Source organism: Silene latifolia, unplaced genomic scaffold (genome assembly GCF_048544455.1).
Source record: "Silene latifolia isolate original U9 population unplaced genomic scaffold, ASM4854445v1 scaffold_75, whole genome shotgun sequence".
Lineage (NCBI taxonomy): Eukaryota > Viridiplantae > Streptophyta > Magnoliopsida > Caryophyllales > Caryophyllaceae > Silene > Silene latifolia.
This window is the reverse complement of record NW_027413661.1, coordinates 3,279,572-3,351,660: the sequence shown is the minus strand read 5'-3', so window position 1 is coordinate 3,351,660 and position 72,089 is coordinate 3,279,572. Positions and strand designations below refer to the sequence as shown.

At 38.7% G+C, this 72,089-nt stretch overlaps 2 protein-coding genes and 1 non-coding gene across 3 annotated transcripts; 1 reads left to right on the top strand and 2 right to left on the bottom strand.

Moving 5' to 3' along the window:
• Positions 1-29,065: 29,065 nt before the first annotated feature.
• On the bottom strand, positions 29,066-29,172 carry LOC141640313 (small nucleolar RNA R71). The gene has a single exon (XR_012542945.1). It is a non-coding gene; the product is annotated as a small nucleolar RNA R71 (small nucleolar RNA).
• Positions 29,173-42,983: 13,811 nt separating this feature from the next.
• On the bottom strand, positions 42,984-48,509 carry LOC141640283 (uncharacterized). The gene is made up of 9 exons (XM_074449133.1): positions 48,392-48,509; positions 48,047-48,135; positions 47,699-47,821; positions 46,952-47,587; positions 46,607-46,852; positions 46,229-46,520; positions 43,847-44,059; positions 43,488-43,738; positions 42,984-43,361 (listed from the first exon to the last, which is right to left on the bottom strand). The coding sequence occupies exons 1-9, from the start codon at positions 48,507-48,509 to the stop codon at positions 42,984-42,986; spliced, it is 2,346 nt and encodes a 781-aa protein (XP_074305234.1).
• Positions 48,510-61,449: 12,940 nt separating this feature from the next.
• LOC141640282 (uncharacterized) lies at positions 61,450-66,158 on the top strand. Its single transcript, XM_074449132.1, has 6 exons — positions 61,450-62,469; positions 63,026-63,125; positions 63,213-63,724; positions 63,830-64,055; positions 64,144-65,960; positions 66,003-66,158. The coding sequence occupies exons 1-6, from the start codon at positions 61,450-61,452 to the stop codon at positions 66,156-66,158; spliced, it is 3,831 nt and encodes a 1,276-aa protein (XP_074305233.1).
• The last annotated feature ends 5,931 nt before the right edge of the window (positions 66,159-72,089 follow it).

Sequence of the window (72,089 nt, the reverse complement as noted above, 5' to 3'; positions counted from 1 at the left end):
AATTTAAATTTTCACTATTTGATTGGAGTGACGGTTTATGTGCCGTCGTTTAAAGCCTTCGAAAATAGCGAATTTGAATTTTCACTATTTGTTTTTGTTCTTGAGAAAATGACGACCTTTGATATCATCAAATGAAGATTCGAAGTTTGTTATGTGGGAATTGGGCTAAAGCCCAAAATTTGGTGGAAAAGCAAGGGACGCCTGATTGAGGCGCGAGCCCCCTTGCAAACCAAAGGAGCTTCCCTATTTTTCTGTAAAAGACGCGAGGTTGGTCCGCATATCAACCTCACTTCATCCTCTTCCTTTCGACACAAAAACCCGCAAAAATCGCCATTTGAAGGACTTTTGCTAGCTTTCACTCGTGCCATCATCAACAATGTCATCTCAAGGTATGTATTTCCTCTTGAATCCATTTAAAATTGTTGATCCTTAGCTTGATTGAATTAGGGCGAATTTTACCCTAGAAAATCGAATTGGGCGTTTTTGATTGAGCCCATTTCGAGTGAAATTGATGTTTGCATTAGGTTAGAAACCTGTTCAGGAGTATAGGGGTGCTTTTAGTTTGCATTTTGGTCCCCGTTCCCGCTCCCTATGCTCGAAAAACGTGAGTGAGGCGAGAAACCGTCTCATTTTGCAATGCCAAGTTTATTTGCTTGGGTAGTGGGTCCCACTAGGTTGCATTGTAGTTGGGAAGACTCGTATTCGCCATTTATGGACCTTCGTCGGATGTTGTGGGCAAAATTGGATTTTTGCCTTTTGTGACGGTCTTACGTCTGACAAAATAAGCGCCTGTTTGGGCTTGAATTGGGTCAGTTTGCCTTGAAATGGACCTGATTGGTAGTTTAGGTCACTTTGAGGCGTGATGGAATCACGTTTGCCTTTTTGCGGTCGTTTTTGAATTTTGACCGGTTTGGGCTCAAATTAGCGTATGAATTGCCTTTTTGAGCCGTAGAGAAATACCCCATTGTGTCGGGAATGTATTTTGGTTGATAGGCAGACCTTGTAGGGGTCTTGAAATGCCGTTTATGTGGTTTTGACTCGTCTTTTGCTTGAAAAGATGGGCGAGTCGTTTTTGTGTCTGTTTTTTTGTGAACTTTGTTTGGTTGGATTTTGGGCGAGATTGCCCTTGTTTTGCATTGCATGTTGTTTTTGTTTTGGTTTGGATTTATCCATTTCATGCCGTCGTAATGCCGAAATTTCGGTTGACGTTTTTTGTTTGTAGGAGAGTGTTCGGGGCAGGCCGAGTCCATGGCTGCGACTTTTGAGGAGTTGTTCGGGACGGGCCCGGTTAACACTCCGGTTAGCACGCCCGCCGTGGTTGTGGAGGACGTCACCGAGGAGGAGAGACCTCCTGAGCAGACTGTTGGGGCCTCAGGGGCCGTCGAGGAGCGTGAGGTGCCCGTTGTTGGGGCCACTGTCACTGGGAGAGCTCAGAGTGGGTCTGAGGCTGGTACCTCTGGGAGGAGGGTTTCTTCGAGACCGCGCCGTCCTCGGGCGACCAGACGGTCGTTGCAGGACGTCAACAGGGTCGTTGAGTTGGGCCCTACCCACCACGTCGAGTCCCGTGGCCATAAGAGACGGAGAGTGGAGTCGGTAGGACGATCTTGCGACGTCGCGAGTTGGAGAGCCAGCGAGTTACGGCCCGCGGATTGCTTTTACAGCGGCTCCCGATCAAGGCCGAGGGTTTTGATCGATTGTTGTTATTGTTGCTTCGACTGGACCGACACCTTTCCTACCGTGCTCACGAGGGCTTGGTGAGTCGTGTTCTCCGATTGAATTTTGTCAATTTGAAGTGTCAGGCCTGAATAGGCATTCTGACGTTGTTTGTTTTTTATTTCAGGAGATTGGCACCATGAGGAGTTTCTCGGGCTTTTCTACCTGCTTGGGTTTCTACGACGTTCTCCGAGTCGGGACGAGGGCGTTGATAGAGAGGTCGGCTTTTGGGCCGTTGGTGGCCGCTTGGCGGGACATTCATAGGTCTTCGATTAGGGCGAACCTGTGTTTGATCCGCGCTATGTTGGATCGGTACTGGGACACGACGTCGTCGTTCCACATGGAGTTTGGGGAGGTCGGCGTTACTTTAGAGGACTTTGCCATGGTGTCCGGCCTTCCCTGTGGTGAGTTGCCCATTGAGTTTACCGAGGCGCCGGAGAGTGTGTCCTCTCCTGCGGTCACTGCTTTGATCGGTACTGCTTTGCCGGAGCCTTCCGACGTCACTCCGTACTTGATCGCGAGTTCGTACGTGAAGGACCACTTCACTAGGAGAGTGGCAGGTGTTACTCTGGCGCCGTTGGCGAGTCCGGAGGCGGAGGTTGAGGCCGACACGAAGGAGGCGCGGCTGTGGTTGTGGTACTTCTTGGGTGCCACGTACTTTGGTGACAAGGGTGAGCGCTTTTCGACCAAGATGCTTCCTCTCCTCACCGACCTTGACACTTTGGGTCGGTTTGACTGGGTTACGCCGGCTTTAGCGAGTTTCACCCGGTACTTGCATGCGGCGGTGCGTCCGGAGACAGTAGGAGCGGGTAGTGCTCCTGCCTTAGTTGGTCCCGGCCTCATTTTGAGGTACGAGTATTTTTGTGGTAGTTTTTTTTTAGTTTGATTTTGATTTTGATTCTGGCAATTTTTGAGAAATTGGCTGATTTGTGTTTGATGTGTTTGATTACAGGCTTGGTTGTATGCTTACTTCACTCCTTTGCGTCCGGGGACCTTAGACGGTGTCCCCTCGACCTACCCTGCTGTGAAGGGTTGGACGGTTGCGCGGAAGAAGACGATTAAGTCGACTTACGAGGACTGCAGGCGTCGCGTGAACAAGCTTCGGATTGCTGATGTAAGTTCCTGTTCTCTTCCCCTTCTCCTTTATAGAAATAGATAGAGATAGGATGGTTAGGTAACTCGTGAAGCCCCAGTTAGCTGAATAGCTTTGTTTTGAATGCGGTTGTTGGGCGGCCTTGGGAGCACTACACGGGTGTACCGGCCGCCATCGGGGAGCGTTGCGGCCTCGCAGCTCCCTGCGTCTGTACTTGGAGACGGCGATTGAGCCGGTTTGGTACTTGGCGAGCGTTTAGTTCGCCAGTGCTTTACCGAGACTTTCGTCGTGTCGGTTGACCCGCCTAGGGTGTTGTTCCGGGAGTCGACCCCTGACGAGGTTGAGGAGCAACTTCACGGTCGGGGAGGTGAGGAGCTGTTGCTGGGGGGCGTTGACTACGACACCTTCCGGTTGTGGAGGCTTGCTTGGTACCCGATTGAGGTATGTTTTCCCATTTTTTGTTTCCATTGCCTCTCTTAATAGGAAGGTTTGTCATCTTTGATGTGGATCCAAATGGTAGGGAGTCGACATGCTGATGAGGACTCAGCCCCCACTTTCCGACGGAGACCACTTTTCGGGGGCCGGGTGGCGAGGAGCTTCGATTCGTTCACGGAGCCCGCGGCGGCCGAGGTGACCGATGCTGGCATGGAGTGGAGGTTGATTGTTCTGAGGGTGAGTCCGTGACTTGAACACTTTCTCCAATTATACTTTGCCTTACATTGTATTGAAGGACATTTTAGTTTTGTAGGTGACGACTGTTAGTCACCAGGACTTGTGGCGGATGGCTAACACGGGAGGGCGCTTCTTTGGTGACCTGCTACGAGGGAGGCTCGGCTTTCTCAAGTACGTTTTGTGTGCTGTTTTGTGTGTTTGGTGTTGTATTTCACGTTTTTAGATCTTGAGGATCTGTTATTGTGTTTTGTAGGGCACTGCGGATCCGGCGGAGCTTGCTCGGGTCCGTGCTGAGTTGGAGGCAGCCAGGTCGATGATTGCGGGCCAGGAGCTGGGGATTATCCATCGGGACCAGGACTTGAGGCGTCGTGAGGACGAGCTGCGGAGTCGAGACGCGGAGATTGCGTCCCTCAGGGCTCAGTTGGCTGCGGCGGAGGAGGGTCGCGTCGTGATGGAGGAGGAGACGCTGGAGAGTTCTCCGGAGAGGGAGCCTGAGCAGGTGGTGGTGTCTGCGTTGGCGGCGACTCCTAGTGAGACTAGGACTAGTCCGACGAGAGATGTCGAGTAGTTTGTAGTTTGTCCGTGTCTTGGACTCTTGTCTGTACATATTTACATTTTGCGTCAGGCGGTTTGTATATATGTGTTTTTGTATTGTGGTTTATTTTGTGATTTTTGGCTTTTTTGTGTTGTTTTTCGGAGGAGCGTTGTCGGCTATCGATTCTCCTTTTGCTCCGCGCTAGTTTCTGCATCGTTAGTGTAGAAAACAGGCAACAGATAGCACATGTACACAAACGCAAACATGTAGAAGCACTTGATAGAAAACACGTAAAGCATTTGATTGAGCATCAAAGTTAACCAAGATGACTTGAAGTTAAAATTGAAATTTTGAAATGAATTTTGAAAATTCCGTGACAAATCGTCACGTTCGGAATTCAAGAGGAATTGATTTGAAAATTTGAGCAATTAAATCGTGTCGTGAATTAAATTGCATCGAAATTATTGACATTGACTCGAAAAATTCAAACTCAATCCGTGAGGAAAGAATTTTTAGAAAAGGATTTTTGCGAGTATATTTGATTTTTTTATTTTTGAGGTCAAGACTCGAATTTGTGAGTGCTTGAATTTTTGAGGAAAATTGACGTCGTATTATCAATTCTCGATTTTGATTTTTGATGGAAAATGGTGAAAAAGCGAAAAATTTTCGGAATTTCGACTAACATGGAAACGATCCATCGCGGATCGGGGCGACTAGCCCTTCCCCCCTTTAAAAAAGAAAGAAAGATCCGTATGTTTAAAGCTGCGCCATGGAAACCGTGTCAAATTTTGTAAAACGCGAAAACTAGGAAATGTGAGTGTGAGGAAACACAAAGTATCCTGGATCATCCCGAAGAGGCGCGAGCTTCCTGGCGGGAGGTTTGAGGTGTCAGGAGAAAACACATGTTGAAAGAGACAAGTCAACAGCGGGAATCCTGGGGAAGCCTCAAAGAGGCGCGAGCAGCCTGGCGATGGAAGCCGGCTCTCCCCTTTTTCTGAAAAATGCGCTGATCATTTTGTATAAATAGGGACGTTTGTGCTTCATTGTTTCATCATCCGAAACACAAAATCATCTCTACAAAATCCCTTCTTCTTCCACAAAAATATTTCATGGATGCTTTTGAGAACGCATTGCGACAATGGTGCCGGGATTTGTCGCCTCCCGAAAAGTATCAACTCGTTTGCATGGGAGTTGGTCAATTGTTGGTGCTTCGTCAAGTCAAGGTGCAACCTTCTTTTCTTGAAGCATGTTCTCGGTTTTGGGATTCGAAACATCATGTTTTCGTTTTCCCGAAAGGTGAGCTTTGTCCTCTTGCCGAAGAAGTTGGAGCCATTGGTGGGTGGCCGGGTTGTGTTCCGGTGCTTCCTCCGACTCGGTTGTGCTATAAGGAGAAATTTCGTTCCATGTTGGGCTTGTCAACGAGCCAAATCAACTTTCTCCTTGCTCCACATGGGGTGGACATGTTGGCTCTTATCAACATCTTTTCAAACCGATTAGATGCTAATGTCTTGGAGGTGGCTAGGAGAAGGGCTCTGGCATTTTGCCTTGTCCATATGTACCTCTTTGTTGATGTCTTGAAGAAGGAGGGGCCAAGATGCCATGGTAGCATGAACCTTATCCATGTGATTGAGTAAATGGAGCATGGTAGAGATACATCGTGGTTGGTGCTTGGGGAGATTAGCCAAGCTTTGGACAAGGAAGGCTCTTGTGGAGAAGCTCCCTCTTTCGGATCCCCAAGGATCCTTCAAATGTGGCTATTGGAGAGGCTAAGGTATGTAGAGCTTCCGGTTGATTCTTCTTCTTATTCATTCCGTCATCTTACCATGAGGAAGAAGTTGTACCCGGATAGTTTTGCTTCCACCGAGGCCTATTGGGCCGCGAGATTGGCGGAGGAGGGCGGTCCTCAAATCCGTTGGGTGGTGCCGTGGTGGCATTTGAGGTCCTTCACGGGGTTGCCCGCTTTGGGTGCTAGTCCTCGTTCTTTGATGTTGATGGGCTTGAAGGTTGTTTCCTTCATTTATCCCGAAAGGCTCATGAGGCAAATGGGGCGTCAACAAAAGGTTCCCGCTCAAGAGACTCTTGTCCAAGAGAATGTTTTCCGGAACTCCGAGCTTGTGGAGATTTTCGAAAGGTGGTGGGCCACTCGGCCGCTTTGGGAGGTGCCAAACCCCGTTTCCACGACATGGGTGACTCCCGCTTATGTCAAGTGGTCGCGAGCTCCGTCCTCGGAAGAGAGATCCAAATTTCGTAGGGACGAGGTTGTCGATTTGAAGTACCGAGAGATTGGCAACGCCAACCGTGCCTTCTTTGAGGAGTATGTTGAGGGAGATACTCCCGATGTGATGAGACCACCGAAGAGGAGGAGTTCCGGTCCCAAGAATATGGTGGGCCGTGCATTGGCTCGTCTTGGGTCGAATATGGGGTCTTGCGCTAGACCGGAGGCCGGCGCCGTCTTAGATCCGTTGAGGATCCGTTCCGAGGAGGAAGTTCATGCTAGGCGGGCCAACAAGAAGAACAAGGGGAAGATGGACCCTGAGGGAAAAGGCAAGGGTAGAATGGATAAGTGAAGACCTCCATTACCCACTTTTTTATTATGTTGTATTATTGTTGTGAGTTTTTATTATGTTGTACTAGCTAGTTATTGTGTGTTTTGTGCTAGTTTTATTATGTGAGGTGTTCTAGTTGACACCTTAGCTTTGACAAGTTGTAGACTCGTCGAGCTTTATTTGCTGTCGAAATTGTAATTCCTCCCATTATTAATTAAATAAGAGGATTGCTCGTGTCGAAAATTGTGAACGCTTGTTTCATCCATCCATTTTGTAAAGGCAATTTGATTTGAATCGTCCTAAACATTTGCACTTGGGAAAGTGGTATTTTGTGGAAAGGGAGAAAGGCTCATTTTGTATTTTGTGGAAAAAGGAAATGGTTTTCCCTTTCTCTTTTTGGGATGGTTATTTTTGATTGTGGGAATGGTTGTATCCTTCTTGTGTAAGGAAGGACTGCCTACGTATTCACCCGAAGAGGTGAAATCAAACCATGATCGTAGTTCGAAATGTTATTGTGAATTTGATTGGGTTTTGTGGTTGTATCCCTCAGGCATAAGAGGGACTGCCTACGTATCCACCTGAAGAGGTGAAATCAAACCATGGTCGTAGTTCAGGGGTTTTTGTTTTAGTGCACATGGACGTTGCCTTTGACAGATCAAAGGACATTCGAAACGGGCAAGGTGCCGCAGCTTAGACTCGATAAAACATGCAATTTCAAATCAGAACACGTTGAGGAACTTGACTTGAAAAGGGTTGAGGTCGATGCTAGTTGTAAAACTAGGCTAGGTCGTTGGTTGCTATGGTTCAAGGGTAGTATTTCTTGAGTTGGTCCAGGTTGGTCGGGTTTGTAAAGTCCTCCCCATCTAGGTCGCTCAGTCTCACTGCGCCCCCCGAAAGTATTTTCTTGACCAGGTATGGCCCGGCCCAGTTGGGTTCGAATTTTCCCCTCGGATCGACGAGTAATGGTGCTCGAACTGACTTGTGGACCAAGTCGCCCTCCTGGATGTTTCTAGGTTTAACCTTCTTGTTGAATGCCCGTTGTATACGTCGTTGGTATAGCTGGACATTGTGCAAGGCGTTGAGTCGTCGTTCGTCTAGAAGAGTGAGTTGTTCGTACCTTCGACGGGTCCATTCCGCCTCAGGGACTTGACTCACCAGTAGGATGCATAGAGAAGGGACCTCTAACTCTACCGGTTGAACCGCCTCCATACCGTATGCTAGGTAGAAGCGTGTGGCGCCTATCGGTGTTTGAATGGAGGTTCGGTATCCCCAGAGTGCGAATGGGAGTTTGCTCGGCCAATCGTGGTAGTTGTCTTGCATTTTCTTGATAATGGTGACAAGGGTTTTGTTTGCTGCCTCCACCGCTCCGTTAGTTTGGGGACGGTAGGGGGACGATCGATGTCGCTTGATCTTGTATTTGTCCAGCAAAGCCCGAGTTTCCGCCCGGAAGTGAGAGCCTTGATCGCTGATAATTTCATGGGGTACCCCATATCGGCAGATGATGTTGTTTTGAATGAACTCGGCCACTTGTTTGGCAGTCAAGACTGCATATGACTGTGCTTCCACCCATTTGGTGAATTAGTCGATGGCGACGAGGACGAAGCAATGCCCTTTGGTGCCTATCGGGTTGACTTTCCCGATGATGTCGATGCCCCAGCTTGAGAAAGGCCAGGGTGATGTCATGGTGTATAAAAGGGATGGTGGTACGTGTTGTATGTTGGCGAAGATTTGGCAATTGTGGCAATGTTTGACGTAGTTACGGCAATCGGCTTCCATGGTGGTCCAGTAGTAACCTAGCCGCATGATTTTCCGTGTAAGCATCATTGCACTCATATGGGGGCCACATTCTCCGTCGTGAACCTCTCCCATGACTTTCTTGGCTTTGTGATGGTCAATGCAAAGGAGGAGAATTCCTTGGGGTGTTCTTTTGTAGAGTTGATTTTGGTTTCTCACGAATTGTGATGCAAGTAAACGGATGGCTCTTTGTCCTCTTTGATCAGAGTTGGGAGGGAATTCGTTTTTGGTTTTCTAATTGAGAATGGCTTGGTACCAAGGTTCATCATGGCTTTCCTCGTCGTCGATAATGGCACAAATGTGAGCTGGCTCGCTCCTTCTTTCGACACATAGGGGCATTGATGTCATGTCGTCAGGTATGTTGACGAGTGCGGCAAGTTTTGCGAGGGCGTCAGCAAATTGATTTTCCTCTTGTGGCAAGTGGAAGTAGTCGACTTGATCGAAGAACTCGGCCTCTTGATTGATCTTTGCTCGGTAGGGAGCTAAGCTGTCAGATTGAATTTTCCATGATCCGGACACCTGATTGATGATGAGCGAGGAATCGCCGTGGACCCTCAGTCTCTTGATGCCAAGTGTGATGGCTGCTTGCAGGCCGATGAGACATGCTTCATATTCAGCGGCATTGTTGGTGACGGCGAAGTCTAGCTTGACCGAGATCGGAACGTGTTCTCCCTCTGGTGAGATTAGAAGGATTCCTACCCCGAAGCCTCTCAGATTAGATGCACCATCGAACTATAGGTCCCATGCGTCGGAGTCGACACAAAGGATGTCTTCGTCAGGAAGTGACCATGTGTCGGTCGTTGGATCCTCGTTGACGGGATTTTCTGCTAGGAAATCAGTGACTGCTCTTCCCTTGATAATCTTGAGGTGTACGAACTTGAGATCAAACTCGGACAGCATCAGTGTCCACCTAGACAGCCTTCCGTTTAGTACGGGTTTTTCGAAGATGTATTTAACCGGGTCCATCTTAGAGTAGATGTGGACCATGTAGCTGAGCATGTAATGTCGCAGCTTCTTTGTTGACCATACTAGGGCAAGGCATGTCTTTTCCAGTTGGGTATACCTCGTTTCGTACTCAATGAACTTTTTGCTGATGTAGTAAATGGCTCGCTATTTGTTGCCAACTGTTTGTGCTAGCATTGCTCCCATGGCTGTGTTGGTAACAGTCAGGTACAGGGATAGAGGAATCCCTGGTTGAGGTGGCATAAGGACAGGAGGTTTGGATAGGATTTCCTTTATCCTGTCGAAGGCTTTCTGACAGTCGTCGTCCCAATCGGTGTGATCGGAGGCTCAAAGCTTCTTGAATATTGGTTCACAAATCATAGTGAGCTTGGCAATGAACCGGCTGACGTATTGGACCTGACCGAGAAATCCCATAATCTCCTTCTCGTTTCTAGGCCGAGGCATTTGTTGAAGGGCTTTGATTTTGGTTGGATCAATCTCAATGCCTCTTTTGCTGACGACATGTCCGAAGAGTTTTCCGGAGGTGACCCCGAATGCACACTTCTGGGGATTTAGTCTCATGTTATATTTCGGCAGATGAGCGAAGAATTTCCGAAGGGCACTGATGTGGCCGTCCCGTTCTTTTGATTTGACGATCATGTCATCGACATATACCTCTACCTACTTGTGCATCATATCATGTAGGAGAGTGGTAGCGGTTCTTTGATAGGTTGCTCCGGCATTGATGAGGCCGAAAGGCATGACCGTGTAACAATATGTACCCCACTGTGTAGTGAACGCAGTCTTGTGCATGTCTTCCTCAGCCATTTTAATCTGGTTGTACCCAGCATACCCGTCCATGAATGATAGGAGAGCATGTTCGGAAGTGTTGTCTACCAGAATGTCAACATGTGGCAAGGGGAAGTCGTCCTTTGGACTCGCCTTGTTCAGATCCCGGAAGGCGACGCAAACCCGAATTCTTCCGTCTTTCTTCGGTACCGGCACAATGTTGGCCACCCAATCCGAGTATTCAGACACCTTCATGAACCCTGCCTTGAACTGTTTGTCTACTTCTTCTTTGATTTTTAGGGCCCACTCCGGGCGCATCCGGCGTAGCTTCTACTTCACAGGTTTATCCCCGGGTTTAATGGGTATCCGGTGCTCTGCAATTTCTCTATCAATCCCAGGCATGTCTCTGTAAGACCAGGCGAACACGTCCTTGTATTCGTGGAGGAGGTCAATGAACTATTGTCTTTCCGAGGGGTCCAGGGTTGTCCATATCCTAAGTTCTTGAGGTGTATTATCGGTTCCTACGTTAATAGGTTCGGTCTCCTCAATGATGAGGGTTCTGGTTTCCCGTTTGTCAAGTTCTTTGGCTAAGTGAGGTGGGTAGTCACTCAAGTCAAATTCCTCATAGTCATTCAGAATTGCATTGCAGTTAAATTGAGACGAGTCATAAGCAAACTTAACGTTCATTAAGTTGACACGAGCGAAAAGCTCGGAAAGGACAGACATCTCGTGATCAGTCAGAGGCGACACAATAGAGGAAATGGCCCCTGGAACAGGCTCCAGGTTGTCACCTTTCATGGGAGTGGGGGTGACCTTAGTAGACTCAGCCTCTGAATCAGCCACGACTTTGTGATAAAATAGTGGGAAGGGGACCTTGACTGGGACATTAGGAGTGTTAGGAGCTATAACAGACTCTGACTCCGACTCAGACTCAGACTCATATCCTTCCTCCCTTTCCTCCTTGAACATAGGGCCTTCTCCAGTTGTTATCTTGAGAGTGCGGCCCTGGCGATCGGTCCACTTGACGGTCTTCCTCCAGCCCTGGGTAGCTTTCTCCGGGTCAGTATCGGAGATCAAGGCGGTTTGATCGAACTGATTGTCTTTCAGGGCGATGTTGATGATATCCTCATAGTCGAGGTGTTTGACGTTATCTTCTCCAAACAGGAGTGTGACAGCTTGTGCGTCAAGGCATGGTGACGGCTTGGACTCAGATGATGCAGCTTCGATGTTGTCGGGGATAAAGTAGCAGTCCTGGAAGACTTCCACTCCCGGGTACCTAGCCTTCACCACAGAGTCATAGATTGGTTCTGGAAAACCGTGGTAGAGCTCGGACTCTCCTTCGGGGACAAAGTATCCGTTGAGAGTCAGATGGTAGGGATGGAAGATAACCCCGTGCTTCTTGCATTTTCGAACTAGGAGGTTCATCTCCTGGATATCTTCGTCGGTAGGTTCATATCCCAGCCCAAAGGGAATGTTGGGGACCTTAGCCTGTTTCAAGGGAGGCAGCGGGTCCTTCAATGGATTGAGCGGCAGACCCGGGAAATAACCCTGACGCATCATAATACGGTTAACCGTGAGGTTGGTGAACGGGTCACAGCCAGAGGGTGTCAATTCATCAGCTATGGCGTTCACGGCTTGGAAACCCCAAATTTCATTGTCGTCCTCCACAATGGCTTGGGAGGCTATCCCCTTTCTCATAACTGCCTTGATTGGGGAAGCAGGAATTGTGATCGTTTTCCCGTTAAAAGGGACCCTGATCTTCTGGTGGAGAGTAGAGGTGACCGCCTTGACGGCGTGAATCCAGAGAGGTCCTAGGAGCATGTTGAAAGAAGCGTCGATGTCGACCACTTGAAAACTGGTTTGTCTTTCTAGTGGCCCGGTTGCGACGGTCAAAGTGACTAGCCCAGCGACCTTGTGACGAGTGTCGTCGTAGGCGCGTACTCCTTGAGTTGTTGGGATCAAATCAGAATCCTTGATACCCAGCCTGTGGGCAGTTTTGAGAGGAATGACATTCACGGCGGAACCGTCATCCACGAGGACCATGGGTATATTTTTCTGGAGGCATTGTGCGGTGATATACAGGGCCAGGGTATGATTGGCTCCGAACGGAGGGATGTCCTCGTCGGAGAAGATGACCGGGTTGTTCAGATCAGGGGCGTCCCTTGTCATGTGCGCCACTATTTCTTCTGTGGAGGAGGTGGAGGGCACGGTTAATTTTCCCAAGGCCTGCAGCAAGGCTTGCCGATGCTCAAAAGACGTTGCGATCAGTTGCCAGATCGAGATCTCGACTTTTGCTTTCTAAAGTTGTTTCAAGATTGAGTTCTCAGGAGCCTTCGGTTGGGGGTCTACCTCAGGAACGACTTGGTCATTCGTTGTTGGAACGACTGTTGGATTGTTCGGATTCTGATAGGGACGTCCGGACCGGGTGAGGTGCCCAATTTATTTCGCCCGCTTTTCCTTCCCCGGGATGATATAGACATCCTCAACATCATCTCTCCATATGCCGTTAATTTCGGAGTCTCGAGGATACCTTGGAGGGGTATTCCTCGGTGGGTAGTTCTTGTGAGGGATACTTTTGTGAGGGCGATTTTTGTGGGGGTAGTTATTTTGAGGGTAGTTATTTTGAGGGTGATTATTTTGAGGGTAGTTATTTTGAGGGTGATTTTCGTGGGGTCTATGCCAGAATGGCGGCAGGAGCAATCCATCCTGGGGTGGGTAGTTTTGAATGTTTAGGGAATTCTCCCTCGGGCGCGGTGTTGGGGGATTGAAGATGAGTCGACGGTAGGCGTCGTCAAGTCGGGTGATTCTCTCAGAGAGGCTGGCTATGGCCTCCTCAACTTGTTGAAACATAGTGAGCATAGTGGCAGCACTGAACACAAACACTCCGTCTGAAGGATCTTTTTCCAAGACATACACCTCGTCATCGACCGGCAGGATGAGATGAGAGCAGTCTAGGGTCGGCTCATCGTCAGAGATGGCGTGAATTCCCAGGGGATTCGTTTTGTTATTCGGCTTAGTTGGTGGGGGTAAAGGCAAATCTCCTTTCTCGATCATGCCCTGAATGAGGTGCTTAAGTTTGAAACAAGTTTCGGTATCATGCCCTTTCCCTTGATGATACTGACAGTAAGCATTGGGGTTCCAGAACCGGGACTTCTTGGCATCGGTCGGATCCGGGATGGGTCCGATCGGTTGTAACTTCCCCTGGTCCATGAGCCTTTTCAGGGCACTTGCATAAGTCGACCATATGTTGGTAAACACTCTCTGGGGGCGTTCAGTTTTCTTAGTAGATGGTTCAACGAGGTAAACCTCATCAATCTTGTTTGTCTGACCGTAAGGGCGAGATCGGGTTGAGGTGGATCCCTGATAACCTCTGCCAGTGGTCTTTGATAAGACACCCTTTCGGAGGTCGTCCTCAATGCGCGTCCCAAGAATCTGCAGATCTTGGAAGGTCTTGATATTCTGATACCTCAGTAGGTTGGCATAAACTGGGCGGAGATTGTTGACAAACTTTTCCACCAGAGTTGATTCACTCGGCTTACTGACCAATTGAGTACTCACCCTCCTCCAACGGGTTAGGAACTCAGTGAACCCTTCCTTGTCGTTCTGGGTTAGTACTTTGAGAGTACGGGTGTTCGCCTGGATCTCGACATTGTCGGCATACTGTTTGGCAAACTCAACTGCAATCTCATCCCAAGTAGCAAGGTTTTTCGGATCAAGGGAGTAGTACCACTGGCGAGGGATCGGTTCCAAAGAGGATGGGAAGATCCGGGTAAAAAGTTCCTGTTTGACCCCTTTAATGGCCATGTAGTCCTTGAAAGCACGAATGTGGTTGAGTGGGTCCTCCACTCCCTTTAACTTAGGCACATCGGTCAGGGTGAAGTTGTCAGGTAACTGGTCCCCAACATGTTCGAACCTTCGGTTGTTCTCAAGATGGATATTGTTACCCCGGGCTAGGAGCTGTTCTTCCAAGAGTTTCAATCTCTTCTCAGTTTCATTCAGAGGTGGGGTATTATGTTCCCCAGTTTCCTTGTTCTCCAGGGTGTCGATACGGGTCTCGACGCTATCCAGGGTGACTTTAAGAGCGGTAAGCATGCTGGCTACCTGATCAGTTGTGACATCTCTGTTGTTATCATTGTTGTTGTGGTTGACAGACGAAGTTGAAGACGAGGCCATGGCTCTGAGGCAGAAAAACGGCTCAAATTACAACTCAATCCGACACGGTTCCAAGACTGAACGCAGACAACACAAAGGACAGGACAAAGATCAGACTCAACGAGACGGGGCGACCGTGTGTGGTCCCTCGGTGCTGACTCGATTTATGACGTGACGGTGTTTGACCGAACCTTTGACACGAGTCCAACATGACGGCGTGACGCCATTCGACGGGTCTCGTGGTGAGATGACTCATAAGTAAAGACCCATAAGTACGTTTGCTTTGACTCGATAGACACGAGGAGGAATTGGAATGGTGGACTGAAATTTTTGAAAATAGAAATTTTCAAAAAGATTCATTTGTCGCTTAAATGGGCGGCTTCCGAAGATAAAAATCTCCGCAAGTCGATCAGTTGAAAGGGGTCGTCTTAAGTTTATTTGCAAAAGACGGTTTTGAGTTTGAGTCGGCTCGGAAAACAGTGTATTGTTTCCCAAGACGATTTTTGAAATTCAAAATTGTATGTTTTAAAAATCGAGTTTGAAATGTTTGAAGAGGTCTCGGGGACGAGTATGGTCCTCGGGATCTCGAAAGTGTCTCGAGAAAGGGTGTGTGCTTTTCTCGGGTTTTGAAAAAGCCATTGTCGGCGCGAAACGGGTTAAAATCCGTGTCTAGACGCGGCGATTATAATGGCGTAAAAAGGTGATTTGAAATGGTTATACAAAACCGGGTTTAAAAATTGTCATTACGACGGCCTAGAAAGGCGTGTTGAAATGGTTATACAATACCGAGTTTGAAAATCGTCATTACGACGGCCTAGAAAGGCGTGTTGAAATGGTAATACAAAACCGAGTTTGAAAATCGTCATTACGACGGCCTAGAAAGGCGTGTTGAAATGGTTATACATGTAGAAGACTATTTAATCCACATACTCTACATTGTCATGCACATACACGGTTGTTTAATAAACATATGTTGCCGGGTATCCTAAAACGGGACGGGAAAGGGTTGAGGATTGGATTTGGCGGACCGCTACCGCGGATCCGCCTAATCCAACCCTCAACCCTTTCCCTTATTCCTCATTGTAAGGTGAGGTTGCATTTTGTGAGTCTATCAAAGTTAATGTTGATTAGTTCATGCAGGTGTAGGGTTGTTTAATGTACATATATTTTTCTTTCATGCATGTGCAACGCTACGTCATGTACTGATAAGGAATTTTGTTTTCATGAATGTGCAAGAGTAAACTGATTTTCTTACTCAAATTGCTTGGGTCAACAGAATCAGTTGTTGCAGCTTTCGATTTTGCTGGAAAATAATCTTTGACTGACCGACCTCCTTTTAGTAGAACTTTTTTCTTGGATGCAACACTCTTTCGCCCCATATCTATCAATCATTTGAGGGATATTGTAAAGACAGTTGAACGACAAACTGTTGTACAAATCACATGTTTATAATGAAGTTAGATTGCAGCATTTCACAGTTAATTATGTTGCAAAACAATGGTGAAAAGCATAATACAACTTGATGAATACAGATGAAAACTAAGTAAAATTGGGAAATGAAAGAACATAAGCTGTGAAAGTCAAACCAAAAATATAATATATATATATATATATATATATATATATATATATATATATATATATATATATATGTCCAACCAACATTCATAACAACTTCTACAATCCAAAATGCCAAAACTAATTACATAATTATTAGTAAAGCCTGACAAAAAGGAACATTTAAACCTTAACGTTCAATACCCTAAGTGGCCTAAGTACAAATACAGTACGTTGGCCAGAAAGTTGTACAAACTTATGATAGACCTACGTCAAATCAACGACTTCAACATAAGAGAACCTTCGACGAGCTAGTAAGGGTGTTGCTATTGCTTTCGCTTCTTCATGAAACAAAGGTGGCATATCCCGCAACATCTCATCAACTTGCTTAATTTGACTCTCATTAAGTGGATTGAGATGTGTATTCTGAAAAACATTTCTTCGTTGGTGAACATGCATGACGAATTTGGCTGCCATATTACCTGTCATAAAACACTTGCATCTTTTGGAAATTAGTCTACCACGACTACGCACTATCCTCACGCCATTAATATTAAATCGCAAAGTTTGCAGGTAAGCTATCAGCACACCAGGTGAATACGGGAAGAAAAGAAAGAGTTTAGCCCACAATAAGCAGACATTGGCCATGCTTGCCCTATCAGAGCATTTATCAAGGTGATTGAAGATTTCTAACACAAGATTTGGATTAGTTAAGACATCATTTCTTGATTGATTGGGACGATCAGTGAACTCCACTTTGCTTGACCAAGGTAAGTCGGAGACTCAGTTTTCTCTTTGACATAATGTTGGATAAAAAGTTCTTGTTCTACTTCCTCGCGATTGACTACCCAACCTTTGCACCAATTTTTCATTTTTTAATGTTTCTGTATGCATAATTGAAAAGAAGGAATACTTTTAAATGGAGAAAATATGTAAAAATTTACTTGACTCAGTATAGTAGTTACTAACGTTAGTAGCTTTACTAACAGCGCATATGCTACTTAGTATGCATTGTTTGAGCTTGAGATTTAAACAATTTCAGTAGAAAATCAGCAACAAACATCAACAACATGGGGAATCAGGGTTTGATTATTGTGTAATTAGGTTAATTAGCGAAAATGTGAACAGCAAGACTACAAATCTAAGAATCTGCCATATAAGGACAATGAATTAGCGTAATTAGCAAAAATTTTGGAAGTTCAGTCCCTAATTTCATGATTTCAACTAAGAATCTGCCAACCCTCATTTCCAAGTTTCCCCAATCTAATTCACCAAAACCCTAATTTAACAAACATAATTCATTATTCCGACTGTAACACATTAATGAAGGCGTAAATTCAACTAATATGGTCGACAAATTTAAAAATTACAAAGACAGAAACACTGAAACCCTAATTTCGCAAAATCAGTCCCCAATTTCATGATTTCAACTAATGTACCTAATTTGACAAACATAATTCATAATTCCGACTATAACAAATTAATGAAGGCTTAAGTTCAACTAATTTAGGCGACATAAAAATTGCAAAGACAGAAACACAGAAACCCTAATTTCGCTAAAAATTAATCATGAATATCGGAAGTTTACCTCGTTGAATTACCAGGATCTGTTGCTGGAAAAAGCGTCGAAGATTTCGATGGACGAGGAAGTTGATCGGAAGATTTGTGACGCTCGAAAATGTAGGAAGGATCTAGAACGATGTTTTCGAAGAGAGAGAAAGGGAGATGAGTGAAAAGGGGAAGTTGTAAAATGAAAATGATGGACGGGTTTGGGTAATGGCCGTGTTAGTTACAATGTTTTGTTCAATTATAAGTGGTTCTCATGGTTCTCATTATCTTGTTAGTTCTCATAGGATCCCAAATCTATATATATATATATATATATATATATATATATATATATATATATATATATATATATATATATATATATATATATATATATATATATATATCCCCTTATCCTTACATAATCCGCCAAAATCCGCCATCAAATTAGAGAGAAAGGGGAGAAAGTGAGAAAGGAAGAAAGGAAGAGAAAGTGAAGATTTTGCCCCCCGCCTGGAGATCATAAGGTAAACCGTCTTAAACTAGCTTTTATATTATTTAATTTATACCGTAGACTCACCCATAACTTGGACCCATCGTGACCACCATAAGACCACCGTTGACCGCCCAAATGGTGGTTTGACCGGTTATATATATAATGGATTATAGTTGTTTTGTGCGACCGTGTTAAGACGAATTTTTAACCCTCTTACCGTGACTGACCGGGGTTGGTTTTGGGATGGTTGTGTCGAGGGTAGTGAGGAGAAGCTAGTGGTGGTCTTGGGTGGTGGGTAGGGTGGCTGTGGTGGTCGAAAATCAAGTCTAAAAGAGGGGTTACGGACTGTTTTGGTCGTGTGTATAGTTGTGATTTTTGTTGTTGCTTGTTGCGGTTGTCATGGTTAGTGGTGGTTTCTAGTGGCGGTGCTGGGTGTGGGGTAGTGTCTTGACCACCGTGGTGGCCACGGTGGTGGCTACATTAGGCGGCTTCTTGGTGGTGTTTGAATCGGGTTGTGTATGTGTCGGGTTTGTTGTTGTTGTCGGGTATTGTTGTTGTTGCCACGGGGTTTGGGCTGGCCGTGGACCACCATGGCCGGTGGTGGTGGGCCACGCTGGCAGCAGGGCGTGGTGGTTGTACTGTCGGGCTAAGAGGAAGTATGGGTACGAGTCGGATTTTTGAATAGCTTTAAGACGAGTTTTATTTAATTAACTAATTACGTATTTAATTTCATTAGATTAGATTACTTAGTAATTAATTATATTTAATTAGTTATTTTAGGTGACGGTTTTGTGGAAGATTATTTTATTCGGATTGCTTATGAAGATTTGCTATAAGGTAGGTTTATCCTACTCAATTTTAATAATTTGTTTAATTGTTAAATGAGTCATATGTCATTCATTTGCATTGAATGAGTCGGTAATTGGGATGTGATATGGTATCTTGCATTTATTGTATTGTCTTGTATATCGGAGGACTTGCTGGCTTACTTGTTATTATTGAGACGTGAGGCGGTTGGGAGACAGTCTCACGCTCGGGTCACCTCTTGGAGCTTCTCACTCCAAGATGGATGTGCACATTTATGGCTTGAGTTACGGAGGGACTCGTGTGATTGAGACACGACGTCTGGCAGGGGATCCAGTTGGCTTCCAGACCCGGTACGTCTGGGCATGTCCCGGTGCCTGTTTGTGGTTGTTGGTATGTCTGGGCGTGTCCCGATACCAATGTGGTTGTCGGTATGTCTGGGCATGTTCCGGTACCGTGGTGGTGATTGTTGGATAGCATGTCATTCACATCATAGTCATGTTGCATTTTCACACACTCGAGTCGTGTCACACTTTATTTATTGAAACTAATGTTTGTCTGTCTGTGTAATCTTATATGTATATATGTATATATATATATATGTATATATATATATATATGTATATATATATATATATGTATATATATATATATATATATATATATATATATATATATATATATATATATATATATATATATGTATATATATATATATATATGTATATATATATATATATATATATATATATACATATATATATACATATATACATTAATATATATAGTCAAGATTCGGTGAGAACTCCTAAATATTTGAGGACCGAGGATTTGTGAATACAATATCACAAGTTCTTTAATAAAATATCACGAAAAATCAGACCTTTGTCAAAAAAAAAATTTGAAAAAAAACAAAAAACTTTTTGCACAGGTGTTTTTGTGTGTGATATTTTATCGGATAACCTGTGATATTGTGTTGAAGAATCTCGGATATTGTAACGCAATCCTCAATCCTCAAAAAGATAGTGTATCCTCACATGATCTCATTTCTATATATATATATATATATATATATATATATATATATATATATATATATATATATATATATATATATATATATATATAGAGAGAGAGAGAGAGAGAGAGAGAGAGAAGGGTTCTAGTAAGGCCCTCATATCATATGAGTCCCTAAGTCCTTATAAGGGCCTTTGGATGGAAGGGATGGAGGGATGAGATTACATCTCAATGGATGGCCATAAATCTCCCTCCCTAATCTCCCTTCCTAATCCCTGTACAACTCCTTCCTAATTTGTATAACTCCATCCTCCTTCTAATTCTCCCAACTCACTCACCCACTCATCATCCATTTCATTCATTCACTTCTTCAATCATTCACCCCCTCTCTCCTGATTCATTCTCTCCCAACAAAAAAAACCCAAAAAATAAAAACAAAAATCATAGAAAAAAAAACAAAACAAAAACAAAACACCACCTCCGTCCTTCCTCCTGCCGCCAACCACCCCACGGCCACCCGTACCACCTTCCTCCCTCCAGATCCCGCACCTCCTTTCCTCCACACCTCTCCTCCTTCTACCCCCACCACCTTCCTCCACCCGCAACCCAACACCAGCCGGCCTCCATTAACCAACAACAACAACGACAACATCCAGCAACAACCAACAACAACACCACCAGCCTCCATCAACCAACAACAACGACAAAGAACTAAAGAACAACAACCAAAGAACAACCAACAACCCAACAACAACCGGCCTTCCCCTCGCCTCCTCCAGATTCGCCGCCTCCTCCTTCCCGCCGTTGGTGTTGTCATTGGTGTTCATGTCGTTGCTGTTGTCGTTGTCGTTGGTGTTGGTGTTGATGTCGTTGGTGTTGTCGTTGCCGTTGGTGTTGTCGTTGTCGTTGGTGTTGTCACCCTCACAACCACAACCAACCCGACATCCCTCTTTCTCTCCCATTTCCCGCCACCTACAGCCACCCTCACGGCCACCCAGAACCACCACTCGACTCCTCTCACCACCCTCGACCTAGATCTGTCCATACCCAGACCCAAACCAACCCGCAACCCCTTCAAAAATGAAGCCCTAAACCGGGTCACCAAAGTCCTCATATTCGTTCAAATTTCAAATTTCAAATTTCAGATTTGTTTTTTTTTTTTTTTTCGTTTTTTTTTTTTTTTTTTTTTTTTTTTTTTTTTTTAGATTTTAGATTTGCTTTAGGATTTGAGGGTGTTGTTTTTTTGTGATTGTTATTTGGTTTTTTGTTTTATTATTGTTTTTATTGTTATTTGGTTTTTATTATTGGTATTTGGTTATTTGTTATTTTTCAAGTTTTTTTTAAGTTTCATATTTTGGGCTAAAGTTATACAATAATCAAAATAGATTTATACTGTTAATGTCTAAAAGTTATACATTGTATAAATTGAAGTTACACAAATTTTGAACTAAAGTTATACATCTTGTCTATTAAAGTTATACACTGCGTGCATTAAAGTTATACACACGATATATAAATTTTTTTGTTATTTCAGATTTCGTACAACTTCAGTGGTTATTGTGTACAACTTCAATGCCCTTATATGCAACTTCAGTGATCATTTATTTCAGATTTTGTATATATTGTTTTTGGTTTTGTTGGTTTTTTTGTTTGGTTTGGTTTTGGTTTTTTTTTTTGTTATTTGATTTTTTTTTTTGTTATTTTTTTTTTTTTAATTATTGGTTAATTTTTTATTATTGTTATTGAAGTTTTTTTATTGTACTTTTTTGACTTATTGGTTTTTTTAATATCATCTTCTTATGTGTTGTTTCAAATTTGAATTTATAGTTCTAAAGTTATACAATTTTGAACTAAAGTTATACAAATTTAGACTAAAGTTATACAAAAAATGACTGCAGTTATACTCTTATGGAATAAAGTTATACAATTTTGGACTAAAATTACACAAATTTGGACTGAAGTTATACAAATAAGGACTAAAGTTATACAAATAAGGATTAAAGTTATACAAATATGGACTAAAGTTATAAAAAAACTGACTAAAGTTATATAAATAAGGACTAAAATTATACAAAAACTGACTAAAGTTATTTAAAAATGGGCTAAAGTTATACAAATATGGACTAAAGTTATACAAATATGGACTAAAGTTATACAAAAATGGACTAAAGTTATACAAAAAATGACTAAAGTTATACAAAAATGGACTAAAGTTAAACAAAAATTGACTAAAGTTATACAAAAAAAGACTAAAGTTATACAAAATTTGGACTAAAGTTATACAAAAAAAGACTAAAGTTATACAAAAATTGGACTAAAGTTATACACAAAATTGACTAAAGTTATACAAAATTTACACACATTCCTACTGGAGTTATACATTCATTGAGTAGAAGTTACTCATATCGTTACTAGAGTTGTACATTTACTGAGTATAAGTTATACATTTACTGAGTGGAGTTATACGTTTAGTCCATATTTGTATAACTTTAGTTCATTTTTGTATAACTTTAGTCCATTTTTGTATAACTTTAGTCCATTTTTGTATAACTTTAGTCCATATTTGTATAACTTTAATCCATTTTTGTATAACTTTAGTCCATTTTTGTATAACTTTAGTTCATTTTTGTATAACTTTAGTCCAATTTTGTATAACTTTAGTCCATATTTGTATAACTTTAATCCATATTTGTATAACTTATTCCATTTCTGTATAACTTTAATCCATATTTGTATAACTTTAGTCCATTTTTGTATAACTTTAGTCTATTTTTGTATAACTTTAGTCCATTCTTTGTATAACTTTGGTTCATATTTGTATAACTTTAGTCCATTTTTGTATAACTTTAGTCCATTCTTTGTATAACTTTAGACCACCAAACTACCACAACAAAACGAGATAATAAAGTTATTTTTCAAAATATTAAAATGAACTTATTATATGAGAAAAAAGTATCTCATATTAAAATATTAAAATTAACTTATTTTAGTAAATCTTAGATGAAAAAAAAAAGTATCTCATAAAAAAAAACGAGATTTAAAACCCGAAATCTTAAAAAAAAGTATAACAAGAAGAAATTTGAGAAAATGAATAAAAAATGAGAAGTAACAAAATAAAAGAAAATAAAAGACAACAAAAAAAATGAATGGAAAAAACAACTCAAAACATAAAAATAAACACCAAACGAAAAAAAAAAACAAAAAAAACAAAAAAAACAAAAAAAACAAAAAAACCGAGGTGAAAAAAAAAACCAGGTGGCGGCGGTGGTGGGTGGTGAGTTGGTGTCGGGTGGGGTGGTGGTGGGTGGTGGTGAATGAAGATGAGAGGAGTGGGTTATTTATTTGGGTTTTGATTTTTTGGGATTTTGGGGTTTTTTTAGAGAGGAGAGAAAAGTGAGATGTAGAGAGAGGAGGATGAGTTGTGATAATGAAATGATAAATGATTAGTGAGGTTGGTTTATTGAATTGATGAGTTAATTAGAGAAAAGGTGGAGGGATTAATTTGTAGCCACATAATGACATCAAATCCTAGCCTTCCATTGCCTTGATCCAATGGCCCTTAGAAGGACTTATGAACTCAAATATATATGGTGGCCTTAGTTGATCTCTTCTATATATATATATATATATATATATATATATATATATATATATATATATATAGAGAGAGAGAGAGAGAGAGAGAGAGAGAGAGAGAGAGAGAGAGAGAGAGAGAGAGAGAGAGAGAGAGAGAGAGAGAGAGAGATAGGATCTTGTGAGTTTGGTTTATTATGGTGAGTTATGAGTTTGCGCTTTGAAATCTCAACCACTAGATTATATTAGAGATGAATGGTCAAGATCTAATCATACATGTCATATAAAACCACTGTCATTTACTTATTTTCTCTTTTTTCTAATGTTATTTTTTTTTACTTTAATTTTTTTATCTCTTTTTTTTTACCTCGTGTTATTATGCTATTATTGTGCTTTTTTTTTACCACTTTGATTTTTTTTTTCTCTTATGTTTTTCTTTAATTTTCTCATTATGTTACCTTTTTTCTTTTTCTTTTTGTACCGGATTTTTTTTTACTTGAAATATTTTTTACTCTTACTTTTTTTACCTCGTGTTATTATGCTGTTATTGTGCTTTTTTTTACTTTGATTTTTTTTTACGACTTTGATTTTTTTTTTATCTTTTTTTTACCACATGTTATTATGTTGTTATTGTTATTGTGATGTTATTCTGCTGTCACTTTGATTTTTTTTACGACTTTGATTTTTTTTCTTTTTTTTTTACCACGTGTTATTGTGCTGTTATTCTACTGTTATTCTGTTGTTATTGTGATGTTATTCCGGTTTCACTTTGATTTTTTTACTACTTTAATTTTTTTTACTACTTTGATTTTTTTACTCTTATTTTTACCGCATGTTCTTGTGCTATTATTCTGTTGTTATTGTGATGTTATTCCGGTGTCACTTTGATTTTTTTTACGACTTTGATTTTATTGTGCTGTTATTGTTATTCTCCTGTTATTGTGATGTTATTCTACTATAACTTTGATTTTTTTTTCTTTTTTTTTTACCTCGTGTTATTGTGATGTTATTCTACTGTTATTCTGCTGTTATTGTGATGTTATTCCGATGTGACTTTGATTTTTTTTACTAATTTGATTTTTTTACTCTTTTTTTACCGCATGTTGTTGTGTTGTTATTCTGGTGTTACTGTAATGTTATTCTGGTGTTATTGTGAGTAGTGTGTCCCTGTGTTCAACATCTAAAGCCTTCACCACCTATGATGTTAAATTCACTATATTGCGCCATTAATTGCAGTATATGTAATCTCAACTGACTGCCAAACCATCATAGACATTGCATTCAAAGATACAAATGTTGAAGCAAAAGAGACAAGCATAGTTATTAGTAGATTTGATCGTCTAGAAAATCAGAATAGCCTACATTCTGTTAGAGACTTGAGAGATATAGTATTTAACATTTATCATCAACATTTCGACTTCGACCCACCCCATATCACCACTAAACTCATCACCATCGTCGCCCATCACAAAACAGATCCACCGCGACGACCACCAACACACTTCTCCCTCGTTAATCGAGGGACCATGTCTCAATTCTCTACAAACCGAACTCGATTTCGGCGAACTCAAGACTCCCGCACATCAGCCACCATCTAGCACCGGGCACCACATCAAATGACCTTTTCCTTGATATTAAACGAGGTCATTGAGTCGATTATCTTGATTAAAACCGGTAGAAGAACTTGAGAGACAGTGACCACAACGTTCTTATCATCCGAATTAAGAAAGTTCAGCACCACTGCCATTCAAATAATCGGCATCCACACAAGCAACCTGTTTATATCTTCTCCATCGCCATTAATTTCACCACACCCTTCACCAGTTCAGCACCCCATCACTGAAGCTCACCCACTCGCACCACCATAAAACTCCCTCGTCCACCAGTCTTTTTTAACCGATGTTCAACAATTGAAGATCCAACTCATTTACAAAAATATATGACACCTAGGGGAACTAGCAAATAACTTACTGTTGAATATCAGCAATGAAAATATAAGGACCAAACTTCTTGTCTGCCTTGTATACGTGGCTGCTAAACACAAAACAAAGTGACGTAATTCCTGTTTTATTAAAAAATTCAAGTCTGGCTGGAAACATGGCAAGACGCATATTAAGGTTACCAAATGTATCCACAGCCATATCAGTCATCGAGATGGAATCCACCGGAAGCTTGTAACTGACAAGACTTGACAGAAGAGACTGCTGGAGTTCTGTGAAGTAACTAGGGTTCCCATAGGCTGAGAAGGTTGGGGCTCTGAAGCTCCAGATACCCGTATAAGGATATCCACATTGACAGTTAGGGCTAGATGTTAAGCCAAAGGCACATTTGTTAGCAACACAAAAAATTGGCGTCGTATATAGGGTACCAAGATCTTGTTTAGTGTTGCAATAAGGTAAGTTCACTGCATTACCCTTACAATACGAGTTATCAGCTAACCTGCATATAAGTGAAGTTATAGTGTTATCGTTATGGCGAGTACGGATAATCGTATAATGATCCATGAGACTGATCCATATAATGGGGCTAATTAATTGTTGGTTTTATTTTTAGTGGGTTAATGGGCGGAGGTTCTAGTTGAATTTGAGGTTGTCTCATTTATATGAAATGTCTCTAAGGAGACAAATTGTACCACCAATAGCAGTGACACAAATTGTACCACCGTACATTAATTCAGCCCACCATCAAACCACACCAAGCTCGCACCAATCCCACTCCCGAAATCGAAAGGCGAGCATCGCCACCAAATTCAGAACTTAAGGAATACATGTAAATCCCCCTTGTTCAATCATTCAATCTCAATTCTCAACTCTCAAACACTAATTCCCTATTTCAATTTTTCGAATTTTATCATCTGGAGGAAACCCAGAAACTTGTGATTCTATATGCTTCTCAAACAGGCAATGCAATGGATGCTGCTGAACGCATTGCTCGTGAAGCTGACCATTAAAAAACAGATTTGAGAAAATACTGTGGGTGTTTGATGTCGATTTGCTTAAAGTTAGAAGTACGTGAGATGAGATTGCTGGCATGGGTATTATGGTGTTGCATTATATGGCAACGGACTTTTCACTGTTCTGACTTGTGTTTGTAAACTTATGCATCAACCAAATTCAGAACTTGAAGAATACGATTTTTTTTTTTGGGATTATTTATTTTTACAGAGGGTTGGGTTTGTGGAGGGAGAGAAGGTAAACAAGTGATTTTGTTTTGTTTAAAGGTTCAATCTCAGCCATCTATTTCTTTTTATCTAATGGCTGAGATTTGTGAACACACAAACTCACAACTCACCATAAGAACCAAACTCACGAGATCCCGCCTATATATATATATATATATATATATATATATATATATATATATATATATATATATATATATATATATAGAGAGAGAGAGAGAGAGAGAGAGACAGAGAGAGAGAGTGATGTGATCAATATTTGAGCATATTTGGGTCATTTACTATCTTTAGTCCTTTGTTTTGCATATTCTTTGAGGTTTTGTTTCCTTGGTAGGAGAGGGGTGCAAACCTTGCATTTTCATGGCAAAATAGAGCTAAATTGATCGAATCTAATGACCAAGCATCAAAGAGAAGACAAGACTAGAAGGCCTTTGTACACAATGTAGTAGATGGGCAATGATGAAGAAGATCCTTGCATCTCCGACAAAATCCCGGAGGATTGTTGGAAGTAGAAAAGAAGAATAGAAGAAAAGGCACGCTGGAGTAGGATCCGAGCGTCTCACCTATCGGGACGCTCGTCCAGAAGCTTCACAATCCGAGCGTCCAAGCTGCCAGGCTGCTCGTCCACTGCCAACACAATCCGCTCGTCCCGACCTTTTGGACGCTCGGATTGTCCTCAAGTGCAACACGTCCTCTTCTTTCTCCATTCGAGATGCGCATATTTTTGAAAGACTAGCTAAAAGGAGACCCGCATCTTTTCTTGAGAGGAGCGATTCCTCAAGGACTTAATCGTTATTTAAGCCCTTAGTAACCCTAATTTGTGCACCTAATCCCCATTATAAATACCCCATTAGTCTAATTAGATTATCATGTTCTTCTTATCAATCTTTAGTGTAGTCTATATTATTCAAATCTCTCTTTAATCTTATAATCAACTTTTAATCAAGCATTAATACAAATCTCATTTCCTTAATTTCTCTATTGTTCATCCTTTATTTTGGGTAATTGAAGATTATTTGGGTTTATTTGGAGGATTGACAACCTTCCAATCATTCATCAAGTACTTCTATTATTCTTTTCTTATTATTTTGGAATCATCATTAGGTATAATTCTCTTAATCCCTTTTTAATTATTGTTAATCATCTTTACTCATTCATCATGTTTTGCTTTGTTAATATGATTGACAACCTTGTTAACATGTTAAACTTGATAATGAGTGAGTAGTTTCCTTAACTAGGGTTAATGGGGAATTAGGGGAAACCAACATGGGGGATGATTCATGCTTAATCTAATATGTTCACATAATTTATTTGCTTGCTTGTTGTGATCTCAACTTATGCACATGTTATGTTTGATGAAATGCGAGCCTATGAATCCTTGTATTTTTTACCCATCACTTACCTTTTCAATGAGACTTGTAAGACATAAACCAACTCGAGTCTCATTAGACCATGCATATAGTTGAGTAGGGAGGATTAAGTCGACTTGTAGGTGTTGTACAATCTAATCGATTCGGCTCCGGGACCCAAACCTTCCTAGGATTGTAAGATATAAACCAACTCAATCCTATCACAACAATAACTGCTTGCTTATAATTTGAGAATATGTTTGTATGATCAATTCCCATGAATCCCTTATGAACCCATGACACCCTAGTGCTTTTAATCAATTGTTTACATCTCATTTTAGTCATCTTGCTTGTTTACTTTTATTGTTATTTAGTTTAGTGATCTTCTTATTTCAACCCAAGTTGTGAGACGCCTAGACACCACTACTTGCAATCGAAAATCCTACATCAATACCCGTCCCTTGGCATCCGACCTTTACTTGCCTCTTTACTAGTAGTAGAGTTGTTTGTGAACTTATAAATATTGTTTTGGTCTAGGTGCTCCTAACGACAAGTTACCTAAATCTAAGCTCAAAGCGGACCGACCAAAAATGGCGCCGTTGCCAGGGACAGTGTTAACTTGATTTGATTTACTTTTATTGTTATTAGTTGTGTCTTTCTTTGCCTTGGGGAAGTAAAACTCCTCAAGGTTTGTTCTAATTGTTTTCGAGTTGTTTGATATTTTGCATGTCTAGAAGATCACAAGGTAACTTGTTACCCATTGATCACGAAATTGAAAGGACTGACAACCAATACAAGACTTGCTAGAAATACTTTGAGAGGTATTGGTGAGGTTGTAGATATTCAATAAAATACTATTGAGTTCATCAACCCTTTTGCAAGAGAAGGTGAGGAGAACCCGACACAAAATCAACCACACAATCATCCCACAATGCCTAAGTTTTCATCACATTTCGTACCAACCGAGGAGAACCTACCCAATGGAACTCCCACGCCACAACACTTAAACCGGAAATTTCATTGAAAAATCCGCATTTATCCAATTAGTCGAAAGATGCCAATTTGGGGGGATGCCTAGTGAAGACCCTCATTCTCACATGAGGACTTTTTTTGACTATTGTGATGCGATTTCACAAACCGGAGTGACTCAAGACCAAATTCGATGGGTCTTATTTCCTTTTTCTCTAATTGGTACCGCGAAACAATGGTTGAAGAGCCTTGATAAGGCTACTCTTGGAATTGACTCTTGGAAGAAGTTGGCTCTAGCTTTCTACAAAAAGTTCTATCCTCCGGAAAAGACTAACATGCTAAGAGCCCAAATCACGGGTTTTAAGCAAAGGAACGAAGAATCTTTGTATGAAGCTTGTGAGCGATTCAAAGGAACTTGTCGCTCATGTCCTCATCATGGACTTAGCGAGTGGTTCTTGGTACAAAAATTTTGGAATGGTCTTTATGAAGACTCAAGAAACATTCTCAATATGGGATCAAATGGTATGTTCACCGAAGTTGACGATAATCAAACTTGGAACAAGATTGAGGAAATGGCGGTCCATAATTCACAATATAGTAGACCTCGCAAGGCTACTAAAGGAGGAAAACATGAAGTGGACTCTATCACTCAATTGGGTGCTCAACTTAGTGCTCATATTGATACCATCAACTTGAAGTTTGAAAAAGCTATGGCTAAGCTTGAAGAAGCCTCAAAATCACCAAAGCAACATGTTAATGCCATGGTGGCATCATCATCAATCCCAAGTGGGATATGTGAGAATTGTGGAACTTTGGGACATGACCAAAGTGAATGTAGGGGAACAAATGAGCAAGTGAATGCCTTTCAAGCATACAAAAGTGGTACCGCTTATTCCAACTATTACAATGAAAACACCAAATTCCATCCAAATCTCTCATACAAAAGCCAAAATGTTCAAAACCCTCAACCAACATACACCCCACCTCCCATGAGAAACCAAAATCAAAGACCCTTTTACAACCAAAACCAAGGTTATCAAAATCAAACTCCATGCAATCAACAAAATAACCAAGGTTTTGATGTTCAAAAAGCGGTCCTCCAAATGCAAAAGAATAAACAAGAATTTTTCACTCAAATGTAAAAAGATAGCCAAGAAAAATACATCACGATCAACAACATCCTAGCCCACACAAAAATGTTGGAAACCCAAATGACCCAACTAGCATCTTCAAGCTTTTAAAGACAAAAGGGGCAATTACCACCTCAAAGTAATCCCCTAAGACATGAAACGGTTAGTGCCATCCACTTGAGGAGTGGTACAAGATATGAAGGGCCAAAGAAGCAAGTTGAGGATGAAGTTGTAGAGGCTAGTGACAAGGAAAGAGTTGTGCAAAACTCTACGGAAGAAGAACCCACCAATCAAGAAGTTTCAAAGAAAAGGAAGAAAAGGCCAAAGAGAAGGAGCCCATCGTGATTAGACTTCCATTCCCGAGTCGTCAAGCAAAGCCTAAGATTGATGACCAACTTGGAAAATTTATGGAGATTGTGAAGAATTTAGAAGTCTCGATTCCTTTCACGGAATTGATCAATCACGTTCCGGCCTATGCAAAGTACATGAAGGACATCCTTACGAAGAAGAAATCAATCCGGAAGCTTGAGACTATCGCCTTCACTAAGGTGAGTAGTGCCATCCTTCAAGGGAGTTCACCTCCAAAGCTCAAGGATCCGGGAAGTTTCTCCATTCCATGCACTATTGGTGACACTACAATCAATAAAGCTTTATGTGACCTTGGGGCAAGTGTTAGTGTCATGCCATATTCGGTTAGCAAGAGGCTAGGAAAGGGAGAACTCAAATGCACCAACATCACGCTTCAAATGGCGGATAGATCGACAAAGACACCTTTAGGGGTATGGGAAGATGTTCCCGTGAGAATTGGAAAATTCTTCATCCCGGTGGATTTCGTTATTGTTGACATGGAAGAAGACTCCAACATTCCTATTATCTTAGGAAGACCTTTCTTGCACACCGCGGGAGAGGTGATCGATGTGAAGCATGGAGAGCTCACCCTTGAACTGGGAGATGAAACCATCACTTTCAATCTTGACAAGACCATGAGAGCTCCCCGATTGCATGAGCCATGTTTTATGGTTGATCACTATAGCCGGAAGGATGATAGGAAGAAGTTGGAATTTCAATGGAAAAAGAAAGTGGATGATGCTCCATTAAAAGAACAAGGAAATTGCAACAATGAGAGCTTTAAAAGCTCACCCATGACAAGTGAAGAAGATGGCCCCATTGGCCAAGACAAGAAAGAAGAAGAGTTGTCTCTATCAACTCAAGACATTTTTAGTGATCAAGTAGACGAAGTTTGCGGTCTTTAGGATGATGAGTTTGAAGGGATATTCAATCCCTGTATTGGTAATACTATGACCCAAGACCATCATGGAGAAGAACAAGTGCAAAGATCTATTGAGGATCTTTATCATGATAATGAGCAAGCTTTCGACTACTTCTTCAAGGTGTTGAGTAACGTCAACAACACCTTGAACATGCCCCCTTGACATCTCATATTGGAATGAGAGTTTGGTGGAGTCCTCCCTAAACCACCATTTGTAAATATTCTAACTCCCTAACTTGCATTTCAATTGTTACATTGCATTTTTGTCATTTTTGGATTTATATTTTTGTGCCTTGATCAAGATATTAATCATTTTGAGAGAAGTGAGGGAGGGACTTATGATTTTATTGATGTGTACTGCTTTACCTTAGTGTGGGGATAGCAATTGCCTAGGCTATTCATGCCTTTGTAGTGCCCCTACAATGAAGAACACGAGAATTAAAGAATGAAAATGACACGGGTTACGAAGTACCCACGGATGGACCTGAATCCGTGTGGTCAAGGAAGAATCTGAGCGGCCAAATGGACAATCCGCTAGTCCTGAAGAAACCCGAGCGTCCAAGTTACCAGACGCTCGTCTGGCAGAGCTGCAGAAATCAAAAATCTGGTCTGACTGTGAATCCGAGCGTCTCAGCTGAGAAACTGCTCGTCTCATTCTGGACGGTCGTCCTTCAAGAAAGACGCTTGTCTTTTTGCTGCAAAATTTTGGGATTTTTCACTGTAAAGGAATCCGAGCGTCCACCCAGAAGGAAGCTCGTCTCACCACGAAGAATCCGCTCGTCTTTCCAGGAATCCGCTTGTCCTGTGGCGTCTTTTCCTGAGCCAAATTTTGAAGAATCCGAGAGTCCCGATACCTGGTCCGCTCGTCTTCCCCTGCAGTTTCAAATGTAACGGGTCTTTTTAAAACCCTCTTCTCCCATTCATTCTCATTTCTTCAACATACAAACACTACCCAAAACCCAAAAACCCTCATCTCTCCATCAACAAAAACAAATTTCCTCAACCAAACTCAACCAAATCAAATCTAAACTTCCTCACAACAAAAATTAATCACTCCTTTTGCAACAACAAGTGATTCAAACACTAAAATCTTCTAGTTTTGAGTCGATTTTCAAGATACAAAGCAACATTCTTTTCATCCTAAATCGATTTAGGTATCATTAAAAATTGAAGATTTAAATCTTTCATTGGTGTAATCAAGCAAAGGAGAATGGCAAGAACTAAAGGTGGAAACAAGGCACCTTAAAAGAAGACACTTTCCAAAAGGCAATTGGCTCTTCAAGCAAAACAAGTATCAAAGCCATTGGTAGTCCATGAGGCAAGGTTGGAGATTCAAGAACAAAATCCCCCTATGGAAGCTACTACTTCAACTCCGGTCATTGAACAATTATCCAATTATCCGGAGGTAATTTTCACTTCCGACTCTCATAGGTAGAAATTCATTCTCTTTGCTAAGAAAACCATCATGCCTACTAAGTTTATTTGCGAAGATGCATTGTCAAAGTTGGGTGTCCTTGAACAAACCAAAACCTTATTTGATTCTATGGGATTGGGTAAATTGTTTACAATGAAAGAATTGACATACCCCTCCCTCACCTTGAAATTTTTAAGTTCTTTGAAAGTCACAAGGGTGGAGACTCGAACCAACATCGAGTTTCGTCTTGAAAATGTTGATAGACGCATAACTTATGGCGAATTGGGTAAGATATTAGGCCTTAGTGATAACCCGAAATATACAAAGATTCCTATCAAGTATGACCTCGCTCCTCTTTGGATGGCAATTTCCGGAAAGAAATTCATACGCTTTCATGATTGCCGTGCTCTTTTAGTCCACCATCCGGGCATTAGAGTATGGCATAAGGTCATTGGGAATACTTTGATAGATAGAAATGGCACAAATTTTCTTACCAAACTCGATTGTATTCTTCTTGAGTCGGCCTTGAACATTGGGAGAGAATTTACCAAGCCATACAATGCTCTAAGAATTTTGGTTGAACGATGGCTTAATGTCGATTGTGGCAAAGAAGGCACCGCCTTTATTGTCAATGGAGGACTAGTTACCCATTTGGCTAAGCATTTCAACCGGAATTTCAATAAAAACAACACTTATGTGCCGGTTAAAGGAGGCCATCTTATTGATATGGACACCATGATTCACAAGTTTAAGTGGGTCAAGCATGACACTCTTGACAACAAATATGGGTGGTTAACAAATGAAGCTAGATCCTTCACCTTGCCTTCCAAAATTTGTCGATTGAATGTTCACCGATCAAACTACCTTCTCCCACTCTCCGAAGAGACCGAGTATATCATTAAACAACAAAGGGGCAAAATTTTCGAGCCCTCCTCCTCCATTATCACCCCACCTTACCCATTTGAATACCACGAGTTCAAACCCAAAGATGTCGAAGTGGGAAATGATTACTTGGATCTACTCATGAGGGAAATTCATAAGCAAGCTTACAATGATAGAGTAGATGCTTACAAGTCCCAATATCTAGCTAGGCAAGGACTTCTTGATCCGTCTTGTCCTTTGCCTAGTTGCGCGGATAGGGTAGTATTCTTTCCTAGCATTTCTAGTGGTGGTATACCGGGTGGAGAGAAGATGGTTGTTGAAGAGGGTGGTGACCAAGAAGGAGAAGAAGAAGAGGTTCAAGAAAAAGAAGTCCAAGAAGAGGAAGAGGAAAGTGAGGAAGAACAAGCAAGTGAAAGTGAGAGTGGACATGATTCCACATCTATGGAGGTTGATGATGCCTCAAGAAAGGAAGATGATGATGATGATGATGATGATGATGATATGATGGGTGAGGATTAGCAAACTTTGGAGGCTCCTACTTTCTTACACCTCCCTTATGGTTTGTCTACTTCTCTGGTTTTTATTTTATCTTGATCATTTTGTGGAGTCCTAGCAACATTGGAGGACTAACACCTTGGCTTTATTAAGGTGTTCATTATTATTGTTCCCGACTTGTAAAATCCAAAATGACAATATTTAGTTTTATGCATTGCATTCCATGTGCATGAACTCCCCCGAAATTCATGACATTAGAAATAATGTCTATTTTGGTTTGGGGAAGTCCATGCATTTGCATTGGGAGCTAATTTAAATTATGCTCTCCGCCATAACAAAAACACATGCATCATGTAGTGTAGTTTAGTGTAGTTTGCATTTAGCTTAGAAATCATGCATATTCATTGCATAATTTCCTATCGTATTGGCATTGAGGACAATGCCCATACTAGTGTGGGGATGGGAAATTCTAACTTGACTTTTATTCAAAATCCACAAAAAAAAAAAAAAAAATCGAAAAATCCAAAAAAAAAATTGAAAAATTGAAAATCCAAAAAAACAAGTTCATTTCCTTTGCAGTATAGTCGTGTATATATTATTTTGTATATATTGTGTTTTTTCATCCTTGTTCACATTGATTGACTACGCCACATCCGAGACATGAGGATATTGAAGACCACATGGTATGATCTTTCCAATCTCCTTTTTCCTCTTTATGTTAATGACTATGTGGCTTTATTTTGATTGATGCGGTATAAACAATGTGATTATAGGATTGCATTTAGCTTATATGGCATATTAGTTGGTAGAAGCATATGCATTAAGATGTATATATGTTAGTTGCATCATGGCATGTAGTATGCATGTTAGAAAAATTTTGTGAAACTGTCTATTAGGGAAGCTTGACAAGTGTACATAGGCCCTTGTAGATGCTTTTTCTTCTTAAGACTTTGCTTGTTAGAATACTTATAAAACACCCTAGGATGTGTCATGCTAGTATCCTTTGACACATGGATTAAGGCCTAGTCAAGAGTACCTTGTGGTGTGATAACTCCTTGGCTACCGTTTATTCCAAGGTGACCCTTGAAACCACACAACCATCATTCATCCATGTTCTACCATATATTTTGTCATCAAAGGGAATTGGCACCAAAAATTATTCAAATTTGAGTTCAAGAAGTGAAATGAAAAGTCAAAAAGTTTGCAATTGCATCAAAAGAAAAGAGGAGTAACAAAAATAAAAACTCCTATGCTTCAAATATAAGGCACCCTCGTTACTATGGAAAAGAGGAGTAACAAAAATGAAAACTCCTATGCAAAAGTTGAAAGTTGTCAAGTATTGAAATGCCAAACATCAAAAGAAATGGCAAAAATAAAGTGTTCTCAAATGTCAAATGCCACAAGAAATTGGGGGGAAAACAACAAGAAAAGCAAACTCCCAAATGAAACTCAAATCCTATTGATCCCTTTATCCATCGTATCCATTTTTGTGCATGGTAGAGAGGGGACGACCCTTCTTCTTGTCTAGGCAAGAAGGGGAATTCCGCGATCCTCTAGTGTTTCTAACACCATAGGGAGTCTATTCTTGACAAAAGCATTTAACGATTGAGGACAAAGGTACCCTAGCTTGACACAACTTGGAGGTGATTTGTTGGTATCCTTCTAGGCTTAGTAGTTTTAAGAAACCATATCTATGAAGAATGTGTACCCTTGAATTGCTTCCCCTTTAGATAATTTCCGCTACTTAGATGAGGAAAGTGGCTATTCCTTTTGTAGATGCATCCATTACTTTATTTTGTGTGCTTTAATGATTGGATGTGTCGCCATTTTGGCAAGACCCACCTTGTCTTGCAAGAAGGCATCCTACCTCATGGTTGTCTTGTTGTGAGTAAAAGGGGCGGAGTGAGACCCGCTAATTGTCTCATATCGTCTATACGAGTAGGTTAGTTTCAATAAGGGTCCTAGTTTTTGTCACCTCTTTACTCGGGACGAGCAAAGGTTCGGTTTGGGAATATTTGATGTGATCAATATTTGAGCATATTTAGTTCCCGAATTAGCCTCGTTCCTATGCTTTTTAGTGCATATTTGGGTCATTTACTATCTTTAGTCCTTTGTTTTGCATATTCTTTGAGGTTTTGTTTCCTTGGTAGGAGAGGAGTGCAAACCTTGCATTTTCATGGCAAAATAGAGCTAAATTGATCGAATCTAATGACCAAGCATCAAAGAGAAGACAAGACTAGAAGGCCTTTGTACATAATGTAGTAGATGGGCAATGATGAAGAAGATCCTTGCATCTCCGACAAAATCCCGAAGGATTGTTGGAAGAAGAAAAGAAGAAAACAAGAAAAGGCACGCTGGACTAGGATCCGAGCGTATCACCTATCGGGACGCTCGTCCAGAAGCTTCACAATCCGAGCGTCCAAGCTGTCAGGCCGCTCGTCCACCGCCTACACAATCCGCTCGTCCCGGCCTTTTAGACGCTCGGATTGTCCTCCAGTGCAACACGTCCTCTTCTTTCTTCATTCGAGATGCGCATATTTTTGAAAGACTAGCTAAAAGGAGACCCGCATCTTTTCTTGGGAGGAGCGATTGCTCAAGGACTTAATCGTCATTTAAGCCCTTAGTAACCCTAATTTGTGCACATAATCCCCATTATAAATATCCCATTAGTTTAATTAGATTATCATGTTCTTTTTATCAATCTTTAGTGTAGTCTATATTATTCTAATCTCTCTTTAATATTATAATCAACTTTTAATCAAGCGTTAATACAAATCGCATTTCCTTAATCTCTCTATTGTTCATCCTTTATTTTGGGTAATTGAAGATTATTTGGGTTTATTTGGAGGATTGACAACCTTCCAATCATTCATCAAGTACTTCTATTATTCTTTGCTTATTATTTTGGAATCATCATTACGTATAATTCTCTTAATCCCTTTTTAATTATTGTTAATCATCTTTACTCATTCATCATGTTTTGCTTTGTTAATATGATTGACAACCTTGTTAACATGTTAAACTTGATAATGAGCGAGTAGTTTCCTTAACTAGGGTTAATGGGGAATTAGGGGAAACCAACATGGGGGTTGATTCATGCTTAATCTAATATGTTCACATAATTTATTTGCTTGCTTGTTGTGATATCAACTTATGCACATGTTATGTTTGATGAAATGCGAGCCTGTGAATCCTTGCATTTTTTACCCATCACTTACCTTTTCAATGAGACTTGTAAGACATAATCCAACTCGAGTCTCATTAGACCATGCATATAGTTGAGTAGGAAGGATTAAGTCAACTTTTAGGTGTTGCACAATCTAATCGATTCGGCTCCGGGACCCAAACCTTCCTAGGATTGTAAGATATAAACCAACTCGATCATATCACAATAATAATTGCTTGCTTATAATTTGAGAATATGTTTGTATGATCAATTCTCATGAATCCCCTATGAACCCATGACACCCTAGTGCTTTTAATCAATTGTTTACATCTCATTTTAGTCATCTTGCTTGTTTACTTTTATTGTTATTTAGTTTAGTGATCTTCTTATCTCAACCCAAATTGTGACACCCCTAGACACCACTACTTGCAATCGAAAATCCTACATCAATACCCGTCCCTTGGCATCCGACCTTTACTTGCCTCTTTATTAGTAGTAGAGTTGTTTGTGAAGTTATAAATATTGTTTTGGTCTAGGTGCTCCTAACGACAAGTAACCGAAATCTAAGCTCAAAGCGGACCGACCAGAGAGTCGGGATCCGGTGAGAACTCCTAAATATTTGAGGATTGAGGATTAAAGTGAGCCATCATCTAGCTTTAACTAATCAACAATACAAACATACGCGGGATTAAAAAAACATATCTAAACACTCACCTCCTTACTTTTTTCTCTCATTGCTGCAAAATTTCAAGAGATTCAAACTTCAAAATTTTTAAAAACCATTTAATTTCAACATCAAGAACATCAATTAAAAGATGAAGAAATTGAGTTTGACGCAATTCATCTTTTAGGTCAATATTGAAAATTTGAAACAGGTATAATTGGATCTCATCTCTCCATTTTGCCAATTTAAATTTATGATATTGCGTTTGTTCTTCAATATTCATGATTAATTCGGTTATTAATTTCCTTATTTCATTTAATTAATATCCTATTTTTAAATTAGGATTGATTTTGCAAAATCTGAATTCATCGCCATTCTATTACGATTTTTAGTTCTATTTTGTAAGATTTTTTAGTTTAACTGTTTATGGTAGAGTTTAAGATGGATTTAAGACTACAATTGATGTAAAACAATTCAGGAAGGTCATATGAGACGAACTCCTTACCCTATATTCTGTCTAGAAAATAGGCTAATCATTATCTTCACCCTCATTATCTTCTAATGATGGTGAGTATGAAGATGTTGATGATTACGACGGTTTCAGAATGTCGTTTGATAGAGGAAAGTATGGTGATTCTGTGTTGAACCTTGTTGAGAACGTTACACAGTGGAAGGATATTAAAGCTAGGTCAAGGGTAATGTCGAAAGATGAAGCGAAGAAAACTGTAATTCAGTCTAAGATTTCAGCTTTCCTGTTAAAAAAGAGACATTGTAGGGTAAGAAGGAGATAGCAGTCGATACGAGTCTTTCGACGTGGCTGGTGGGGTCAGAACAGGGAGGATCTCAGATAAGTAACAGTAGAAATAGTTCAGTTTCAGTTGAGAATTCTCAGTGAGACAGGAAGAAACCAATTACACCTTACAAGTTTGAGGATAAGCCTATTTTGGGAGCTTTGACTGTGGAGGAAATCAGGCAGATGTCGGCTTCTTCAACGCCAAGAAATTCACCTGGTCGCAGTCCGGATGACATGCCTATCACTGGAGGTGTTGGAAGCTACTAGAGTCGTACTGGCCAGACTACTTATTCAGGAGGGTCAAGTATAAAAAGCACCAAAAGCAGATATAGAGAGGTTAGTATTACATCCTCACTTATTACCAATAATTTAGACGACCTAGCAAGCGAGTTATTCAGATCATTTAAATTGTGCAGTCATTGAGTCAATTTGGGTATGGGTCAGTTTGAACTCAAGTTGTTTTAAAGTCAGTAGAGATATTATGGTCATAAGCCATTCAGATTATTTCACAAGTGCTTTAAATGAGAATTTAATTTTGTGATACTATGAAACAATATCAGAATCATTAAAATAAAATACCACAAGTCCTTAGAAAAAATATCACAGTTTTGTTATTAATGTGTTAAACTTACTACTGACATTATGTTTTTGATCTTTGTTTTCTATTTTATTTTTGCAGATTTCTTCATTTGCGGATGTTGATTAAGAGCTTGTGTGCATGCTGAGAAAGTCTATATTACATCATCAACTTAGCAAAATCGTCTTTTTTTACTCATTTTACTCACATAGACAAATTCTTTTATGCTTTGATGTAATTCCAAATGGCAACAATTTTGTATTCTTTCTCCATTTTTGGTTAACAATAACATAAAACCTCGGAATCAATAATATATTGTTACCAAGATTTGCCTTTTGCATTTTACAATATCACACAGTATTGTAAACAATATCATCACATCACGCTTAATTGTAGACAATACCCCTTGTGTGATATTGTTATACAATATCACATGTATGTACTTATAAACAATATCACTCTGTATACAAAATAATATCACGGTTAAAAGTATTTTAAAAGGAGTCTCCAATTTTGTGCTACTGTGAAATAATATCACAACCAGGTAAATAAAATACCACAAGTCATTAGAAACAATATCACGCTATATACAAAACAATATCATCACATCACGCTTAATTGTAGACAATACCTCTTGTGTGATATTGTTATAGAATATCACATGTTTTTATAAACAATATCACTCTGTATACAAAACAATGTCACGGTTAAAAGTATTGTAAAAGGAGTCTCCAGTTTTAGGAACAATATCATATTGTATATAAAACAATATCACAATATATACAAAATAATATTGAAATAAAATGGATTTTTAAATCCCTATCCACTTTTTTTATAAGAGTAACAATATCTCAACCATTAAAATAAAATATCACATGATATTTGGAACAATATCACACTTTACAAAGAATTATATCAGAGCCAAAAGAAATTGTTTAGCCATAACTACCTTTGTAATCTCCAGATACAATATCAACTACACCATAAATAATTGAGTAACGAATGAAATAAGTTCTACCAGCATTACATCCATGTACTTCCAATTACAATTTTTTGTCCAACAAATCTAGTTGTCGTTCTAATTACTTCTTCTACCTTTACCTCTATTCTTAAGAGTTGCAACGGTCTTGTATTTTAGTGGCCTTATTTCGATCTAATGTCCATGATTTTCAGCATCTTCTCCGCAATTAGGTCCTCTGTACATCAAATGCATAGTAAATAACCACGACATCATAAGTGACATTAAAAGAAACTACATACCAACAACATTAATAACGCATTTCCATTTTCACATTTGTGGAGGAAATATCTTGAACTTAGCATAATATTTGAGTAATATTCCACAAAGTAAAGTTCGAATTTGATTCATTCAGATAACCACGATTAAAAGGAGTAGTTAATCTCTTGACTTTGTACGGAGATACAGCTTTATCAAGCAACATTTTAATTAATTGAGTTTATTGAGCTTTCAAATTATATTACGAATAAATTCTACAACTATCCCCTACTTTGACACGAATCATGTAAAACTTGTCATTTAGACTGGAACTTGTCACGTCATTTTTAAAGCATGCAGTAAAACTATATCACGTATTGTGTAAAACAATATCACACATTCTGCTAAACAATATCAGATATTCTGCAAAATAATATAACACAATTTGCTAAACAATATAAACTTTTGCTAAACCTGAGAAATCATACGACAACTATCATCTTGTGCAAGAATATGAATATGACAACTTAATGTTAAGGCAAACAAAATCGAAAAACATCAAATAAAGCTGAAAATAAGAATTAAAATACGCATAAAATTTAAATTAGGTACGAAAATTATAAGGTGACTACTAATTGGTAATAGATGTAGGAAAAAGAAAATAAATGTGATTGAAAGTTGAAATTACTAAATAAAGAGAACATAAAACTGAAATTAAGAAGAATAACGTACTTGACATCGGATAATGATTAAAATAGACTAATAAGTGATGAGAAAAAGAGATATGATCTGAGATTGAGCTGAAAACCTAGAAATAAAGAAGCAAACGTAGCAAATTTAGCGAAATAAAGGTGAAAATAAGAATAAAGCAACATAAAATTGAAATTGAAACAGAAAATTTGAAGAAACGCGGTAAGATCTGTACAAATCCCAAATATATGTAGGGTAAAACAAAAAAACCATTTGAATTAAAGCGAAAAATAACAAATTAAAGAGAACATAAGCTGAAAATTAACAACAATAACATACCTGACAACGTAAATTATGATTGAAGATGAGATCGAGCTGATAATTGATCAAAAAACTAAAAATCACGAAGAGAAGAACAAGGTTTTAATGGAAGAACAAGTGAGAGAATGAAGAAAGACGGTATATATATATATATATATATATATATATATATATATATATATATATATATATATATATATATATATATATATATATATATAGAGAGAGAGAGAGAGAGAGAGAGAGAGAGAGAGAGAGAGAGAGAGAGAGAGAAAATAGATGAGAATGATTTTTTTGCACGAGAAAAGAGTTTATATAGCTGAAAGGTGAAATGACATCTTTACCCTTAATGAGCCGTGTTGAATATAGGACGTTAGATGACTTAGATCTAATGGATGGTATTAATCCTCAATCCTCAAATATATGAGTCATACTCACATGATCACACACACACACACACACACACACACACACACACATATATATATATATATATACACACACACACACACACACACACACACACACATATATATATATATATATATATATATATATATATATCTATATATATATATATATATATATATATATATATATATATATATATATATAAGTGGGTTGAAACGTTGTGGATGCGCCACGTGTCAACCCAGCCTTAAATTTAAGTATTAATTACAGCTGAACATTAAATATAAACATAATAAATGCTACATAAATCTCAGAAAAGTGTTAATTAGAGTTTAATAAATGTATTATAAAATTACATATAATACTTACGGAGATTTGATTTTAAATTTATATTAAAAAAAAATTATATAAATTTAAAATATAAATCATTACCTTTATTGTGTAAAATGCTTTAAATTGAGTATACTTTCCATTATATTTATTAAAATATTTTGATATGTATAGATGATTAAAGTGAGTATCTTACAATGCGTTACATTTACTTTAAGAAAAACATTTTGATAAAGATACTTAGAGACCATTAAATTTATCAAGAAAAATATATTTGGAAGAGCCATCTTATATCTATATATAAAGTTGGGTTTAGAAATTGTAGATTTAACGTATGACATTTAATTATATTATCTCTCCTTTATTTACCGAAATGCTATTTATGAATCTGTCAAATTTTGGTTTAGAAAGTCAAATTTTAACCCATGTGAATGTATTATTCTATGTTCACATGACAATAAGACCCAAATCCAGTCATTAGTCAAAGATACATACTATGTGTATGTACCCAATTTTATATGTCCTTCCCGAAACAACCAAATAATTTACTCTAAAATTTGACTTTCTAAGATAAGTAAACAAAAGCTAATGCAAATTCAATAGACTTTAGAGCATTCAACGCCTCATTTTTCTTTGTACACGTTCAATGTTCCATGCACGCTTCACAAATAATTCACCCTATAAATATAGAATTCGTTCTATCCTTCACAATGTTATACAACACTGCAGTTTCTTTTTGTTATTTTCAAGAGACAATCTACATAGAAGTAAAAAATTTCAATTTCTATGTTTATAATACTTTTTTTTTTGGATGAAATGTAAGTTTCCATTAAGATCAAACAAGGCTATTACAACCTACCATTTAGCATACAATCAATTTCAGAGACCAAGTCCCTACTTACATAAATCAGTACTTTGCAGCCAAATCCTATCCTTACCCAGAATTCGGTTGCTAAATACTTTAATCCTCAGTTTTACAACCTGATGGATATGTTTACAAACTGTATCAGGGTGCACCAGGATCTGCTCACATCTGACTCTATTCCTTTGCTTCCAAATAAAGTAGAAACAAGCCATAAAGGAACATATGAGAACACTCTTCTGAACTTGAGACCACCTCTGCTGCCATATCCCTTGCAGGATATCTCCACCAGGTAAAGATATCTTACACAGGTCTGCCATCCCCAGAAGGATGCGCTTACGGTAAACATAATCCTCAAACAGGTGCTCATGAGTCTCAGAGGCATTGCCACAGAGCAAACATAAATCATCCTAACAAATGCCAAGAGCAAACAATTTCTCCTTAACCTGCATTGCCTTCCAAGCCAATAACCATCCCAGGAACCTATGCTTAGGCACAGTCCAAGAGTGCCAAATGAACTGATGACAATGCACAACCTGAGCCCTTGTTCTTAAAAAATCATATCCACTACCAACAGAGTATCCCCTACTGTCCATTGACCATGTACCATGAGAGAAACCAGAACTTAGCTTGTCTTTAGCTCGACAAACATTCTTCCAGCTCCAGCTAACATCCCCCCTGGGGTGATAATCATGCCAGCTCTTGTTTTTTAAGTAAATCTGATTGACCCACTGCACCCAAAGTTTATCAGGACTACAATAAACCCACCAGACTAACTTCCCAACAGCTGCCACATTCCACACTGAACTATTTTTAATTCCTAAGCCCCCTTCTTCTTTGGGAGAGCATACACTGTCTTAGCTAACTAGTGCGACTCTCATGAACTCCACCTTACCATCCAACAGAAAATTCCTGCAGAGAGAGTTAATCCTCCTCAGGACTCCCTTTGGAATTATAAAGATGCTCATCCAGTAATTATACAAGGTTGTAAGAACAGAATTCACTAAAACCAGTCTTCCAGCATAGGACAAGTGTCTAAAGCCAAACCTTGTAATTCTATCATTCACCTTCTCAACCAGAATCTGACCTTGAGCTTTTGTCAATCTACCTGCAGTGATAGAGACTCCCAGATACTTAAAAGGAAGCTCCCCTTCCTGAAACCCAGACACTATACACTACTACAAATCCAGGCAACTACAACGCCCCTTTAACAACGATTATTCACGAAAATCACAATAGACGTTGTAGAATGTATGGCGCGAATTTTACTAAAATCAATTACAACGGGTATGGTTATAAAAACCGTTGTTATTCGTTTTAACAACGGGTCACACATGACCAACCGTTGTTAATAATTTGGCGCAAAATTGGCGCAAAGTTAGTGAAAAGTAATCACAACGGTTATTTTTGAAACCCGTTGTTAAAACTTATTTAACAACGGGTGTTTTTTACAACCGTTGTTAAAACATATTTCACAACGGTTGTTGTTTAATAACCGTTGTCAATACCTTCCATACTCTAAACCACACAAACACAAGTCTGCTGCAGCCACAAAACACAAACCTTAATACATACACAAACACAAACCCAAAGAAAGAAAAAACACAAACACAAAACACACACTTTCTCATCGTCTCTTTCTCTCTTTCTCATCGTCGCTTTATCTTCTCGCCGTCACTGTTGATTTCATCGTCTCTTTACGTACGTTCTGTAATTATCAGGTTTGTTTCATCGTCATTATTTTATTTTTCTAATTATTTCAGTTCCATGTATGTGTTTTTATCGACCATTAGGTTCCGTTCAAAGATCTGCTAATTATTTCATTTCCATCTTCTTTGGCGTCCTTCAAGATGGAACGAGCATAGTAAGAGTCTTAAGGATGATATCATTCATTTTGTTGGAGTTTGGAGTTTGTTTTGAAAGATTAAGGAGAGGGTTAATTTATTTGGAGTTTGTTTTAGCAGTTAGGGTTTGGAGAATATATTGAGATAATGGAAATGCATGTTAGTTGAGATAATGCAATGTATTTATACTAAGCAATGTGTGGGTTGAGTTGTTTTTTAATTAATATATATGTTAGGAAGTTGTGCCATAATCAACATCATCATATCTCTCAATCTTTGCTTCAAATCTTATTGACAAGAATGGTAGTAATAATCTGGATCTTGATGATGACTGATCTATGGAGTTGAAAAAATGGAAGCAAATCAAACAAGCATAACTCAACACTTTCAAAATGATCATTTCATTTAATTTTAAACCAATTACATTACAGCAATTATCAGAAATCAAAAGATGTATAATAAGCCGGAACAACCCCGGTTAAGCGTAAAAAGCGCTTCTCAACCTGCCACCAATCACGCCACTCTGGTATACCGCTAACTTCCGGGTCATTGGCTTCATATTTTGCAATAACAGATTGAATATATGCAAGGACACGACTTGCATGTGGAGATAAGGTTGTAAGAGTACAACTCAACATATCTCTCGGCCGCAGCCAAGTTGCGAAATAACAGTAAAGACGAGGGTATGAAGATGATGATGATGATGAGGCTTTGTTGACAAGACGGACTGCTTCACGCCTCTTAATCCAATAATTCCGTTGATGTTCAAGGGATGCTTTGATTAATGGGTGTTGATCGGCGGGAAGCCCAGCGAGAACCTTCCCATCATCTTCAATCGTTTGTGTAAGCCATTCTTCGTTGTTGATAAAATTAGGGTTCATTGCCATGTTGTTTCAATTAATGAATGTTAGATACTAAAGGATGCTTTAATATTTATAGCTAGTCACTTTTATAAGTTTTTTCAAAACCATTGGTAATTAATTTAAGGGATATTCTGCATGCATCGGAATTCTAACGGGCCGTAATTATACATGCATCTAGTAATATTTAATTTAATTTTTTTTTTTATTTTTTAAGAACAAACAACAACGGTCATTTACAAACAACCCGTTGTCTTTAGTTATAACAACGGTTTTGTATATTACAACCCGTTGTTATAACTTTCCCCCCAAAATTGAGTCACACTTTCCACAACGGGTTTTTATACTTAAAACCGTTGTTAAAACTATTAACAACGGGTTGCTTAAGAAAACCAACCGTTGTTACAACCTTTTACAACGGACGCTTTAACAACGTCCGCTTTTTTATATAACAACGGTTTTTGACCGTTGTTATAGCCTGTATCTGTAGTAGTGCTAGCAGAATATCCTCTTTCACCCACCCTGGAACCCCTCTGAAGTAAGCACTTGTTTTAAAAGGGCTCATTTGCAAACCTGAAGCTTTAAAAAAGCTGGCAAAAGCTCTTAACAACACCATAATAGACCCCACATCCCCTTTACTAAATAAAAGCAAGTCGTCAGCAAACATCAAGTGTGATAGTTTAAGCTTACTACACATAGGATGATATTTAAAGGGTATATGCCCAGTCACAAAAGCCAACACTCTACTTAGATACTCCAAAGCAATAGTGAACAATAAAGGTGACAAAGGATCCCCTTGTCTGAGCCCTTTTTTCCCATAAAAAAACCAAAAATATCCCCATTGAGCACTAAGGAATAGCTGGCACTTCTCACACACTCCATCAGCAGAGAAATAAAATGAGCAGGGAAATTTAAAGCATCCAACATTTGTTCGAAAAAATCCCAGCTAACAGAGTCATATGCTTTCTTTAAGTCAACTTTCAGGAGAAATCTAGGAGATATAACTTTCCTATTATACAGCCTCACTATATCCTGGCAAATCAGGATATTTTCCACTATGCTCCTCCCCTTGACAAACCCTCCTTGATTAACACTTATCACATCAGGCAAGACCTCAGAAAGTCTGTTACAAAGCAACTTAGAAATACATTTATAGAGCACATTGCAACATGAGATGGGTCTGAATTGAGTGACATTCTGAGGTAGAGCACATTTAGGTACAAGTGTGATGAGGGTATGATTCAACTGTTTTAGTAGTTTTCCAGAATGGAAAAAATCCTAAATGGCATTGCAAACTGAATCCCCCACCACATCCCAGGCATCCTTGAAGAAGGCACTAGAGTAACCATCAGGGCCAGCAGCCTTGTGACTAGGAATAGAAAACATAACCTTCTTGATCTCTTCCTTAGACACAGGAGCAAGGAGAACAGTATGGTGATCACTAGTGCACCCCTTTCCCAATTGAACAACAGAAGAGCTAAATTTCAACACGGGTTTAGAAGTACCAAGCAGCTGCTTATAAAACTCCAGGAAAGCCTCCTGAATGAGCTTAGGATCATCACAGCTTTGGCCTTTAAGATTCTCAATTCGAATAACCTTATTCCTGGACTGTCTTCCTTTAATAATATTGTGAAAATACTTAGTGTTGTCATCACCCATATCCACCCAAATAGCTTTAGAATTTTGAAGTAAGTAGGCAGCACAAGCCTTCTCCAGGAATTTAAAACTATCTAGAGCCTCCCTTTCTTGATTCAGAAGCTCGGGATTAAGAGGATCATCTCTAAGCTTATGTTGAATAAACTCCAGGTTCATAGAAGCCCTAGTTTTATTATTAACCACATCATCAAAATTCTCCTTATTGAGTTGCTTCAGAGACCATTTGAGAGCCTTTAACTTTCTAACAACTTGGAACATAAGAGTACCATGAACAACCTGACTCCAAGTATGTTGGACACAGTCTTTAAATTCCAATGCCTAACTCCACATATTATAGTATTTAAAAGCCCTCCTAGTTTTCTCCTTATCAAACTGAGCTTGAACAACACAAGGAATATGGTCAAAAACCCCTTCAGAATAAAAATGAGCATAAGCAAGGGAATTATCTTTCAACCAATCATCATTCACCAACATTCTATCAAGCCTACTAAAAACCCTTGAGGCAGGCTCCTGCTTATTTGTCCAAGTATAGTAAGAGCCAATGGCAGAACAATCAGACACCCCACACTCATTGACACGCTACTGAAAATCATCCATTTCCTCAAAAGTAGATTGACCACCCAATCTTTCAGAAGGGACCAGAACAGTATTAAAGTCTCCACAAATGACCCAAGGACCCTTAAAACTTCTATTAAGAGCACTAAGTTTAGCCCAAAGTTATTTCCTCTCATGCACATCATTAAAAGCATAAATCATGGTAACATAGAACTTATAATTAGTGCTTAAATCCTCAGCCTCCATGTGAATAAACTGAGCTCCATAATCTAAAAAGTTAACACTATACATAGAGGGATTCCAAAGCACCCAAATACGCCCTCCCTTATGATAAGCAGTATTAGTATAGAGATTCCAATTTGCACAGATATTCATTCTGATACTATTTAGAGACAAAGGTTTAACCTTTGTCTCAAGGAGACCAAATAATCCAACCTTATGATGATGAAGAAACCACTTAATAGTATTTTGTTTAGTTGGACTATTTAATCCCCTAATATTCCAAAAACCAAAATTATGCATTACCTCCAGGAGGAGGTAACACACTACCAGTTACACCAATTCCAGCTTTAGGAGTCATATTATTCAAAGACTCTAAAAGGTTAGAATTACCCAACTTTCCAGAGCTCTGACCACGGTCCATCAACTCCTGCCTACTAAATCTTATAATTCTCTTAGCAGGTGTATTCACTATATGATATTTCCCATTTCTAGCCCAAGACACTTGAAATTGATTGGGTTTTAATCTACATAATTGTTATTATGTACCCACTTTGTCTAAAACTTTATTTCCATTTCTATGTGAGACATGAAAGGATTTTTATTTTGCCATCAAAGACAATTGTTGTATTTTGTTGAAAATAGACATGACTGTGAGCCATGTCACTTATCTTTATGATATACATGTTTTAGGCACTTCCAACTCAAGCAATGATATCTACATAATACGATCTAAAAGACTCATAACTAGTAATCCAAATGATTTGTACATTTTACTTTTTCAATTAGGTTACATAAATGAGAAACGCATTTAAAGGCTAGTGTCGACTAGATTTATTGAACCATTTGATTATTCAATCATATGGACTATGCGAATCTTGTCTCCTTTGCAATATAATTCGTACTCCCTTTAGTGGTAAAGGAACACGAGCAAGTGATTTATTAAGACTAATACATGCCGGTGTATGTGGTCATATGAGCATCACTGCAAGGAGAAGTTATGACTACTGTTGGAGTTAGTGTCCTCCACAATAGTGCGTTTACATAATAAATCTCATTAAAGGAATATCATCAGATATTTAATTATTTGATCCTCGTCAGTTGATTAACGTAAATCGATAACGGTTGGCTGACTAGAGTTTGACGTTATTATCATGAGACGGCGGTGATCAACTGACCCTTTTCGGTCACACCTAAAGGAACGAACCCCAATTGACAATTAATTAATTGTATGAGATACAATTTATTTAGTCCCTTGATTTATAGACTAAAAGGTTAGTCGATTATTTTTAAAGAGATTTCGAGTTGCGAACACGAGGCACGGCAGTTATTATTTAATTATGCGATAATTAAATAATAAATTTTGGGAGACGGGTTTTAGTTAATTAATTGTTAATTCTCTAAAATTGTACTAATTGATTAATATGATTAATATTAGTACGTAAATAATATGTGTAGCGGTACACGTATATTTACGGAGTGAATTGAACGAATTAATTATGGAAGTATTTAAACATGAAACGATGTTTAAATAAAAATTACACGTATTTGTGCGACAAATATAAGAACCGATATGGACCCGTAAATGGGCAATTGGACTGTGTAAAATAGAGTGTTGAGGATGATTAGGAACATAATCATTTCACCTTACTTTATATTCTTCCATAAGTTATCTTTTGTCATAAAAGATTGGACAAAAATTGCAACAAGTCCATTCCTACAGTCCACCCACTCCACCGGTTTTTCCCCCTCCATATAGACCAATTTTTGTTCAATTTTTGGATGCTTGCTCACTTCATTTTGCATGTGAACAAAATTTGTCTATCATATCTCTAAAATTATTATACATCCTTTACTAAGTTGTTAGTAAACTAAAATAAATAATTACTAAGAGTGTTAGTAATATTTACATATTATCAAGGGAATAATTCTAATAAGTTACTAGTAAATACTTGTTAGATTAATTGGGTTGAGTTCTTGGGTGCATATTGTTAGCAGATCTTCTCTTTGAAGATTTGTTAGGAGGATCATACTTTTGTTATAAGCTCAAGAACAATCAAGGTAGGAGATCTTGATTGTGCCCATATTACCATAAAATCTATGTAAGGAAATTGTTTTTCCTTAACTTTCATTTTTATGCTTTTATATTTGCATGCATGTTATATAGATCACCAAAATGATAAATTATGAGATAATTTAATTTTTATTAGAGAGTCTAATATGAATCTATGATCTTTCAAGTAGTATCAGAGCTTAGCCTTGTAATTTGCATGTTGATTTTAAGCATATTAATAAATTATGAGATAATTTATAAAAACTAAAAAAATGTGTTAGAAGAGGTTTTAGCACGAAATTTTTGGGGCATGCATACCTACTGATCTCAAAAGATTTGTGGTTAAGTTTGGTGATTTATGAAGTTATTTTGCTATTTTTAATGATTTTTGGTAGAAAACCGAGTCAAAATGCCGTATTTTAGCTATAAATTGACTAAAAATAGTTAAAAGTTTATTCGGGCCATGGAAGTTTTATGGTGTTTCATGCATGTTTTCTACTGATTGTATGCAAAAGTTTGAAGGTTGGTTTGAATTTTTGCATGTTTATTGATTTTATGAGATAAAAGTCGATAAAAGTGAAATAAATTAATCATAATTTCGAAACAATTGATTCTGCCCTTGATAAATTTATGTACATTTGAAAATATTATTTAAATGTTAAAATTGAATTTTAAAATGTATTTTCACCTTGTTTTGATGTTTATTGGTTTTAGTGGTTAAAAACCGATAAATATCGATCTTTTTCTTCATAAATTTTATCCGATTTTCTGGGGCAATTTTTCTGACTTTTGGTGTTCTTGGGAGCGTTCCAGAATACACAAAATTTTGTTTCAATTTTTTGGGTAATTTTTCAATTATTTTGGATTTTTACTTAAAATTATGATTTTACCGATTAAATTAGCAAAATATCACCTAATCAAACTAATTATTCATCATGAAATTAGTGAGGACTAATTTTGAGGTTCAAAACAGTTTGGACAATTAGTTTGGACTTTAATGAGATTTAAGAGTTGATTATTGATTTTTACATGTTAAAAATCGATTAAATCCACAAAAACCGAGATGGATACCAACGATTGATAGATAGAGCGATTCTGGCATCATTTTACAGCATTTTAAGCATATTTTTTTAAGTTGAATGAATGATTGTCATTTATTTAAAGTATTTATCTTGTTGTACCTAGTATGACCTAGTTTATTTTAATCGTTATTACCCGAAATGAATGGGAATATCGATTTGTTTGTAACTAAATACGATTTCGTATCGTCGGTTTGTAATTAATTAATAGTTTTATTTATTTTATTAATTAATGTATAATAGGAATAGCTATGTAATTCAATTGTAATAGTTATTCTTACCGGCGTTTCCAAAAGACGGATTACATCGAGACGGAGTCTATTTTTTGGAAGGTGTTCCAAATCCCACAAGAAGGAGCCACTTTTGGAATGAAGAGGCAAGGGACCAAGGAGTTGGTTTCCGATATGTAATAGTCTAGTTTTTATTAACTAGGTGGCCATACTAGGATTTATTCATATGCTTACTTGTTTGCTTGTTTTTATTTTTCGCACATGCCAAAATCGCCATTCACATGCATTTTATTTTCGCAGTTGTTAATTCACGTCATTTACATTCACCAACTTAGTTCACTTATAGGGAATTTATGACTAAATTGACAAGATCTCTCACATAACTAAAATTGAGATTAGCCTTACCAATTAGTAACACCTATGAATCTCTTTTTCATTAGAGCCACGCTCGCCCAAGCGGGGTGTTCTCTTTTTACCTTGGGTAAGTAGGGTGGTAAACGGTTATCACACGCTAAAATTGTTTGGACTCAACGGGATATAAAACGGTCTTGTGTTCCGGGGCTAGTAGATGGATTTAAGGAAATTCGTCGACCAAGAGTTCCAGAGGTAGAATTAGTCAACGTGACTTACCGAATTTACACAATTATGGGATGTTTCGCCCAAGAGATGTTCATTTTTGTTTAATATTTGGGTCTTGGAATCATTTATATAATTTAGTGGGAGATCATTATATAAATTCTAAAACTTGTTAAACATGTTTTCACAAGTAATTTTATACAACAATGGATGTTAATTTTTCCTTTTTGTTGCAGCATTTTAATTCGCAATGGCAACTTCATCAACTCCATCGACTACTTCACTAGGCAAAGATTCATGGCTAAGGTCCGTAATGGAGAAATGTATCTTAAAAGATGACGGTATTAACTTTCTTGAATGGGAATCCAACATCAAAAGTGCCGCGTTGTCCGACAATATGCTCACTTACTTGACTGAAGCTCCTCCCATCGAGCCCGGTCAAAGGGCTTCATCGGCGGTGTGGACCGTCTATGATGACCATGTGAGGATGTCGAATGATATCATAAAAGTTGATATGGTCGATGTCCCCAAAGCTCAAGCTATCATGCATTTCTTTAAATGCGTACGAGATATTCACTCGTATGATCACTATGTTTTCACAAACACCTAAAGTCCGTCAATACGATGCGGCGGCACGCTTCTTTGAAGCTAAGCTTGAGAGGGGCCAAAAGGTTGGTCCCCATGTACTCAAAATGGTCGAATATTTCAACATCCTAGAGCGTCTAGGGTGTAACATTCCTAAGACTCTTGTGGTGGATCGAATCCTCCACTCACTTCCCACCAAGTTTGCCCACTTTAGGGTAAACTACAACATGAATGGCATGGATAAGAGTTATCATGAAATTCATGCACTCCTCACCCAAGCGGAGAGGGATATGGAAGCTAGTGGGAGTGACAAAGGGGATGTTTTAACCATGAAGTTAAAGAACATGTCCCTTGGAGTTAAGAAAGGAAAAGGGAAGGAAAAGTCCCAATTCAAGAAATCGTCAAAGAAACCCGACAAGGGAAAGGGGAAGGCCGTTGTGAATGGCAATCACAAGGCAAAAAGTGTCAAACTCTCCGAGGCCGAATGTTTCCATTGTAATGGGAAGGGGCATTATAGGAGGAGTTGTCCCAAATACTTGGAGGATCTCAAGGAAGGGCGTGTGACGCCTATTGGTATGATTTCCTCTCTCTATGTGATAGACGTTAATTATGCTTGCACTTCCAGTTGGGTACTTGAAACCGGATGTGGCTCTCACCTTTGTAATCATTTGCAGGGTTAAGGGACGTGCGAGCACTAGCAAAAGGTGATGTGGATCTCCGCATGGGCAATGGAGCTAGAGTAGCGGCCGTTTCCGTAGGGACCTATGTGCTCACTTTAGCTAGTGGTCTAGAGTTGTATTTAAATAAGTGTTATTTTGTACCAACTTTAACCATGAACATCATCTCCATTTCCTCGTTAGACACGGAAGGCTTTTGTTTTATGATTAAGGACAAGTGTTATACTTTTTCTTTAAATGATGTGGTTTATGGCAAGGCCATTTCAATTGGAGGCATTTATGTTTTAAATGATGTTAATGACGTTTATCATGTGGAAACTAAAAAGCTCAAAACGGGTGATCCAAACGAATCCTACCTTTGGCATTGTCGTTTAGGCCACATAAGTTTATGCGAGTCTTGCCTTCTAGGAAAGATGACTAGTGCACCTTTTGCGGGAAAAGGGACACGAGCTAGTGAGGTTTTGGCTCTCATACATACGGATGTGCGTGGACCATTAACCATCACCGCTAGAGGAGGTTTTCACTACTTCATTACTTTTACTGATGACTTAAGTAGATATGGGTATGTCTACTTAATGAAGAACAAGAGTGAAACTTTTGACAAGTTCAAAGAGTTTCAAAATGAAGTAGAGAACCAATTGGAGAAAAAGATTAAGACCCTACGGTCCGATCGTGGTGGTGAGTATCTAAATATTGAATTTGATTCACACCAAAAAGATTGTGGTATAGTATCACAATGGACTCCTCCTGGCACACCACAATTAAATGGTGTGGCCGAAAGGAGAAACCGAACTTTACTAGATATGGTTCGGTCTATGATGAGTCTAACTGAGCTTCTTAGTTCATTTTGGGGTTTTGCCCTCTTGTCTGCAACATTTTCACTAAATCGAAGCCCGACTAAAGCGGCCGATAAGACTCCATATGAGATATGGACAGGGAAAGTCCCTCATTTGTCATTCATGCGTATTTGGGGTTGTGAGGCGTACGTCAAGACTAAGTCTTACAATAAGCTTGCACCCAGGTCTGACAAATGTCTTTTTGTAGGATATCAAAGGGAAACACGTGGCTATTACTTCTACAATAAACACGAGAACAAAGTGTTTGTGGCTCGTGATGCTGTCTTTCTAGAAAAGCAGTTTATTTCTAGGAGACAGAGTGGGAGAAAATTTGAACTTGAAGAAGTTCGAGAGTCACAAACCGAGAATAAGGTAAAGGAGAACGTGGAGGATAGCATTCCCTCTTCCTCTGAAACGGTAATTATTCCTAGAAAGTCAAGTAGGATTTCTAATCCACCTGACCGCTACCTTGGTAACATCGAAGAGGATGGTGTTTTGTTACTTTTGGAAAGTGATGAACCCACTACCTACAAATAGGCCATGTCTAGTCCCGACTCTTCGCTTTGGCTAGAAGCCATGCGATCCGAAATGGATTCCATGTACGAGAACCAAGTATGGGACTTGGTGAATTTACCTGAGGGAGTGCGACCCCTTCAGTGTAAACGGGTATATAAAATTAAGCTCGGCGTGGATAAACATGTGGATGTTTACAAAGTTAGATTGGTGGCAAAAGGTTTCACCCAAGTTCATGGTTTACACTATGACGAAACCTTCGCTCCAGTCGCTATGCTTCGTTTCATTAGGATAATCTTAGCGGTTGCCGCATTTCACGATTATGAGATTTGGCAAATGGATGTCAAAACCTCCTTCTTGAATGGGATTCTAGAATAAGAGGTGTACATGATACAACCTGAAGGTTTTGTGGATACATCTAACCCTAAGAAGGTGTGTAAGCTCAAGAAGTCCATTTATGGTCTTAAGCAAGCATCTAGGAGTTCGAATCATCGCTTTGATCATGTTATTAAACAATACAGTTTCACTAGAAGTGTGGAAGAACCGTGTTTATACATGAAGTTTAGTGGGAGTAAGGTTGCATTCCTTGTCCTATATGTGGATGACATATTGCTCATCAGGAATGATGTTCCATCGCTCACCTCCGTTAAGGAGTGGCTAGGGACACACTTCCAAATGAAGGACTTGGGAGAGGCACAACGAATCTTGGGTATCCGGATCTATAGGGATAGGTCCAAGAGGATACTAGCATTGAGTCAAGAAGCTTATATTGACAAAGTTCTTGACCGATTCAATATGAAAGACTCCAAGAGAGGATTTCTACCTATGGGCCAAGGGATTACATTGAGCAAGTCATAGTCTCCCTCTACCCCTAAGGAGATTGAACACATGAAGACCGTCCCTTATGCTTCCGTTGTTGGGTCTATCATGTATTCTACGATTTGCACTTGTCCCGACGTTGCGTATGCCTTGAGCATGACAAGTCGTTATCAAGCCAAGCCTGGTGAGAGTCACTGGATAGCCGTAAAAAATATCCTTAAGTACTTGAGAAGGACTAAGGATTCGTTCTTAGTGTTTGGAGGAGAAACTGAGTTGCGTGTAAGAGGTTACACGGACGCAAGTTTCCAAACCGATCGGGATGATATGAAATCCCAATCCGGCTATGTGTTTATGCTAAATGGAGGAGCTGTTTGCTGGAAGAGCTTCAAGCAAAGCATTACCGCGAATTCTACAACAGAGGCTGAGTACCTTGCAGCGTCTGAGGCTGCGAAGGAAGCTGTTTGGATTAGGCAATCCATGGAGGGACTAAGAGTAGTCCATTCCGCCAAAGATCCGATCACTCTATATTGTGATAACAGTGGAGCTATTTTTCAAGCCAAAGAGTCGAAGTCTAGTAACAAATCTAGACACATTGAAAGGAAATACCATGTAATTAGAGATTATGTGGAAAGGAAGGAAATTGACATTTGTAAGGTTGGGACAGATGATAATATTGCTGATCCTTTAACCAAGCCTTTATCAAAGGCTAAGCATGATGGTCATGTCGTCGCAATGGGATTGAGACGAGTACCAGATTTTCTTTAGATTATGGATATGTAATAATTGGATAGTGTATCTCTTATTATATATATGATAATCACATTCATTGTTTTCGTATTCATTCTTATATGAATCTTATATTTAGTGTAACTAAATTTTAAATACTTTGTTTATCTGAATTAGTTGTGGAGACAATGTTGAACACTATTCAAGTGAATAAGATGAACATTGTATTTTGTCCCTGGTCACTAAATGAGGTGACGTCTCGGAGTGACAAGATAGTAAGTCGATTGATGGTTGTTCAACACCATAAGGTCATACGTGATGACTAGTCGATTACATAGGCAGAGTGTGTGACACTTTGCCGGACAGTGACCATTTAGAGAGTCCCTAAGTTCTATTATAGACGCTTGGTCGTGGCGGGGATCTCTAAGATGTTCTAATGAGTCGATTCTTTTGACTGGAGACTATTATCTGAGCAAGTGCAGTTTTCGAGTGACTTTGGTTTTTGTCCTAGGTCGTGCTGTGAAAGGAGGCCAAAAGGGCATTTACTAGGTCATGGTGATCTGTATTATGCAATAGGATAGATAGGGCATACAGGAATTGTCCACCCACGTTGGGTAAACTATATCTCAAGGCCACTCGAGGATTTAATGACTACAAATGCGTGGCCACGCTCAGAAGTAATCTGTGAGAGATTTTTCCGGTCAGGTAGTCACACTCCCGATTTAGAAAACAGCTCGCGATATGTTCATGTGCAAGTGCGACCTGAAAGACACCTTGCATTGAGTGGGAGATTAAAACGGACAAGAGAATTGGTAGCGCACACCTTGTGCCGGACAAGTGGGAGATTGTTGGAGTTAGTGTCCTCCACAATAGTGCGTTTACATAATAAATCTCATTAAAGGAATATCATCAGATATTTAATTATTTGATCCTCGTCAGTTGATTAACGTAAATCGATAACGGTTGGCTGACTAGAGTTTGACATTATTGTCGTGAGACGGCGGTGATCAACTGACCCCTTTCGGTCACACCTAAAGGAACGAACCCCAATTGACAACTAATTAATTGTAAGAGATACTATTTATTTAGTCCCTTGATTTTATAGACTAAAAGGTTAGTCGATTATTTTTAGAGAGATTTCGAGTTGTGAACTCGAGGCACGGCAGTTATTATTTAATTATGCGATAATTAAATAATAAATTTTGGGAAACGGGTTTTAGTTAATTAATTGTTAATTCACTAAAATTGTACTAATTGATTAATGTGATTAATATTAGTACGTAAATAATATGTGTAGCGGTACACGTATATTTACTGAGTGAATTGAACGAATTAATTATGGAAGTATTTAAACATGAAACGATGTTTAAATAAAAATTACACGTATTTGTGCGACAAATATAAGAACCGATATGGACCCGTAAATGGGCAATTGGACCGTGTAAAATAGAGTGTTGTGGATGATTAGGAACATAATCATTTCACCTTACTTTATATTCTTCCATAAGTTATCTTTTGTCATAAAAGATTGGACAAAAATTGCAACAAGTCCATTCCTACACTCCACCCACTCCACCGGTTTTCCCCCCTCCATATAGACCGATTTTTGTTCAATTTTTGCATGCTTGCTCACTTCATTTTGCATGTGAACAAAATTTGTCTATCATCTCTCTAAAATTATTATACATCCTTTACTAAGTTGTTAGTAAACTAAAATAAATAATTACTAAGAGTGTTAGTAATATTTACATATTATCACGGGAATAATTCTAATAAGTTACTAGTAAATACTTGTTAGATTAATTGGGTTGAGTTCTTGGGTGCATATTGTTAGGAGATCTTCTCTTTGAAGATTTGTTAGGAGGATCATCCTTTTGTTATAAAATCAAGAACAATCACGGTAGGAGATCTTGATTGTGCCCATAATACCATAAAATCTATGTAAGGAAATTGTTTTTCCTTAACTTTCATTTTTATGCTTTTATATTTGCATGCATGTTACATAGATCACCAAAATGATAAACTATGAGATAATTTGATTTTTATTATAAAGTCTAATATGGATCTATGATCTTTCAACTACTTCGTCACTTTTACCAATGATTTAAGTAGATAAGGGTATATTTACTTAATCAAATATAAAGTGAAGCATTTGAGAAATTTAAAGAATTTCTAAATGATGTAGAGAACCAATTGAACAAAGTACTAAAGTATTACGATTCGATCGTAGTGGCAAAGATCTAATTAATGAATTTGATTTATTAAAATATGGATTATGACCTAGTGTCACTACCCATAAGATCAAACTAATATGAGTCAGTTTGAGTTGTTGAACTCACTGTTGGGGATTTTTTATTAGTCTGGAGGGTCAACCTGGAGATACCTAAAATAGAGAGTCTATTTAACAAATGACATGGATAAGACTCGCATATGACGTGATTCAAACTGCCATAAAAGAGCCGGTCTTTTAGGTGCTAACATGTCAATCTAGACAAACTACTATTACTCCACCATATATGTTTGTGACTCACAAAGCTATCTCTTAAGAAGATAGAAGTATTTCTAAGAGATAGAGTGGGAGTAGATTGGATCGTCACAAACATGTCTTATAGTTAATGTGTTACTTTGTGAAAGTAATGAAACTATAATCTATAAAGATAGAGTGGGAGTATAGTTCAGTGAGAGTATAGCACACATGTATTATTGTTAAAATATTGCTTTGCGAAAGTAATGGTATTGTCCTAAATCGACTTTGTTACATACGAGCCATAGCATTACAATCCAAAGATTGTTACTCGAAGAGTAGATTTACTTAAAGGCGAAGGTCTCCTTAAAGTGAATAGAGCTTTAGAGTAAACAAGAGCATAGATTGACATGAAGATGTTGATCAAAATAAATTATGTTAGGAATTGCTGCATTTCATTTGATAATGAATGGCAAATGAAATTTATATTCGCATTTCTAAAATGGGAATTTAGAGAAGGAAGTGTTTGAAACACAAAACCTTAGATGAAGATCTAAGAATCCTAACATATTATGCGTAGCTATCTTAAGTGATCACAAGATGGTCTTAAGCTAGCATTAAAGGATTATACTTTTCGTTCATGTGATAATAGTGAATGGTTTCATTCACATGATTGAAGAATCATGATTATACATGAAGTTAAGTGGGAGCTAGAATTGTTTCTCCATGTCTTATATGTTGATAACATATTAATTATTGAGAATAATGTACTAATGCTCTCTTCTGTCAAGAGTGATTGGGAGACTAGGAAAGGGTACGATATATTCTAAGATTTCTGAATCTGTGTGAGAGAATATTGGCATGGAGTTAAGAGTCTTATGATGATAAGATCTTTCGTATCTGTTGTACATCAACAAGGTTGAATAGGTTATTCATGATGATGAAAGTGGAATTACTATGATGGAGTCATAGTCGTTTACTGAACCTATTAAGTTTCGCCATTAGAATGATCATGTATGCCAACAGACACACATGCCATGATGTGATATATGCCTAGGGCATGATGAGTCAATAACAAGATAATTCCCATGATATGGCTTGTGAAAGCCTTAAAGAACAATTGAAAACTTGTTCATATGTTTGGATGATAAACTAAGTTAGGTGTTGAAGGGTTGCACAAACTTTAGTTTCCAAACATAAAAGGATTTGTTGAAATCCTAGGATGTCTTATTGACTAAGGAGTAAGAAACTAGAAAAGTGTTTTAGTTTCGTGCATTGCAAATTCTACAATAGAAATCTAAGTAAATTGTGATAAGTGGGTCAAGATATGGATTAAGGGTGAATCCCTCTACAAATGACTTTATCACAAGTTATGCGATAACAGTGGGAGTATCGTTCAAGTTAAAGAGCCCAAGTCTGGTAAGAAGACTAGACAAATACTTAGAGATAAATTCAAGTTATTTGAAATAACATTGAGTAGGAGGAAATAGCAATTGACAAAGTTGGAATATATGGATATAGGGTATATCCACTTGCCAAGCTTTTATTGCATTTTTACTAGTGTTAATGGTACACTAAAGATTATAAGATATGAAGTAGTAATAGTGTATTGACTATTCATATGTGATAATCTCATTTATCGTTTGAGTTTCATTAAACTCACCCGTTACCTTGTCGTATCCAAATGGGTTATAGAGACAAATTGAACCCCATTAAAGTGAACTGGATTGACATGGTATTTGCCCCTAGTTACTTATATGAGGTGACGTCTCGAAGTGACTAGAGTGTGATGCGATTGATGGTAAGTTCAAGTGTCATAGAGTCATATGGGATGACTAGTCGATCACATAGGCAGACTGTATGGGACACTCTGTCGGGCAGTGACCGCTTATAGAGTTCTGGTAATTCATAAAGCCTGGTCGTGGCAAGAGCTACTATAGTATTCTTATGAGTCAATTCTTTTGACTAGAGACTGTTCGCCCAAGTTGGCACAAGTTTCTGATTAGCTTTGATTTATATTCTACGGCTGTCGTAAATGAAGTCAAACTTGGTATATTTTGGGTTATGATGAACTGTGGCTAGACGAAGGGAATAGTGCGATAGGAATTGTCCACCCCCTTGTCAAGGTTGTTTGAAATCTCAAGGCCACTCGAGGAGTAGTTAACTGGAAATGCGTGGCCATGCTCGGAAGGTATCTATGATAGATAACTTCGGTCATACAGTTACTCTCAAGATCGAGGAAACCACTCAAGATATGATCAAGTGCAAGTAAGACCTGCAAGACACCTTGCATTGAGTGGGAGATTGTAATAGGACAAGAGAATTGGTGACGCACACTTGTCTCGGACAAGTGGGAGATTGTTGGAAAATGTGTCCTCAATAATAGTGCGGTCACATGATTTAATATCATAATTAAATCTCATAATAAGAATACGTAAGGGATGATTCATTTATATAGTCAACTGATCAACATTAATCGGTAACGATTGGCTTGCTAGAGTTTGACGTTACTGTCGTGGGACGGTGGTGGTCAGTTGATCCCTTAACATCATACCTAAAGGATGATGCCCTTATCTGTAAAGTTAATTAATTGTATGACGATACAAGTTAATCAATTCCTTAAAATTGAACAATTCATTTGTGAGAGAGAATATTGATATCTTATTGTAATGGGATTAAATAAGATTTGTTTTAGTAATTAAAATTCTTTATTACTAAAACTCTTTATTATTATTACATTGTTGTTAGAGAGAATGAATCTTAGAGAGAGAAAATCCTCTCTAGGAAATTAGGGTTTCAGTTGCAAATGGCAAAGAAACTTAAATCTAAATCTTCTCTTAACAAAAGAAAAATTATATCTAAAGCTAAATTACGTTTGTCCTTCTCTAACATGGAAAATTTAAGGCTCGATAATGATGTTACTGTAGAACCAACTGAGGTAGAGGAATCCAGTTCTGTTGTAGCTGCGATTCCGCCATCTGCTGACGCGAGAACCACTAGATCGGTCGGCGAGATTGTGGGGATCCCAGTCATCAACTTGGATACTGTCGTTGAGGATGATGTTGATTCAATTGTTGAAGAGAATCCTGGTGAAGAAACTGAGACTGAGGAAAACCCTATCCCAGATGAAGCCGGTTGGACTCGAGTAACTGGTAAGAAACGCTCTCAATCACCTGTTTCATCTTCACAAGAGATTCTTCAGATAACTGCTGAGGAAGTGCAACCTGAAATTGAATATTGGTCGACTGCAGTTGTTTGTTATGTATTAGGGGGTAACCCACCATGGGCACGACTGTCAGGGTTTATTACCAATTTATGGGGCAAATATAAATTTGATAAAGTTTCTTTTCCGCCCAATGGAGCGTTCCTGGTTCATTTCCCTACTTTGGAGTGTCGTAATTTGGTTCTCAAACAAGGATTCCCTATGTTTGAAAATAAGCCCTTGGTGGTTAAACCCTGGACTGATACCACTTCCATGGCTAAAGAACGTGTCAAATCTGTACCTGTGTGGATACGTTTATGTGGTCTAGGTTTGAAATTCTGGGGGGAGAAAACTCTGGAAAAACTTGCTACCTTGGTGGGAAAGTATATGCGTGCTGATAGTGCTACAATGGACAAAACCAGACTTGGGTATGCAAGAATCATGGTGGAAGTAGAGGTGGGTCAAGAATTCCCTGATAAGATATACTTTAAGGATGAAAAAGGCAGCATTGTTTGTGTGTGTGTCGAATATGAATGGAAACCTGTGGTATGTGGCTCCTGTAAGGGCATTGGTCACACGAAGGATGTATGCAAGAAGCCAACTGCTGCTCCTCGCATAATTCAGGTATGGAGACCAGTGGTTAAGCCTATTGTGACCCAGCCATAGACTACTACTTTGACCAAACCAGAGGGGGAGATACCATCCACTCCTTTGTTTGGAGGGGTAACCTTTCATAACTCTGATCACCTTCCTGTGGTAACAAGTCCTATTATTCAAAGAGCGAGGCAAGAACATGCTCCTGTGTCTCATCTAAGACCTGGCACTTCCTATAAAGCAGCTTTTTCTCCTACTAAGGACACTGCTAGTACTAATGAGACAAGGGTAGTACAAGAGCAAGAGGAAGGGGAGAGTAGTACTCAAATTACTTGTGATAATGGATAGACTGGGATTTTGAAATGTTAGGGGTATGAACAACCCAAATAAACAATTAGATATTAAGTATTTTCTTTTTCAAAATAAAATTGGTTTATTTGGATTAGTGGAGACGAAAATAAAGGAGCAGGATTTTGTGGTTGTGCTCAATAATTCAGCAGTTCAGTGGAAAGGTATCAACAATAATGTACATCATCCTGGTGGCAGAGTTTGGATTATTTGGCTTCCTCAAGTTTTTAATGTTCAGCTCCTTAATGATAGTGATCAGCACATCACTGTTGAAGTGTCTGATCTTACTTCAGGTGATAGTTTCTGGTATACTGTAGTGTATGGATCTAATTATGATAGTGAGAGACTCAATCTCTAGGAGAAGCTTAACCAGAATAAGGATCAATGTGCCAAACCTTAGTGCATATGTGGGGATTTCAACTCAGTTTTGGATTACAATGAAAGGCTGGGTAGAGTAGTTACTTGGAATAAAATAAGAGACTTCAGGCAGTGTGTTGAGTATTGTGAGGTTACTGACATTGTAGCTCATGGATCTTCCTTCACTTGGAACAATAAACAGGACCCTTCTACTCGTGTTTTTTCAAGGATTGACAGGTGTTTAATTAATATTGATTGGCTCCAGAGATTCCCTGATAGCTCAGCTTTCTTCATGAATGAAGGAACCTTTGACCATTGTCCTTGCATTTGCTATAGAAGGGATGAGGCTACTACCAGAAAGAGTTCATTTAAATACTTTAATATGTGGAGCTTAGATTCCAATTTTAAAGCAGTGGTGGCTACTGAATGGAATAAGACTGTTTTTGGGGTAAAGATGTACCAAGTTGTTACTAAACTGAAGAATCTGAAGAAGCCTTTGAAGGAGTTAAATAAGAACAAATTTTCTGAGATTGAGAAGAGTGCTGAGGTTGCTAGAGTTATATTGGATAATTTGCAAACTGTAATGCATCTACACCCCCAGGATCAGTAGTTGCTAGCTGCTGAACAAGCAACTGCAGAGGAGTTCAAAATTTTAAATAAGGCTAGAACTAAATTCCTACAACAGAAAGCCAAGGTGGAGTGGATTCTGGAAGGAGATGAGAATACTAGGTTTTACCACAGTAGGATCAAAGCCAGACAAATTCATAACAAGGTAACTCAAATTGTTGATAAGGATGGGGTCACTCACCAGGATCCCTTGGGTATTGAGAATGCCTTCCTTTCTTATTATAATGATTTATTGGGATCAAGTAATCATACAATTCCTGTGCATAAACCTACTGTAAGAACGGGCAAGCTTATTACTGACCATCATGTCCAGCAGTTACTTAGACCAGTCTCTAACAGTGAAATCAGACAGTGTATTTTTTTCTATTCCAGCTGATAAAAGTCCTGGTCCAGATGGATACACTAGTCAGTTTTACAAAGACTCTTGGGATATTGTGGGTCAGGAGGTGTGTGATGCTGTGAAGGACTTTTTTCACTCTGGTCAGCTGTTGAAACAACTTAATACAACCAACATTACCCTAATTCCTAAAGGGAGTAATCCTAAAACTGTCTTTGAATTTCGGCCCATTGCCTGTTGCAACACTTTGTACAAGTGTATTGCAAAACTTCTTTGTAACAGGTTGGGAGATATTCTTCCTGATATTGTTAGTATTAATCAAGGGGGATTCATCAAAGGGAGAAACATTGTAGAAAATGTACTCATTTGCCAAGATATTGTTAGACTCTATAATAGACAGACAGCCTCTCCTAGATGCCTGGTTAAGATTGACCTTAAGAAAGCATATGATAGTGTGGAATGGGAATTTTTAGAGCAGATGTTGGGAGCCTTAAACCTTCCTGAACAGTTTACGAATTGGATAATGAAGTGTGTTACCACTCCTTCATTTTCTTTATCTCTAAATGGAAAGTCTTTTGGATTTTTCAAAGGCAAGAGAGGTCTTAGACAGGGGGATCCTTTGTCCCCTCTCTTGTTTACTCTCTGTATGGATTACTTGTCTCGAATTTTGGCTGTTGTGAGACAACAGGATGGCTTTAGATTCCATCCCCTCTGTGGTCATTTGAAACTTAACCACTTGTTATTTGCAGACGACCTTCTCATGTTTTCCAAAGGTAATGCAGTGTCCATCATGTGGATACTTAGAGCCTTTGCCACTTTCTCTTCTGCTTCTGGGCTTTTCCTTAACAAGGACAAGACTGAGATCTTTTTCAACGGGGTGAGAGCTGATACTGTCAATGAGATTCTGCAAATATCTGGGTTCAAGAAGGGTGCACTTCCTTTCAAATATTTAGGGGTACCTATATCCTCTAAGAAATTATCTAAGAATGAAGGAAGGAAATTGACAGACAAGATTACAGCAAGAATAAGAGCTTGGGGGGATAAACATCTTACCTACGCTGGAAGATTAACTTTGGTCACTTCTGTATTGCACACTCTGCACTCTTATTGGGCTACTATCTTCCTCATTCCCACTGGCATTATGAATAACATTGATAGAATTTGTAGAAATTACCTCTGGAGTGGGAAAGACTCTTATCTACGTGCCCCTGCTGTAGGCTGGGATCAGTGCTGTAAACCAAAGGCTGAAGGTGGGCTGGGCATTAAGAATTCCAAGATGTGGAACAAAGCTTTGTTGGGTAAGTATGCTTGGTGGGTTGCTGATAAGAAGGATCACCTCTGGATGCGTTGGATCAATCATGTGTATCTCAGAGGTGGTCATTGGACCAACTACTCTCCCCCCTCTGATTGTAGTTGGTCTTTGAAAAAAATAGCCCACATAATGTTGCTGTTTAGATCTGCTTATATAGATGATCAGTGGCTTGGTACCAGTGATGCATACACTATCAAAGCAGGATATGATTGGATTAGGACTCCAGGGAACACTGTTAATTGGTGGAAACTTTGTTGGAATTCTCTGAATGTTCCCAAGTCCTCTTTTATTTACTGGGCAGTTATGTTAGGCAGACTTCTTACTCGAGATAGGTTGGCTAAGATGGGTGGTCCTACATCTATGGAGTGTTACCTTTGTCAGGGTGCTGATGAATCCCATAGGCACCTGTTTTTTGAGTGTGAATTTAGCAGGAAATGCTCTGATCTCCTGCAGCAAAAGCTTACTATCAGACTGAATCCACGAACTCTGGTTGAGTGGAACAAAAGAGGTAGAAGACTTAGTATTCTGAGAAGGAGGATGGTATGTGCGTGTTATGTGATGTTGGTGTATTTGATATGGCAGGCTAGGAACAAAGCTCGTACAATGCTTACTGTCATTCATCCTAAAGTTATTGTTCAGCAAGCTATTCAAGCTGTCTCTATCAGATTCTGGGCTCGAAACAAAGCACCTATCAAAGAGGAGGATATTAGTTGGCTCAACAGTTTGCATTCTAGTTAATTTGAGCAACTGCTGTTTTTGTTGAAGCTATTTTTAGAGTGTTTGTTTGTAGTAGTTTTGATCTTGTAAATCTCTACACGGATGATGTATTCTTTTGTTGATATTAATATACTTAACCTTTCCCAAAAAAAAAAAAAATCTTTATTACTAAAATTGATTATTGTTTGTGAAACAATTGAGAAAAGAATGGATGGTTAATTATAATTACAAGATGTTGTGAATTATAATTAAATGACCCATTTTATTTATGTGATCAAGTATCACTAGTCAATTAGTTGTATGTAATTTAATTAATTTATTAAAATGATATTTATGTGATAAATATGCGTTAAATCAATTAATAACATGTAAAATACTACATGTGACATATTGTGTGACAAATGACAAATTGACAAAATAAAATGGTAGTCCATTTTATGTAAGTGGACCGAATTGGGGAAGTTAGTAGTGGATTGTGCTTATATTATTTTATATGATAAGATTTAAATAATAAGCCTACACTACACTAGCCTTACATGCCTAAGGTTTTGATAAGATCAAAAGCAAAAGTGAAGGACCATATATTGGTCCTCCTCCCTCCTAAAACCGGTACACCCTCCTCCACTTTAGAAGATTATTTTTCTCTACTTATTCTCTTTATGCTTGTCCATTCAAAAGACATGCAAAGCCTTCCTCTCTCACATAATCTTGTTCATCTTTCTCTAAAAACTTGAGAAATGATGATCCAAATTGTTCAAAGAAATTACTAATATTATTAGTGTAATATATGAGTATTAGTAATCCATTTTAAGGTAGACTACTAAACAAATATCTAGCAAATATTATTTTGTAGAGATAAGGGATAATCTTGGGTGCAATCAAGAGGAGTGGCTTATATACTTGGAGTCTTTAAAGGATCATCCTAATACTCATCATAGCTCAAGAACAAGTGAAGGTAGGAGACCTTGCTTGTGCCCATAAAACCAAAATTAACAATGTAAGGGACATTGTTTTCTTATAAATCTCTTATTTTGTTATGCATGCACTAGATCTAAAGAACAAATATTTAAGAAGTTAATTAGTTCACTATTAGAGGAGTCTAATAAGAGGTAAATAAACCTAACATATTATGGTCTTCCGTATGAGCGGAAGAGTTGATGATGGATGGGAACGCATATGGAAACATATATGTGATGATGTGGTGGATTTGACGCGGTATATGCGTTGTATGATGTCCGAAAACGGAAATGTTGATCATGGTTTAGTCACATTACGAGTAATTTTTGTATTAATTGATTATTTCATGGAGTCCGCATATTCGTGATTGATGTGCATACATGTTAGTATATGAGATTTGATGTAACATAGATACATAGTAATAATCGAGTTATACCCCTCGATAGATAAGTATATAATCAACATGAGTTGGGAGTTAATTATAGGATTATAGATTGGTACCGTGGATTTAACCTGACACTTGACCTTTGGGAGGCTCGTTGAGTAGGGTTATATCAATGGCATTAGGACCATATATGATTTATTTATGGATTTGCAATACGTAGGAGAAAGTATTGAACCTCGAACATAGGCATTTGTGGAACTTAGGAATGAGTGTATGAGATCGTATTTTGAGATTTATCTCTTTTAAGGTGAGTGAATGTAACAATTCGGAAGTTTAGGAAAAAGGAAGCACGGAATATGAGGAAGAAGTGGGAGTTGAACACCGAACTTTGGGAAGGGAGTACACATGAGATTTGAGGGAATAGTCGGAAAGGGAAGAGTGAGTTGAAACTTCGGGGATGATAAGTGCATATTTTATACATTTTCATCCCCTATATTAGCTCCATTTTATATGTCATTTAGCACTTATCATAGTGTTTTGAGCTAATATTTGTTATTCTAGTGCATTTATTTGTCTCCACATGTTTTGTAGGATACTTGAGCTTTTTGGAGCTAAAATACTACAAGATGACCCACTAGAGTACAATGGCTAAGCAAGACCCAATATTGGACTAGCATTGAGTGTTTGCATGGGTTTTTCATGAAGAAGTTGATGGACTAATGTGTGCAATGCAATTGTGTCAACAAACCAAAGTCAAGCCCAATTCAAAGTCCAAGTCAAAGTGGAAGAAAATAGGATTCCAAGCTATCTAGGATGCCAAGGGATTAGTGATTAACGGGGTGATTAATCGCTCAATTAATCACCCACTTAGGATTCTCCAAACAATTAAGAGGAGATTTAATGGAAACGGGCTGGAAACACACGACCCCGATCGGGGCCGCCAACCCCGATCGGGGTTGCATGTCCCTAGCTCGTTTACGTTTCACTCCCCTCCCCTATATAAAGGGGAGGTATTTCAAGGTTTAGGATATCCAATTTTTACGTCTTTCATACACTTTACAATAGACTTAAGCATAATTTCTCTCATTAGTTTTCATAATTAGTTTCAATATTGCCAAGCTTGTAGTTGTTAAACATTTGGTTCAAAGTTAATTCAAGCACTTGGTTCTCTTTGCAATTCAAGTTCTAGTTCTTATTTCGGTAATTCTTACTCTTGTTTATTTAGTTTACATTTCTATTTACATTTTCATAACTACATCGCTAGCACTTCATTTCTACCACTTAGTTTAATCTCACATTACATGTTATATCGTTTAGTTTATATAATTGATACAATCATGTTTAGCATTTCTTACAACAAGTTTTATAGTTTACATTGCATTATGAGTAGCTAAATTTCCCTGGTCTAAGGGCTAGAGAGCCATGCAAAATCAAGTATATAACATGTTAAAATAGGTTGATAATAATATTGTTCAAATTTCTTCTATCACATGTTTGCACTATAATGTTTAATCTTTGTTTAAGGCCTTATTCAATTGATTAAGTTTGTTCATTCATTTTAAATTCGAGAGGCACAGAATTGAATTATATTAAGCATGTGTAGTAGGACAACCTAGTCATGGACGAGAGTTTCTCTAGGACCCGGTCTATGGTTGACACTAATGCCGTAAGGTGGGTGTCTCTAAGCCTAAGCAATTGACAATGTTTTTAATAACGAGTTTGATATAGTTATATACTTACCTTTGCATGTGTGACCCGACCCCCTTTAGACTCCTTTTTATTATATAATTTACATTACAATTTTTGTTAATCCTCAAACAACCAAACAAACCCAAAACTAAATCGATCTTGATAGAAATATTCCCATATCATTTCACAACGTAATTCCCATTTCCTTGTGTTCGACCCCTATTGCTACATTCATTTGTTATTTAGGGTAATTATCTTTGCATAGGTATACGACAAGCCTATCAAATTTTGGCGCCACTGCCGGGGAAACGGTTTTATTGCGTTTTGAATTGTCGATTTTTATCTTGTTTTCTTTTGTCTTGAGGAACACTTGTTCCTTGAGACCGTTACTTATCATTTTCCTAGAAATTGTTGTCTTATGCCCAGGTCCTCTCGTAGTGGAGAATTGCTTTCACCGGATTCCGATCCCCAGAAAACCTTTAGGAGAAGACGATATTTTTGGAAGGAAGTGAAAGAGGCCTCTTCTCCCGTACAAGTTGAAAGTGCTAGAAAGTCTTGCTTAGACGACCTAGAAGCCCTTGAAGAGGAGGAGGTTTCAAGTTCATCATCTCCACCACCGCCACCATCTACTACTAAAAAGATGGTGAAACTTTCCGATCACTCAAAGCCCACCGCGGCCATGCTTCCGGCCGGTATCACAACTACTAAAATTACCGCGCCGGAATTCGAGATCAAACCGGCTTTCATTAGCCTTGTGGAGAGGAATCAATTTGGGGGAAGTCCTTTGGAGGATCCCAATTTGCATGTGTAAAATTTCTGTGATTATTGCTCTATGATCCGACAAACGGGCGTCACTCAAGCCCAAATAAGGGAAATACTTTTCCCTTTCTCTTTAAAGGACAAGGTCAAGCTTTGAATCAATAGCCTTGACCGCACCGCCATGGGAATCACCAATTGGGAGACATTGGCTCTTGCTTTCTATCAAAAGTTTTTTCCACCGGAGAAAACTCAAAGTTTGAGGAGCCAAATCACCGGATTCCGTCAACAAGCTCTTGAGAGCTTATATGAGGTGATGTGACTCATTTTAGAGCATTTTTAGTCCCCGAATTAGCCTCGTTCCTATGCTTTTTAGTGCATAATTGGGCCATTTACTATCTTTAGTCTTTTGTTTTGCATATTCTTTGAGGTTTTGATCCCTTGGTAGGAAAGGAGTAAGAACCTTGCATTTTCATGGCAAAATGGAGCTAAATTGATCGAATCTAATGACCAAGCATCAAAGGGAAGACAATGCTAGAAGGCCTATGTCATTAATGAAGTAAATGGGCAATGATGAAAAGATCCTTGCATCTCCAACAAGATCCTTGAGGATTGTTGGAGAAAGAAAAGAAAAGAAGCTGCTGAACTACAATTCGAGCGTCGCAGTGCACGGGACGAGCGTCCTGGCCTGCCACAATCCGAGCGTCTCATGGTCAAGACGCTCGTCCTGGTCCCTAACAATCCGAGTGTCGCCCTCCCCAATCCGCTCGGATTCCTCTCCAGTGCAGACCGTCCCTCAGCCAAGCCGCTCGGGATGAGCATATTCCAAGAAGACTAGCAAAGCGGAGATGAGCATCTCCTTCGAGAGGAGCACTTCCTCAACTTTTCTTAAGGGTCTTAATCGTCATTTAAGCCCTTAGTAACCCTAATTTATGTACCTAATCCTTAGTATAAATACCCCATTGTACTAATTAGATTAGGATGCTCTTTTTATGTTCTTCTAATCCAATTTTAATCTCATCTTAATCTTGTAATCAACTCTTAATTAAGCATTAATACAAATCTCATTTCCTTAATTTCTCTATTGTTCATCATTTATTTTGGGTAATTGAAGATTATTTGGGGTTTATTTTGGAGGATTGACAACCTTCCATCAATCATCAAGTACTTCTATTATTCTTTGCTTATTATTTTGGAATCATCATTACGTACAATTCTCTTAATCCCTTTTTAATTATTGTTAATCATCTTCATTTATTCATCATGTTTTGTCTTGCTAGTATGATTGACAACCTTGTTAGCATGTTAAACATGATAATGAGTGAGTAGTCATCTTAACTAGGGTTAATGGGGAATTAGGGGAAACCAACATGGGGATTGATTCATGCTTAATCTAATATGCTTTCATAATTAATTTGCTTGCTTGTTGTGATTTCAACTTATGCACATGTTATGTTTGATGAAATGCGAGCCTATGAATCCTTGCATTTTTTACCCATCACTTATCTTTTCAATGAGACTTGTAAGACATAAACCAACTCGTGTCTCATTAGACCATGTATATAGTTGGATAGGGAGGATTAAGTCGACTTGTAGGTGTTGTACAATCTAATCGATTTGGCTCCGGGACCCAAACCTTCCTAGGGATTGTAAGATATACACTAACTCGATCCCATCACAACAATAAATGCTTGCATCTAGTTGAAAACATGTTTGTATGATCAAATCCCATGAATCTCCTATGAACCCATGACACCCTAGTGAATGATCATAGATCCATATTAGACTCTCTAATAAAAATTTAATTATCTCATAATTTATCATTTTAGTGATCTATGTAACATACATGCAAATTTAAAAGCATAAAAATGAAAGTTAAGGGAAAATAATTTCCTTACATAGATTTTATGGTAATATGGGCACAAACTAGATCACCTATCTAGTTTGTTCTTGAGCTAAAAAGAAATGGATGATCCTCCTTGAAAAACCTTCAAAAAGAAAGTCTCCTCCAAGTTGCACCCAAGAACAAATCACCCAAAATAATCTTATAATATTAATTAGATACTTGTAAAATTAGCCCTTTGATAATATTTGTAATATTACTAACACTCTTAGTAATAATATTTTGATTACTAATTTCTTAGTAAATGTTGTATAATAATTGT

Excerpts from the sequence above, each read along its gene's own strand:
- LOC141640283 (XM_074449133.1), bottom strand. The coding sequence starts at position 48,509 with ATGGACCGTGGTCAGAGCTCTGGAAAGTTGGGTAATTCTAACCTTTTA. Across the intron at positions 46,853-46,951 it reads GGGATGTGGTGGGGGATTCA|AATGTCACTCAATTCAGACC; the intron begins GTTTGCAATGCC and ends GCTCTACCTCAG. Across the intron at positions 43,362-43,487 it reads TTTTAAGAACAAGGGCTCAG|GATGATTTATGTTTGCTCTG; the intron begins GTTGTGCATTGT and ends GGCATTTGTTAG.
- LOC141640282 (XM_074449132.1), top strand. The coding sequence starts at position 61,450 with ATGGCAAAGAAACTTAAATCTAAATCTTCTCTTAACAAAAGAAAAATT. Across the intron at positions 63,725-63,829 it reads TATTGGATAATTTGCAAACT|AAAGCCAAGGTGGAGTGGAT; the intron begins GTAATGCATCTA and ends TTCCTACAACAG. Across the intron at positions 65,961-66,002 it reads GTATTCTGAGAAGGAGGATG|GCTAGGAACAAAGCTCGTAC; the intron begins GTATGTGCGTGT and ends TTGATATGGCAG.